The 51,299-nt window shown below is 33.3% G+C and overlaps 3 protein-coding genes and 2 long non-coding RNA genes across 10 annotated transcripts in view; 2 read left to right on the plus strand and 3 right to left on the minus strand.

The window, feature by feature from the left end:
* The first annotated feature begins 3,295 nt into the window (after window positions 1-3,295).
* LOC111373167 (F-box protein SKP2A-like) lies at window positions 3,296-8,761 on the plus strand. 2 transcript variants are annotated; one of them, XM_022995669.1, is made up of 4 exons: window positions 3,296-3,733; window positions 4,027-4,375; window positions 7,022-7,163; window positions 8,040-8,761. In XM_022995669.1, the coding sequence occupies exons 1-4, from the start codon at window positions 3,504-3,506 to the stop codon at window positions 8,402-8,404; spliced, it is 1,086 nt and encodes a 361-aa protein (XP_022851437.1). In that variant the 5' UTR covers window positions 3,296-3,503; the 3' UTR covers window positions 8,405-8,761. The 2 variants fall into 2 exon arrangements, with proteins under 2 accessions (XP_022851437.1, XP_022851438.1); XM_022995670.1 differs by having other exon boundaries at window positions 3,617-3,733; window positions 4,088-4,375.
* A 256-nt stretch (window positions 8,762-9,017) lies between these two features.
* Window positions 9,018-11,856, minus strand: LOC111373168. Of its 3 annotated transcripts, XR_002698902.1 has the most exons (3): window positions 10,932-11,856; window positions 10,573-10,777; window positions 9,099-9,431 (listed from the first exon to the last, which is right to left on the minus strand). It is a non-coding gene; the product is annotated as an uncharacterized LOC111373168 (long non-coding RNA). The 3 variants fall into 3 exon arrangements; XR_002698900.1 differs by having other exon boundaries at window positions 9,018-9,431; window positions 10,573-11,856; XR_002698901.1 differs by having other exon boundaries at window positions 9,018-9,431; window positions 9,729-11,856.
* A 9,953-nt stretch (window positions 11,857-21,809) lies between these two features.
* LOC111373169 (ribosome maturation protein SBDS) lies at window positions 21,810-25,636 on the plus strand. Its single transcript, XM_022995671.1, has 5 exons — window positions 21,810-21,998; window positions 22,704-22,833; window positions 23,057-23,257; window positions 23,629-23,796; window positions 24,933-25,636. Exons 1-5 carry the CDS (start codon window positions 21,865-21,867, stop codon window positions 25,371-25,373), a joined length of 1,074 nt encoding a protein of 357 aa, XP_022851439.1. The 5' UTR covers window positions 21,810-21,864; the 3' UTR covers window positions 25,374-25,636.
* A 590-nt stretch (window positions 25,637-26,226) lies between these two features.
* On the minus strand, window positions 26,227-40,114 carry LOC111373170 (transcriptional corepressor SEUSS). 3 transcript variants are annotated; one of them, XM_022995672.1, is made up of 11 exons: window positions 39,842-40,113; window positions 39,179-39,300; window positions 37,955-39,079; window positions 37,713-37,832; window positions 37,460-37,508; window positions 36,913-37,127; window positions 36,764-36,832; window positions 35,913-36,010; window positions 32,953-33,046; window positions 31,246-31,315; window positions 26,786-27,672 (listed from the first exon to the last, which is right to left on the minus strand). In XM_022995672.1, the coding sequence occupies exons 3-11, from the start codon at window positions 38,999-39,001 to the stop codon at window positions 26,786-26,788; spliced, it is 2,649 nt and encodes an 882-aa protein (XP_022851440.1). In that variant the 5' UTR covers window positions 39,002-39,079; window positions 39,179-39,300; window positions 39,842-40,113. The 3 variants fall into 3 exon arrangements, with proteins under 3 accessions (XP_022851442.1, XP_022851440.1, XP_022851441.1); XM_022995674.1 differs by having other exon boundaries at window positions 26,227-27,672; window positions 37,955-39,300; window positions 39,842-40,114; XM_022995673.1 differs by lacking the exon at window positions 39,842-40,113 and adding an exon at window positions 39,568-39,754 and having other exon boundaries at window positions 37,955-39,300.
* Window positions 40,115-47,193: 7,079 nt separating this feature from the next.
* LOC111373171 overlaps window positions 47,194-51,299 on the minus strand; it is a 5,041-nt gene continuing 935 nt past the window's right edge. Inside the window, exon 2 of the long non-coding RNA XR_002698903.1 lies at window positions 47,194-47,928. This is a non-coding gene — a long non-coding RNA (uncharacterized LOC111373171). The remainder of the gene's footprint in view (window positions 47,929-51,299) is intronic.

Genomic DNA, 51,299 nt, shown 5'->3' on the forward strand with positions numbered 1-51,299 from the left:
TTTTAAGTATATTTCTTTACAAAGTAAAAAGTTTGCTTCAAGTTGCAAAAAAAAAAAAAAAAAAAAAAAAAAAAAAAAAATATATATATATATATATAGTTGTTATTTAAAAAAGAAGAAGAAAAAAAGAAATAAAAAATAAGACGACTTCATGCACGGAGTCTTTGGGCCTCCATGCAAGGAGACCAAGGTCTCCGTGCACGGAGAGAGAAATGAATTTTTTTTTTTACTTATATTTTTGTATTTATTTTTAGGCTCATTACGGGATATCAAATGAAATCGAAATATTACATTCTTAATATCGTTTTGAAGTACTCACGACATAATATTGGACGTCGTTAACAGTGCGTGAAACGGTCAATCGTAGCAAATGTTATGGGACGTCAAAGTAGGCATTTTCAAACTATATTTCAAAATTTTCGATAACAAGCTAATTTTAAAAATTCATCGACAATTCTAGGATAGTCGAATTGATAAATGTTTTATATTTTCTCGAAACTCATTTTGAGAATTATATCGTAGAAATATCGAATGATCTAAATAAATATCGAAAATAATTAAACGAAGATTAAATGTATGTGTTAACAAATGCGTATAAGTCGTTTTTTTTTTTTAAAATCAATTATTTTTTTTCTTTTTAATTCTGTTCTCTTCCAAATAAAACTTAATTTTTCAGTTTTAACAAAAAACTTATTTGTGGGTTAAAAAAATTGAAGAGAAAAGAATTAAAAAAAAATTATATATAGTGTGGTCTCCGTGCACGGAGGATTATTCAATTTTTTTTTTTTACTTTTCCGTTCTCCATTTTCATACGCTATGGCCATGCCTTTTCAAATCAACTCATTTGCTTATATTATTATATTATATATATATTGCAAGAGAGGCAATGTGAATCTATGTAACACGCAACTTTCCATACCTCCCGCCTTACTCCGTGCTGACCACTTTTATAAGTATAAAAAAAAATCACTTTTAGTAAAAAAAAAATTTTTAAAATAAACATATTAACAAAAAATATTTCTAATATATGTAAAAATTACTTATATAAGTAAAAAAAATCGTTTAAAATTATTTAGAAGTAAAAAATTAAATAAAGCTATGAAAATTAAATGAAGAATATATAAATATCATTTAATTAAAATTGAAAATTTTACTTTATAAATAATTATTTTTTTATCAATTTATTTAAATTTCTTTTTAATTCTTTCAAAAAAATTTATTAATTTTTTTTTAATTCTTTTGCCCTGCCAATCTTGAAGTGATTGTTGTATCGTCCGGAGAATAGGCCTGCTATTAGGGTTCTAATTCTTACACCAACAAGGGAGTTGGTCATTTAGTAAATGTCACTTCAAGTTATTTTACGTGCTTTCAATTTACAACTGCATGTGTTATTTTTGAACTATAAGTATAGCCTCTCAAAATGAAGTTGCTAAAGAAAAGGATTTTGCAAAATTCAATTTACAACTTATTGGCAATATCAGATAAAAAAAAATCTCCATCTACATTAAACAAAAAAATACAATAAATAATTAAAAATAAATTATCGTTGACATATATACAATCACAATATTCATTATACTTATTTATAAGAATAAAAATAAATTATCGTGACATAAAATATACAGTCGACCAAAAGATAAGAATCAAACAAACATTTCTTATTTTCAAATACTTTTTGTACAATCTATAAATTTTACGCTAATAAAATCAAAATAAATACAAAATTCGTGTAACGCACAAGACGCAGACTAGTAGTTCATAAAAAATTACAAACAAAATAAAGTTTAAAAACAATCAATCAAAACAAATTAATTGTCCAATTAGCAAACATACTAATATTTACTTAAAACGTATACATTAAGTTTATTCATTCTTTATTTATCGAAGTATTTAAAGCTTAATTATGTAGATATCTTAGTAAGTCCTATTAAATTAAATTATTATTATTATTATTATTTTTGGCTTGTATTCCTTAATGATATTTTAGAGCAAGAACTATTATATATTTTTTGAAATACTTGAACTTGATATTGGTTGTGAGGGTTATATATATCTTCTACAAAGCAGCGAAATTTTTTTCAGGATAATGTGAAATATCTGACACTTATGCCACTATCACGAACATGTTGGAAACATCAAGTTGAAAATGTTAAAGTGATAAGATTTCAATTGCTACAAATAAATGTCGCTTTAGAACACTTGCTAAAAATATGTGATGACCTCAAGGCATTAGAGATACTGAATTTGATTATGACAAATTTACCGCTAAAGAAATTGTTTTTCAAATGAAAGTTGAATATATATTTCATGAAAAACGTATTATTTATAAAAATTAGTACGTTGATGAAATTTCAATGATTAGATAGCACATTCAGCTTAAGAATCTTTTAGACCGATTATTTCTTATATACGTTGATGAGGCTCTTTCTTTACTTAAAATAAGTTTTGAATAATTTAAAAGAAATATGAAAATATTTTTGAATTTTTTGTTTGATTCTAAACAAAATTGAAGAATGAAGATGATATTTCTTTTAAGTGTTGGCGAGACAAGCTTGAATAAAATGATTTTATGAATTTTTGTTTGATTCTAAACAAACTTAAGAAATTATTTTCTAGAAGTGACGAAAAAAACTATTGAAGAGTATATTAAAATGATTGACTATTGTTTTTTAAATGTGTGGATTGTTTGTAGAATAGTATTGACCATATCAGTTATGATTGTGCATGTCGAGAATAGGTTCTCAAAGTGAAGTTGATAAAATCCTACATTTAATTACAATGTCATGAGAAATGTTGAATGTATTGATCATGGTAAGTTTTAAGACAGATTTGATTGTAAGGGTAATTATCGATTTTCTATCAAAAAAATCTAGAAAAATAAATTTTGGGACTTCGCTCGCGCTTAGACCGGCTCGTGTGGTCCGTGTCACAAGCCAAAAAAGGGGCCATCCTATAACGGTCCACTTTTTGCTGGCAATAGCCAATCACAAAACTCGAAAAAAGGAGGAGGATTGTGGACAAAAAAAAAAAAAAACCCCCCGGGGGGCTTTTTTTTTTTTTTTTTTTGGTCAGGCCGTGCATGAGCAACAAGCTTCGGCTCGTTGATACCCTCTACTGATAACAACCATATTCTTGAATTTTCTTAAGATTACTTTCATAAGAAAAATGTTGAAAAAAAATAAGAGAAAAAGTTACCCGAGTATATTTAACCCTGCATGCTGTTAAAAGGATCCAAAAATAAATAAATAAATAAAATGAAATTTCTGGAATTTTTGACGAGTTCCCTCTCTGTAACCATTCTACGTTGTTGACACCTGTTGAAAACTTTCAATACCTCGAAAATTGTTACACATTCGTTAAAAATTTCTAAATCCCGTCTCTCTCTTCTTTTTATCCTCATTTTCTCGGATTCTGCATATTTTTTTAAAGAAGGTGAAAAAAGACGGCACCTTTCTTGGTTTATGTATGAGAAGGGATACAGAAGAGGATCAGGATTGTGTTAAATGAGAGAAACAAATACTCTTGGCTTGTGTTCTGAGAATATGTTGATTTTTGGTGGTGGTGCCGGCGGCGGTGGACGGCCGAGGATTAGTGAGTCGAACGATATACCGGTGGAGCTGTTGTTGAGGATTATTTCTTTGGTGCATGATCCGACGGTGGTTGTGGCTTCTGGGGTCAGGCATGGATGGAGGGATGCAATCTCATGGGGTATCACCCATTTATCACTTTCTTGGTATATACATAGTTAATCTTAGCCGTAAACCCTTTTATATTTTTATGGATTTTTCGTACAATTTTTATTGTTTTTGCTTAACTGTGCCTAAATTAGAGGATATTGATTCTGGGTTTTATTTTAAATTTCTGTTTTATACGATTTAATATTTGTTATATATATATATGAATAATAATTTAGTAAATGAAACTTTGGCATGGTTGTCAAAGTTTGTATGACATTTTGTGAGAAAAAAAAAATCACATTGTCAATTTTTCTGGTAATTAACTCGATGTTTGATTTTTCTCGTTTAGGTGCAAGAAGAACATGAATAATCTGGTTCTATCACTTGTTCCGAATTTCACGATTTTGCAGGTTCTTATTCTACGACAAGATACACCAGAGCTTCAGGATAATGCTGTAGAGACAATTGCAAGTTACTGCCATGACTTGCAAGAACTGGACCTTAGCAAGAGTTTCAGGCTTACAGATCAGTCATTGTATGCCTTAGCACACGGTTGCCTGGATCTTATGAATCTGAATATCAGTGGGTGTTCAGCCTTCAGCGATATGGCTCTGGCATATCTCTCTGGATTTTGCAGAAAATTGAAAATTTTAAATCTTTGTGGATGTGTTAAAGCTGCTACCGATATTGCATTGAAGGTATGAAAACCAGTTATCAACATGTTCAGCAAAGCTTATGTTAGTTTTAATGCACATAATGTTTTTATTGATCCATGTTTGAAATATGGTACTATAATTGTTAGAATATTATAAATTGTATATTATAAACTTGTGTTTCTATTATAAAGTAGAAGACCCAATTTATGGGGCTATAAATAACTCTAAAAGAAAAGATTGTGTGATAATCACACAATCAATTATTAAGGAAAATAATACTACACAATTGGAAAAATATCATAGAAATTATCCTTTACAATCTTTCCATATCTTCAACACCATACCTCAAACTCAGTATGGTGTAGTGACAATCAAATTGAGTTTGAAAATAAAATCAATCCAATCAAATCTTCCTCTTCCAAGTATTAAATGATACATCAAAATTGCTTGTATGTCAACCAAACAAACAACGAACTCAAAGTTGATAAGAATGAAAAATCTATCATCCACCAATCTAACTAAACCATCACCAAAGACTTGTAGTAGAAACCTACAACGATAACGAACAAGGTCAAAACAAAAACCTCAAATGGTTTTAATAACTAGATAGGCAAAGATAGACCATGTTTAATGGTAGTACTCCTAAAATCCAGGGACAGTATCAGTCTTACACTTATAGATAAAGGAATTATTGATGAAATAAGAACCTTGGCACACGAGGAGGCTAAAACAATACAGGAAGACAAAAATAATACGCATGAAGTGTATTATCAATTTATACAAGACAGAAATAACATAAAATTGGGCAACTCATCTATACGAGTAGTAACCGCAGCATTAAACCAAGTATATAGTGTCAAATAAAACATTTTTTTAATCTGCTCTATTCAAGGCGACCCTGACCCAAGGTCTACAAGGCAAAGGCCTAGGGCCTCAACAATTTGTGGGCCTCCCAAAAATAAAAAAATTAAAAAAAGAGAGAAAACTACCCTAAAAGGGCGTCTCTCTCTCCGTGTTTTCCATCTTTTCTTGAAGGTGAATTATTTGGATTCAAAAATCAAAATCTTCTTTCTTGGAGGCCATCTGAATTAGCTGCAGCAATAGTAACGTGTGTTTCAGGGAAGAAATATAGACAATTGACATTGATAGGAGTTAGGACACTATCTGGTTTCATAAGAGTAGAGAAGGGAAGAGTGTTGAAGTGCATTGAACGTATTCAAGATTTGACATCAATTAGTAGTACTTCTTCTTCTTTCATTACTGCAAATATGGCTACTGGCGTTGTTCCATCATCAACGCCCCAAAGTCTAAATGGGGGTGTTGGAGGCTACTAGCTTGAGCTTTAAAAGTGATGAGAGAAATCCAAATACTTCAGATGCCAAGAGGAGACGATTGGACTATATGTGAATATCAATTTTTGTGAAATGGGAGGCTGAATATCAGTTTTGGTGAAATGGGAGACTTTGGTATGAGGTTTCAAAAGTGCCAACATTTAGAGAGGTTAAAAGGAGAACTTGTCAATTACCATATCAATATACATAGATTGGGTGGCTAAAGACAACTTTCAAGTATTCGTGGAAAAATTTCTTTGATGAAAAATAGACAAGAGCCTAGGCTTAGGCTAGAAGAGAAAAAAAAAATGCATTTGGGTTCTTAGTTATAATTAATACCCTGGGATGGGATGGCATTTTATGCATCCTTTCATTAAACCAAAAAACTAGTGCTAAATAAAAAGGTCGAGTTCTCTTCAAAAAGGGGGGGAAAATAAAGAAAAGAAAAATTCTATGCAAGTTCTATTTTTTAGATTGTACAAAAAATTGTGTTCAAGGGCCTCAAAATTCTTAGGGCCAGCCCTGGCTCTATTGTCCGTGTATGATCATCAAAATAGTGGCTTTTTTTCTCCGTCCACACACGCACCAAACAATGCATTTTGGAATAACGTCCCAAACAAGTTTGCTATCACACCTAATCCATGTGTTGAGTTCGACGAAAAAATGACATGATAATTCTTGATTTTCACAAAAATCAACTCTCCAAGAAGGATGCAACAAGATAGCCAACATCTAATAGGATTTAAATTAATCTGAAGTCCAAATTTAGATTAAATCAAGAACGAAAAAAATTCGGTTGAACAGAATATGGATAGAATAAAGAAAGATAATTTGACTTAATGTGAATATTTATTCAAAAACAAGAAAATTTGATCGGGCGAGCAGCCTCATGGACAGAATAAAGAAAAATAATTTGACTAAACATGGATATTTAATCAAAACAAGAAAATTTGACCGAAAGTTAAGCCCTCTTTGTTACCATGTTAAAATAGTATAAATTGTATATAATAAACTTGTGTCTCTATTATAAAGTAGGAGACCATATTTATAGGGTTGTGAATAACTCTAAAAGAAAAGATGTGTGAGAATCACACAATCAACTATTAAGGAAAATATTACTACACAATTGGAAAAATATCATAGAAATTATTTTTTAAAATATTTCCATATCTTCAACAATAGTGATTTTAATAGTTAATTACCTTTTTTTTTTTTTAAATGATCTAATGAAAAAGTAACTTATTCAAACACATCTAGAAAACAAAATATACTTGAAATTAAAAGTTTAGCCAAATTCTAGTTTATTAGTTGTTCTCTGTATACAGTTTGTTAAAACTTCTTTACTTCATTTATACAGGCCATTGGATTCAACTTTAATCAGTTGCAGTCTTTAAATCTGGGATGGTGTGATCACTTTGGTGATGATGGTGTGAAGAGTTTAGCATATGGTTGCCCTGATCTCAGAGCTCTTGACTTGTGCGGCTGTCTTCTTATAACGGGTATTCTCTTCATTTTATTGCATTCATTTTCGTTATACTAAATTGGGGAAAAGTACTTTTCCAATATATAGATTATCCAGCATGAAGATCTATGATATTTATGTTGTACCATCAGTAAAGTTGGCATATTCATTTCATGTGCTCTGCTATGATTGCTTGAGTTCTTAATTTAAAATAATCATTTTCATTGGGTAACAGCAGGGAAAATTTACTAAAAAGAAACAGAACATAAGCACAAAAGACTGTTTAGATGCAAGGTGGCTTGAAGTGGGAAATCCTTTTATTTTGTAATGAATGTTGCACCGTGTCACCTTTGAATTACAAAATTAGATTTGACCTTCTGCATCCTCAAACAATTTTAAGAAAAAACCCTACTTCAAGAAAGACATGTTGAGCTCCTGGAGATGGAGCTTTTACAAATTCGGCTGTAATTTTAATCAGCTGGCTGGATTAGTTCTATGAATTATTGATATTGTAGATGCTATTAGATGTAGAATTATGGCATGACATTTCATTAGTCCTCTTGGTTATTTTCAAGTCGGATAGTGATAGACATACTTCTGATTTTAGTGACTTAAGCCTACCATAGTACCATGTTAATCAGAAAAATGGAATGTGGAGGTGGAAGGTTTGATATTGAGCTTTAAGTTCATATTTGATATGCAATATTTGATAGTACTATACATTACGATGGAGAAGATTTTAGCTTCTTTTTTCTTCTTTAATGATGTTATATCATAGATCATTAGATGCAAAATTTTGAGGCAACTTTATGTTTTGTTCTTAACATGTTAGATAGAATTGATGTATATGTACAATTACTTTTTATTTGGGTTTAAATCTGTGTCCCATGCTAGTTAATGGGCATTTTTTCAGATGAGAGTGTAATTGCACTGGCCAACAATTGCCTTCACCTTAAATCCCTCGATCTATACTACTGTCAGAGCATCACAGATAGAGCAATGTATTCTCTTGCACAAAGTCAATTAAAGAACAAGCACGAAACATGGAACTCTCCGAAGAACATGGATGAGGGGCTCACGAATTTGAACATCAGCCAGTGCACTGCATTGACTCCGCCAGCAGTTCAGGCTCTATGCGACTCATTTCCTGCCCTCCACACTTGCCCTGGCCGGCATTCCCTGATTATAAGTGGCTGTCTGAACTTGATGTCCGTTCATTGTGCCTGTGCTGTCCAAGCACACCGTGCAGCAGTAGTGCTACCTCATCTAGCTCATTGAATAGAGTTTTCGGAAATCTTGAGATTTCCTTTTTCGGCTGGCTGTTTGCCTTGAATGTTTGTTTGCAGTCTATAACCAAGGGAGATTTCTGGTTGGTTGTGCAATCTTTTACTTGTTGAGCCTCAAAAATGCATCATGGGCAACGGTTTGTTTTAATATTTCTATGCCTATTTGCCTAAATCTGCTTGAATTTCTGTAACTGGGATGTTGCATAATTGAATTTATATTCAGCTAGAATCCGAAGAAGACACATGCATCGACTTCTTATAGTACTTTCATTATGCCTTACACTTCAGTATGGTACTTGCTTTTCTTCAACTTGAGCTAAGAAGATGAAGGTGAGAGGAAGGATTAGAGATTGAGTGATTTTGATGAAGATTGTCTTCCTTCTGTAAATGATTTTTAAGGCTTCTAATGTACGTTGAAAACCCTAAAATTTGCATTTCTTCTTCTCTACTCATGGTTATTTTCATCTCTTGCAGAGATGAAACAGATTTTAAAGAAGAAAGTTGTAGCTAGCTTTGAGTTGGAACATATACAGAGAGAGAAGGTTTTGTGGCACTTTTAAAAAAAATAAACTACTTAAAAGACTTATGTAAAACCACCTTAAAAAGAAGTGCTAATAGTAGTCCCACATTTACATAGACATGATAATAGTTTTGAGTCACAAGGGAATTGCGTTACACCCAAGAAGTAAATCTTCTTAAATAGAACTTCTAATTTCAACAAATCATATCATAGCATTCTAACATTGTTCCCATCATAATGGACAAATTACATATTTGTCCTAATGAACCAAACAATCTATCCCTAACACACACAGAGAGAGAGAGAGAGAGAGAGAGAGAGAGAGAGAGAGAGAGAGAGAGAGAGAGATATTGTAAGTAAATTCAATGCTTGAGACCAACAAAACATAATCCTACTTCAGCTTGAGCCTGCGGCTCTTCCAAAGCTTTCACAAGCTTCTCGCGGCCTATTGAAGTTTCCGTTTTCTCCGAGAGGATTTTTCGTAATCTTCAAGAATTAGCTACAAATATAATAGTCAATTAACATGATACAATGTATTAAGCACATGTTTGGTTTAGCTAAAAAAATTGATAAAAATCGGTCAAAATCAATAATTAATTTAAAAACACATATCATGAGATTCACAACTTTTATTAATTTCTTAACCACACATTTCATCTACTATTATCGAAATCTACTAAAAATTTAATTTTCATATATCTACCGTTATCAAAATCAACCACACATATATACGGGCACATGATGTATTCAGCCGAAATCAAGACATTGGGATTGGATTTGTAAATCGATTCATTACCTTCAGCTTTAAGAGAAAAATAAAGAAGATTCTATTCAGGAAAATGCTGTATAAAATCCTTGCAAGATTTCCATGCAAACTGCAGATTGCTTAATTTTTTGTACACATGGTCCAATGAACGCCATTCATTATTTCAAGAGTTCCTCTGTTTTCAAAGAACTCTGAACCGGGAAAAGCATCGCTCCTATTAAAATTAAACGCATACTGAGTTTTAATCACAAAGGCTAAAATCTGAGAAAAAAAGTTGCATTTTCCTGCTCTAACCAAGTTGGATCAGCACATGATGGACCCTTTACACAGATAGCATGTTGAAGATCATATATGAGTGGAATAAAACAACCCTTTAAAGTCCTAATTTAGCTTATATATTTCTTCATGGACGTATTAATGGTTCGTACTAAATTTTTATAAGCATCATAAAGTTAACATCTTGATATATCATGCAACATTTTATTTACATTTTAAGTTTAACGTTAAAGAAAATTAAATAATATCATCTCCGTCACATAAAAATAAGCTTGTTTCTATTTTCACTCATATTTAAAAAATGTATAGTTGATAATATAAAATTTTCTTACAATTTTCATCTTAGACCTACATTAAATAATGGTACTTTTAATAAGGAAAGTGACTTATAATTTGGGACATAGAAAAAAGGAAACCAAACATATCCTTATGGGACGGAGGTAGTATGATGTGGCACTTCTTCACTTGACTTCAAAACATTATACTAGCCAATACAAAATTTGAAGTCCACTCTCATAACCCAAAAAGAAATGAGGAAAAGAAAACGCAAAGAGAGAGTGGAAAACAATCAGTTTATAAAAGCCATACTACTACTTACCTATTCCAACTGCTGTGTCTCCATGTCCAGTGCAGATAATGAGCATGGCATTATGAGGTAGACTATACACTTTTGGCTATACATTTGATACAACTGAGTATCTCCTTTAGTTCTGAGGTGACACTGTATCTGATACTTTTTTACCGGAAGGCTACTCACATGTAAGCAACGATATCATCTGATGACCCAATTGTGTTACCGTATGCTATGGCAATCAAAAGTGTTATTAATGAAAATAAGATACCCGTAACCCATAACATTGACCAATGTATATAGTTTTCTTATTCTCGAGTATTACAATAACTGAATAGTGGGTTGGGGTGGGGGGACTAGTTAATCATGAAGAAGAAAGCAGAAACCAGTAATATGAAGTCCATCTCTCCTTTAACATCCACCAGCGTAACTCTGGTAAGCTCAAAATCCTCTTTTGTAATACACTGGTAAGAAAAACTCAACAAACATAAAATAAAAATTTAGCCCAAAAATAAATAACGTCACATACAAAGTAAGTCTAATGGTAAAAGTACAAGCTGCATTTCCTACAAATGACTTTGTGTTTAACCAGAAAAATAATAAAAGCAATTTCAATATTTTAAACAGTCAATAAAAACATTAAATACAGAAAACAAAAATTATGCAACAATCACACATTGAAAATACCTGCTTCTAAGTAGTCATCCAGGCAAGTACTAACCTTTGAAAGTGTGTTAAACAGCATCAGTATTTCAATTATTTGTTTATTTGACAATTTGAGGGAGAGGGAGATCAGGCATCCATTAATTTTTTATTTTCCTTGTTTTTCATAACAAAGAGAATGAAATTGTTAGCATTTTGTATTTCTATGAAAAGAAAGGCAACAACAGAGATCATATGTAATTAGGACAGGTGATAAATTTGTTACAGGATGTGTAGGATGTTTCCGAAAGCCATGAAGTCGTCTTTGAAATTTTTCTCCAAAAGCTGAGTCACCTACAAAATATATTTTAAAAGAAAGGGTGCAATTTCTTTCCCATCAGATTACCAACATAGCGAGAGCATCGACCCCAAAATGACTTTGATTTCTGAATTTCAAAATCTTTCGATTTCGTACAGACTCTAAAGAAATGCAATCCCTATGTTCAAAAAAGTGTGGCATTGGTGAAGGTGTCAAATAAAATCCAAAGAAAAGGAGGCCAAGAAATCAAGCTTTATCGCAGCTAAGACGACCATGTTGAGAGTTATTTCTCAAAGAAAAACGTAAACCGTAAGAATTTTGAGGAAAATAAGAAAAAGTAAAGATCTCAGAAAGAGTGGATCGTGTTCTAATTAACATACTAACTAACAACTTGTTTGGGAGCGATTTTTCGCCCCAAAAAATTGATTTTTTGACCGTTATTTCACTAATTCAGTCGTCATATTTGACTTCTTCTCTCACAAGTGGACCCCACTTTTCTCCTAACGATCAAAAAATCAATTCTCAAAATCACTCCCACACAGACTCTAAATTACCATTCACTTTCGCGTCATTTTCCACTATAACATTTACAGGGTTAGACGCACGCAGAACCAAACAAAAGAGTCCAATCAAACGGCAGAAAAAGTTAATATAAAAGGGGTAGTCCACTTCTTTGGTTAGCCACGTCTTTCACGGTCAAGAGGAACAACTGTTGGTAATGGTAATATAGAACACCAGAATTTGTCCCGTGCTCGAATTGGTGGAGTAAGTGAGCATAAAAATTTTCGATTACGAGTTTGATTCTCCCTACCAACACTTTTTCGATCGAGTCTGTCGCACCGGCTTGTTTAGTGCAGTTTATTTGGCTGGCGTGATTTGTAGACTATTACGTCAGTTCGAGGGTCTACTCAGTACGCACCCGAAGAGTAATGACTTCGAATTCTCCCTTCATAAAAATATATATATATATATATATATATATATATATAGTGGAAACGAGGTGAGGAAGTGATGGGATGCATCCTATTTTATTGTTGATAAAGTATAATAAAAATCAGAAAACCCTCTTCAAACACAAAGAATATGCACTCAAAAAATACCTACCTGTCATAATGGGTAGAGAAACAAAGAGAAAGGTCAAAGGACTTCCAACTACTTTTTGTGCACGGTAAAATGCTACCATTTTTTTTAGCAGCCTTATTTCAAGTATTCTCCCACACAAAGTTAGGATTAACATCTACATGTACCATCTCACAATCAAGTGCCAACATCTCATCAAGAGGGGTTCCAGAAGGAGCTGGAAGTGTTGATAGAAATACTGCATTATGTCAAAAAATGTGAGGAATTATCTAACCCCTAGCATCATCTGGACAAAGAAATGACATGAAAAAAGCAAAGAAAAACATTTGATGTATAAAAAAAACACCTTGTCGATCATGATATCCACTATCTTCTAGTTCCCAGCATTAAGTGTGTAGTACGTAATTGGGAATGGCAAGTTTTTCACAAGCTCACTAAAGGATGAACTGCTGGAGCCAGCAGAAGTTCCTCTATGATAAATAATTGTGTAAGAGAAATCATTAACATTGTCTATCCAGCAAAACATCAGTCAAAGAGTATCACCAGAATAACTTTCCATATCCATCGAGCATTGCAGGATGTGTAATGGATGAAGAAATCAGAATTTTTCCTTCCTCGTTGTTTCCCTTCTTTTATTTTCTTTTCTATGTGCTAGTTCATACTCTTCAAAATTTGATAAATGACGTTTCGTTAAAGAAGAATCTGATTCGTGTTTGTGTGAACTCCACTTTAGTGGCAGCTTACTAAGTTTCAGCCTTAAATATTAGTTTCTCTTATAATTTCTTTATAAAATGCAAGTAAAACTTTCACATTACGTTGTCTATGAATGCTACCAAACCTTGAGTAGATTCCTGGGAAATTTTCTTTTGAATAAGTTTCCCTTGGTCCCTTTTTCTTTTAACTCTGCTTGTAAGAAGTACATCTACGGTCTGATTTCCATCTGATAGCTATCACAAAAAATAAAATAAAATAAAGGAACCATTGCTTCTATAGTAACAAAAAGACATCATAGAGTTCACATATTAATACAGGAAGTGTACTAATTATTACCAACCTGAGAGCTAAAACTGCCCGTGGAATTCCACAGCATTCTTTAAAACTGTTCGGCATTTTAGACTGACAAATACAATGCAGCGTCAAGTCCAGGGATATATAACATAACCATCTTTGAGATCAGGGGCATGTTCTGCACATCAGAACAACAATGATTCAGCACAAATTTAAATAAATTCACTACAGTTGGGTCTTGAGCATATTTATAAAAGAAATAGGCTGCTATTTTTTTTATTTTTTTTTTCAGTTCTTATGTACCTACAAGATAATTGTTGGAATTCGATAAATGAAGTTTGTTGCAGAATTTTAGGATAAAGATGTTTTAAATTTGAGTTTTATCTCTTCCTGATTCTTAGTTATCACTTGCTGATTCTTAGCTTATTTTGTTTCACTGCTCTTATATAAATGAGTGAGCAGAGATTGTAAATATAAAATAGAAAATATCAATCATTTTCTTATCTTCAATTATATTACCAATTTATTTAACATGGTATCAGAGCAAATCCCGGAAAAACCTCTTTGAAACATTTTTCATATTAAGCCCATAAAAACCAATGGCTACATGAACAAATATTGAGGCCACTCTTTCCATGGACGCTGCTAACCCGTTTCATCTTCATCCCTCAGATCATCCTGGAGCTAGCCTTGTCACCAAACTCCTTAATGGAGATAATTATGCAACCTGGAACAGATCCATCAGTATTGCCTTAAGTGCAAAGAATAAAACAGGTTTCGTGGACGGATCTATCGAGAGACCTCTAGAGACTGATACAAATTTTGCCGTGGACGGATCTATCGAGAGACCTCTAGAGACTGATACAAATTTTGCTAGTTGGAAACGATGCAACGACATGGTGCTTTCTTGGATATTTTACTCTATTGATCCAAGCATCACAGAGAATGTGATTTATATGGAGCTCGCTTCATCGGTATGGATGGACCTAAAGGAGCGATTTTCACATAGCAATGCGCCAAGAATCTTCTAGCTGCAAAGGGAGATAGCATCACTTCAACAAAACACTCTCTCAGTGACCCAATACTATTCCAAGCTCAAGGAGCTTTGGGACGAGTTAGGAACTTGCAATGAACCAATGGCATGCACATGTGAAGCAAATGGCAAGATTGCAGAAAGGGAACAAGCCAGCAAGATAATGCAGTTTTTGATGGGACTGAATGATAGTTAATCTGCAATTCATGGACAGATATTGTTGTTGCAGCCTCTACCCTCCATTGGTAAAATCTATGCCATGGTTTTACAAGAAGAGAAGCAAAGGGATTTGACAGTTACCAAAGAGATCATGATAGTCGAAGGAGCTAAGCAAGGATGCGATCAAAGGCTGAAAAACAAACTCCAATGCTGCAGTCATTGTAAGAAAACAAATCATGACATCGATCGTTGTTTTTTTCTACATGGTTTTCCTTCCAACAACAAACCAAACAAGAGAGGGGAGAAAACTACAATGAAAGGTAATAAACCACGGGCCAACAACATGCACACTGAAACCCCTGCCCTGACTAGTGAGCAATATCAACAACTTATAAGCCTTTTGAGAAAAGAAAATGAAGAACCACAAGTTAATGCAGCAGGTCAGTTATCATCTTCACATCATACGGCCCAAACTAATAAAGGGATTATTGATACAGGAGCTACAGACCACATCACCGGCCAGCCTGATTTGTTGCAAGAAAAGACAGAAACACGGCATTCGAATGTTTGCTTACCAAATGGCCACAAAGCTCTAATCAGTTGTTCAGGATCTGTTCATATTAATAAAGATACAAAAGTCACCGATGTCCTACATGTTCCCAGCTTCCATGTCAATCCTTTGTCTATCAGCAAGTTGACAAAGTTTCAGAATTGCTCTCTAACTTTCTATCCAACTTTTTGTGTTATGCAGGATTTGGAATCGAAGAAGATGATTGGTTTGGGAAAGCTTGCTAATGGACTCTATTACCTCACCACAGAACCAAAACCAACCATGCAAATGAAGCCTAGAATCAACCACGTTACAAGCACCTTGTGGCACCAAAGGCTGGGAACCCATCAATTCATCCTTTGAAACATCTTAGTAGTTCTGTTTTAGACATTTCTTTTGATTCAAATAATGTTTGTGAAATCTGTCATCCAGCAAAGCAAACTCGTTTACCATTTGGGAATAGTTCAATAAAAACAAAAGCACCTTTTGATCTTGTTTATTGTGACATATGGGGAGCATTTAAAATATCTTCTCTTTCTGGTGCCCTTTATTTTTTGACAATAGTGGATGATTTCTCAAGACACACTTGAGTTTATTTAATGCGTCATAAACATGATACTCAAGGAATCTTAAAATATTTTTTCCTCGTGTCAAAATCAAATTTCATACATCTGTCAAAAACTTTAGAGCAGACAATGGTAGGGAGTTCACTTCCATGCTTGATTTTTTCAATAGCCAAGGCATCTTGTTTGAACATAGCTGTACTTATGCACCCCGACAAAATGGTGTCACTAAGCATAAACATCGACATCTCCTAAACTTAGCTCGTGCCTTCCGTTTTCAAGCACATTTACCTTAGCATTTTTGGGGAGAAAGTGTATTAACTGCAGTTTATCTTATCAATACAGCCCTGAGTCCCCTTCTCAAAAATAAGACACCCTATGAGCTGCTCTATAACCAAAGACATACATACCACCATCTTCGAGTCTTTGGCTGCCTCTGTTATGCCACTCAAGTCCACATTGAACATAAATTTGACCATCGAGCCAAGAAGTGCATTTTCCTTGGGTAACCTTCAGGACAAAAGGCTTATAGAGTTTGGGATTTACATACAAATAAATTGTTCATTAGCAGGGATGTCATTTTTTATGAGTCTATTTTTCCCTATGACAAGCATGATACTCATAACCAATCAAATAACGATCCGTTACTACCTAAAATAATCTATGAAGAAGATACTTCCATGATAAACCCAACACCTGCACCTACTACTCTCCCAAAATCTGATCCATTGCCATGTACTTGAATCCAACATTGATCTTACATTTCCTCAATCTCAACCTGATCTATCCAAAATCAGACGATCCACACGAATCCGTCAACCTTCCACGTGGCTTCGTGACTATCATTACAGCAACTATGCCAACCAATCATCCACTTTGTTTCCAAGTCCTCAGAGAAGAACCAGGTACCCTCTTGCTAATTACATTTCATATGCTAATTTATCATCTTCACATCAGAATTTGCTTCAGTCCATTTATAGAAGTATTGAGCCTGTCTCATATCAACAAGTTGTTTCTGATCCTCAATGGGTGGAGGCAATGAAATTGGAAATTAAAGCATTAGAAGACAATGGCACTTGGACCTACACAACTCTTCTTGCTGAAAAAAAGCCCATTGGATGCAAATGGGTTTATAAAATCAAACATAATTTTGATGGCACCATTGAGCAAAACAAAGCTCGTCTTGTTGCAAAAGGATATGCGCAAGTAGAAGGTCTGGATTACAATGAAACTTTTGCGCCAGTTGCAAAGTTAGTCACAGTTCGCTGCCTACTAGCTGCAGCTGCTGCAAAAGACTGGACATTACATCAACTTGATCCTTCTTGCATGGGGACCTTTCTGAAGAAATCTACATGCTTCCACCACCAAGTTTCAATCGACAGGGGGAGAACCATATGGTGTGTCGACTTCATAAGTCCTTACACGGACTCAAACAAGCATCCAGAAGTTGGTATTCCAAGTTTTCTCATACAATTTGCAATAGTGGCTTTGTTCATTCACGAGCAGATTATTCTTTCTTCACCAGGACGAAGGGCAACTCATCTACTGTTGTCTTGATTTACGTAGATGACATGATCATCACAGGAAACGATCTGGATGCTATAGAAGAGTTAAAAGTTTTTCTGAACTCTCAATTTAAGATAAAAAGATCTTGGAAAGCTTAAGTACTTCCTTGGGATTGAAGTGGCACATTCAAAGAAAGGCATAAGCATTTCACAGAGAAAATATACTCTTGATCTGCTTGATGAAACGGGACTTCTAGGAGCAGCACCTGTGTCAACACCAATGGAGCATAACCTAAAGCTCTCACAGGATCATGGAGAACCACTTAAAAATTGCTCCAAGTATCGAAAACTCATTGGGAAACTTATATACTTGACCATTTCAAGACCGGACATACAATTTTTAGTTCATTATCTTAGCCAATTCTTGAGCCAACCCAGGAAGCCTCACTGTGACGCGATAATTCGAATTCTTAAATATTTAAAAGGATCCCCAGGGCAAGGGTTATTCCTACCAGCACAGAATGATTTCAAGCTAACAGCTTACTGCGATGCAGATTGTGGAGGATGTCAGACAACTAGACGATCTATTACAAGGTATTGTGTGTTCATTGGAAAGTCACTAGTCTCATGGAAGACGAAGAAACAAACTACCGTATCATGTTCTTCGACCGTAGCAGAGTATAGGGCAATGGCAGCAGTGACCTATGAACTTACATGGCTGAGGTATGTGTTCAAGGACTTGGGAATTAAAATAAGTCTACCTGCCAAACTTCACTGCAATAACAAAGCTGCTCTACACATAGCAGCAAATCCTGTCTTCCACGAAAGGACCAAACACATAGAGATGGATTGTCATGTCGTGAGAGGCAAGATCAAGCTGAAGCGATTAACAATGGCATTTACTACTTCACAAACTCAAGTTGCTGACTTGTTTACTAAACCACTGGGCAAGAACTCCTTTCGATTTCATCTCAGCAAGTTGGGCATTCATGATATTCATGTTCCAATTTGAGGGGAAGTGTTGGAATTCGATAAATGAAGTTTGTTGCAGAATTTTAGGATAAAGATGTTGTTTTAAATTTGAGTTTTATATCTTCCTGATTCTTAGTTATCACTTACTGGATTCTTAGCTTATTTTGTTTCGCTGCTCTGATATAAATGAGTGAGCAGAGATTGTAAATATGAAATAGAAAATATCCATCATTTTCGTATCTTCAATTATATTACCAAGTTATTTAACAATAATTAAACACGTCACGTCTTTCATGACAACTTTTCAACCATACATATCAAAAACTTACACAATCTATTAAAAAATCTAATTTTAATCCCCACCAAATATCCTCTTTGTCTCTAATCATGATTTTTACTCAAATATTCTACTAACCTACATTGAAAAAATGAGCAATTTTTTTTTTTTTTACTTTTGTATTAATTATTTAAAAATACAAGAGATAAATACGTATTTTTGGCTCTCAGAATAAATATTTTGAATGAAAATTGTCTCTATAGATAAGATGTGAAAATTAATTGAGGAATGATGATAAAAAAAGTTTAAAAATTTTGAACATATTTGTTAAAAAAAGTTTACGGATATTCGTTGTAATTAAAATGTGGCGTTGTTAAAAAAAAATTGTAGTGTGAATATATTTTCCTTAAAACACTTTTAGTGTAAAATCAAAAGTTTTTCCTACTTTTGAACCACATTCTTAATATATATATATATACACAATGTTCAAAAACTCATTCTTTCCCAAAAAAATAATAATAACAATTACTATCAAATGAGGTCCGAATATTATCTTTATGATGTCCAGTATTAAAAATAAGATAGATTCTTCGAGATCTAGTCGTTATGTTCACATTGACATCTTTGGATGTGCCGATATAGGGATTTAGTTGCCACAAAGAAAATAGGTAATTAACTCATAAATAGTTAAAAGATTGAAGAAAAGAATGACCTTTTATCAAACTAATCAGAGCTGAACGTGCATTATACATTTTTTTTTTGAAATATTTTATAAGTGTTATAAAAGTAATATTTGATACTAATTTGTTGGAGAATTTAATCTATAATATATTAAAACATCACACATTAAGGGAGAATCATTTTTTGGACAATTTCAACTCCCATAATTCAATTATTTCAATAATAACTTACTTTTCATTTTTCAATATATAATAATACTACAAAATTATTGTCATTTATGAAATTTGTATTATTAATTCTCAATTAATTATCATTTATATTAATTTAGATTCAATGAATTTTTCACATGATGAATCTTGAATTACATGAATCTAGAGTTATTATAAATGAATTTATTCATATTCAGGTATATGAAAATTCCAATCGGGAACTTGTCCCAAAACCGGGTCAATCATGTCCGATTAACCGCTTATGACTAAACCGCTTAAAAACCCATCGAACCGATCGGTTTAACCGTAAACTGGTTGCCATTTTGTAGTTTTACCTTTTTTTTATTTAAAAAATTCAAACTTAATGAATGGGCTTCATAAACAATGATTAAAAGGTCCATAGAGAAATATTGGATAACATGCTCCTTTTATAGATGCAACTATCTCAAATGATTTTATATACTTTCAATGTGGGATAATAGCATAAAAAAATGTTAACAAATTATAAAATAATGAATCTAATTAACAAATTATTAATATAATTTTTATTTAAAAAAATATTGTTTTCATAGTATTTTATTATTTTTGTATGTATCTATTGCATCCGGTTCGACCCCGATTGAACCTTTGACCCTTGACCCTTCACATTTTTCGGGTCTATATTCAAATCATTGGAAAATTTTAATGGTTGTTTAAATTTATGTATTAACAATTAATTTTTATGTATCAAATATAATATAAAAAAAAGCTCATTTATAGTATTTCATCATTACAAAAAATTTGAATTATAGAAATTGAGTTTTGAAAGCACAATTTTAGTACAATTTTTTTCTTTTAAATTTCTATGTTAAATTTTATTTTCTTTAATTCACCCAAAACTCAAATTCACTAACAAATTGGTATCAAATATTACTTTTACACCACTTATAAAGTATTTTAGAATAATGTGCAATACATGTTAAACTTTGACTAATGAATCTCAAATGAACTAAAGAAAATAAAATTTATGATAAAAATTTAAGAGAAGAGAATTGTACTCTCAAAACTTAACTTTTATGATTCAAATTTTTTGTGTTAATAAAATACAGAAATTGAGCAACATTTTTATACTATTTGGTACATAAGAATTAATTGATAATACATGAATTTAAATTTCCATTGAACTTTTTGGAAACATGAATAGAAATAAATTCATCTATAATAACTCTTGATTCATGTAGATCAAGATTAATTGAGTCTAAATTAATGTTAACATTAATTAATTGAGAATTAATAACATGAAATTCATACATGCTAGGGATTTTGTAGTACTTATTACATATTGAAAAACGAAAAGTAAAGTATTATTGAAATAATTGAATTGTAGTAGGGATAAAATCGTCAAAAAATGATTATCACTTGATGTGATATTTAAAATATTATAGATTAAACTTAAAATAAATAATTAAACTGGATCATTTACCTCATCAATTGATTCCGTTTATCTTCCTTCAGAACAAAATTCTTAGGATTCGTTTGATTGTAAAGATGAAATTTGGATATAAAATTTGATTGCATAGAAATTATTTTACTGGGAATTGTCAATTATTTTGTTTGATTGGTATAATTTTCTACGTGAAAAATGTTAAAATAAAAGTATTTTTTTGTGTTCGTTTGAATTTATTTTACATGAAAATTGTCTATTTAAGAGATAAAATTTACTGGTATTGACGATAGAATTTGTTTCTGTCGCCAAAAAAAATAAAATAAAAATAAATAAATAAATAAATAAATAAATATATATATATATATATATATATATCATCTATTTGAATTTGTTTTACATGAAAATTGTTAATTAAAGGAAAATATTTCTTTACAGTTAGGGATAGAATTTGTTTCCAACCAATAAAATTGTTCATTTCCAAGAAAAACCAAGAAAACGAATTCCGTGAAAAATGAAAGTTATTAAACAGTCAAAAAGATGGAAAATAGAATTACATTTTCTAGCTCCATGAAAAATTGTTGCTATTAAACAAGACCTTAATTTTTATATTCATTATTAATCATAAATTCACATAATAAAAGATTTTGTACGTAAATCAAAATTTTTTACACTTTTTAATTGCACATTTTTTATAAAATCACATTCAAAATATCATTTAAAAATTTTTTTTTTTTAAACAATGGCCATCAAATAGGGATAAGTTACTTGTCACTATAATTTTTTTAAGCAATTGCAAAACGTAGTCCATTTCCCTTCTAGAAGCTGCCGCTTCTATTTATAATCGACTCAATTGCAGTTGTAAATCCGCCAATTCAAAACATTTAGAAAAACATAGATGTCGAAGACTCTGGTGCAGCCGATTGGGCAGAAAAGATTGACAAACGTGGCAGTTGTTCGCCTCAAGAAACAGGGAATCCGCTTCGAAATCGCTTGCTACAAGAATAAAGTCCTCTCGTGGCGCTCCGGCGTGTAAGTTTTTTATATTCTGATGTACATTTTTTCTGTCTTCAGCTCCGTATTTGTGTTATAGTCGTGTAAATTTGACCCTAATATATGGAGTTTTGGAAAACCCAGGTCTAATTTTTTTTCAAGTTTCCTCTAATTATAATTTTATGCTATGATTAGGGCGAGTTCTATTTGTATGTGTGAATTAGTCCCGAAATTTTGATCTTAATATTTGGATATTGGGTCAAATCCAGTTCTAAAAAATGTCAATTTGCTCTATTTTTTATTAAAACGTCTGATTAACATACTGTTTATTATGAAATAGTTAAACTTATCACAATTCTTTCTGTCGTATATGTAGATTATGAAATCCCTTTTTCTTTGGTAATGGTAATCTCTTGTTGCTTTGATTCTAATTTATGAGTAACAACTAGTTAGGTTGATTGTGATGGTTTAGTCATGAAATGTTGGTTTAAAATATGGCTTCCTGCGAGTCCAGTTCCATTTTAAGTTGATTTTCGTCTAATTTTTATTCCCGCTTCTTGTTTCTGTGCTGCAAGAATGGAATGATGATTGTATAAGTAATAATTCAATGAAAACGTATTTTTTAACACAAATTATATCATTTAATAATTAGTTATGCCTAATTTGGTATTTTCAGTGGTTTCTGTTTGATCATAAGCTCAATGTAAGAATTGAAATAAATTTGTTGGTGAGATTTTGCAACAGGGAGAAAGACTTGGATGAAGTGTTGCAGTCGCATACTGTTTATTCAAATGTTTCGAAAGGGGTTCTTGCCAAGTCAAAAGATTTAGTGAAAGCTTTTGGGACAGATAATCAGGAGAATATATGCTTGGAGGTCAGTAAATATCAATTTTATTTATTTATTTATTTTTATGCTTCATGATGCATTTTTCAGATTTAATTAAGACTTACTTTGATGTTTTTGTGAATATAGGATGTAGTTCATCTTTCTGAAACAAGTAATCTGTATCTCTATAAATAAAGCACCCAAAGCATGCATCTGTGTTAACGTATTCTCCTTTAAAGAGGGAACCCTGTCATCTAATTTGCAATTGCAGATTTTGGATAAAGGAGAGCTACAAGTTGCAGGGAAGGAAAGGGAGTCACAGTTATCAAGTCAGTTTAGGGATATTGCTACTATGGTCATGCAGAAGACCATCAACCCTGAAACACATCGTCCTTATACAATAAGCATGATTGAGAGGCTAATGCATGAAATTCATTTTGCAGTTGATCCACATAGTAGTTCAAAGAAACAGGTATGTACAGGTAATACATTATAACTGGATTTGAAAATTCTTTTTCCTGTCTAATTCTTTATGTGGACTATACTGCTGTTATAACATGCATTTTCTGAAAATAAATTTTCCTTAGAAGTTAAATTAGTTTTCTAATTAACCTTGATTTAGCCCTCTGTGAACTTTATTTTAATTTGCTTCTTGACTTCAACAATAAAATACTTCTGAATCAGGACCAACTTTTGTAGTTAACATCTTTTTGCATCTCACCGCTTGACACATGAACCGTATGCTTGGATTTTTAATTAACCTTGCATCTGGGTTCTGGACTTAAACTCGTTGGCATTTCTTTTGAACATTTAATAATTGATATTATTTTGATAACTCTGCAGGCATTAGATGTCATTCGTGAGCTCCAAAAGCACTTCCCCATCAAACGGTCCCCCATGAGGCTACGACTTACTGTACCCGAACAGAACACCTCATCACTCTTTGAAAAGATTAATAATTGGAATGCTAGCATTTCTTCAAGAGAAGAATCTGGAAGTCAGCTCTCTCTCGTAAGTCTTTGAGATCTCAACCTACAAATACTAAATTTGTGGATCTGCTTGATAAGATGATTGATTGCATTTACCCTCTAGTTTACAGTGAGAAGTATGATAATTTCTTCAAGAATTGATTTTCACCTAAAAATGTGTTCATTGGGTTTAATTCCATTCAAGCATTTTTTTTCATGGAACGTTTGTCTCGAGTTAGGTTATTCAACTAACAATAATCTTTTGAAGGGTAAGATAGAATTTTATACAGATTTTCGTAATCAAAGGAAGAGTTAGATAAATTGTTCCATTGCCTTTGATTGAGTGGGCGTTAGGCTTATCCTATAACTAGAACTGTTTAAAACCCTGCATCAAAATTTGTTTAAGGACTGTTGTTTTTTGTACATTTAAGTTGATCCCATCTCAAACTTGATTACAACCACTTCCTCCCTCATCTTCCCTGAGCAGAGCTTGTATCCTTCTACTACCACCAATTCCAACCATCAAATTTCCGTTCCTACAACCCCCTCTGTTCCCATCTGATACCAAGACACAAACCCTTCCTACACTCCACTGCCTTTATCTCATTTAGTCCACCCTATTTCAACCCTCTGAATGCCTCCTTATACTTCACCAAGCTCCCACTCTGAATCCCCCTTCACTCACACATGCTCAGAAAATAAAAACTTTGGCGACACCACAATAACCATCTCAAACTGTACTGTTCAATTGACCATCAAGTCTATTCCCAATGGTACTTGATCAACTCCCCCTTCCCCTCACCTTTTTCATGATGTCGCTAAATGCTGTACGCACATTTGTTTACCTATGATTCATTTTGCTAATTGCTTCACATATTAATAGAAATACAAGCACACCTTTATTCTTATTCCCACGTCTTATTGGTGTTGTGTCCTGTATTTTAAAATATGCAGTGAATTAACCCATTTATTTTCGTGTATGTGCATATGGATCTATGAATATGTTACAGTAGGTAAGCAACTTTGGCTCAACTCTTTTTGTGTTACCTTCTAATTTGGCTAATTCCTTACTATAGTTTGATATAGGAATTGGCTGTTTACTGTTGCTGATACATGAACCATTTTTTTCAAGTCCTTATTCCTCTTCCTTGGAGCTTAAACTGTTGTGTTATGACACAGATTTGTGAACTGGACCCAAGCATGTTCCGCAATTGTGATGCTTTGATGAGGAATCTGCAGGGGAGATTAGAAATTCTTGCAGTCAATGTCCACGTTGATAGCGACACCCAGGTGGATAATTATGATGACCATGAAGACGAACCATCCACCGTTCACAAGGATCCTGTGGGTCCTGTTGTTCAACTGAGTGAGAAATTGCAGAAGCAGGGAATTCAAGCCAAAAATGGGATTTCTCAGGCAGAGGCAAAGCAGAACCAATGCAGCACGTGCAATGCTTCAATAGGCAATGCAAAAGAATACAGAGAGCACTTCAAGAGCGATTGGCATAAGCATAATTTAAGGAGAAAGACGAGGCAACTCCCTCCCCTTACTGCAGAAGAATGCATGGCTGATATGGAACTAGGTGACTCGAAGGCTGATCTGAAGGAATACTCATTTTGAGATGGCAACAAATTTCGTACAACTTTGCTCAAGATATGATGGAAATAGCAGCGTATTGGACTAATGCTGAGGAATTTTCCGAGTTTTGCCATCACAAATTTAGAAATTTTTTGCAGTTGTGTGAAAATATTTTCATTCTGTAGAGCTCTATATTGGTAGTTTTGGTCTTATAAACATTCATTTACTCGTTTTCAAGGTGTGTAACGTATGGCAATATGGTTCATAGTGATGTTTCTATGCATTATTTACCCTTTTTTGTATTATCAGCCTATCAGCATCATTATTAATGACAGGTATATTGTGGGAAATATATTTTATGTAGGGAAAAGTACGAGAAACATCATTATGGGAAAATTGCACCATTTTCTCCCAACGTGGATGGTCTCTCTCTCCAACAATCGATGTGTATAGTCTCTGCACGTTCAATTTTATAAGTTTTAGATTTTATTTTAGTCATGGAATGGTGGTAAAAAATTCTACGGGAGACGTGTAACAATTTAAAAAAGACTTCTACAGATTTTGTATTATAGATTGAATGTGTGTCCATGGTTAAAAAAATGTTTCTGATAAACTCCTTTTCAAAGGTTAGGAACAATGTCCAATTGGAGCAGTACTTAGGAGATCAATTGTGTGAATTTTCCAATTCATGTTTATGGGTGAGAGTTCGAAGTTAGTGGCCGCTTATAAATAGTTGTAGAGTCTAAGGCAATGCCTAACAATTGCTGAATTAAAGCCATTTGGCAACTTTCTAAAAAGTCAAGCTGCCTATAAAGCTGAAAAACTACCATCGAAGCTGTTTAAATAGTTTGCTAAAATAACTTCCTCGGGAAGCTTTTTTACAAGAATTAGAAAGTAAACACGAAAACCTACCAAGCGAGCCCTATATAAACTTTTTAATGTCAACTAAATCAGTGTTGAATGAATTCTTTGCAACACAGGTATGTTCCAATGGAGGCAGAGACTCAAACTCAGTTTACAAATACCTCATGGAAAGCTATAATAGCAAGCACAGATTGAGCCGATTACGGTATCCGAGCCACTCATGGCGTGCCTACCAAAATTGCTATGGCTCGTTCAAGGTGGACTGTACAGTATTCAAAGGGGTACTAAAGAAGAAAAAGAAACTAAATCTTCTCTATTATCCCTACCTAAACTACATAACAAACATGCCATAGGTAAGGAGCTGTCACAAACCAGGCAAATTCAAGTTAGTTAAAAAAAAATGAAACTTAAGATGTAACATTGCAAATCATGAAAAACTATGCTATATATTTTCCTTTCCTACGAATCAGTACAACTGCAGAGTGGAGAAGAGAGCGGTTATCCTTCTACCATTATGCACTTCAATATTCCAGAAGACTAAAAGCTCTTGAATGCACAAGTAGCTGCAACCCAAGAGAATGGTGACCTTATCAGGGAGACGTCTTCCAATCAAATTGAAAGTTATTGAAACCATTAACTGCCTCAAGACCACCAAGCAGTTGATTTCCTAGATCCTGCTGCTGCTGGTTAGCAAGATCTCGTGCCATTGTCATGTCCCCTTCTCTTCCATTCATAGAGTTACTACCCACTGCAGCTCGAATCCCATTGGCCATGGCAGATTGGCCAATTCCGTTGCCTGTGTTCCTAAACACTCCACCTATACCTGGATTACCATTGGCCACTCCGTTTCTTGTACCAGCATTGTTGCTTGTTGACAACATTCCATTAATATTTTTCACATCACTACTCATAGTCCTAATGCCCGTCATGCCACCCCCACTAAACTGGTTCGACATCAAGTCCTGTATAATTTTCTGAACAGAGCTTTGTGAACCATTTGCATCTGCATTCACGGAAAGAGTTGGCTGCTGCATTAAGATATTTGAGGAGTTTGCAGAATGCGTGTGAGCTCCATGTGAAGTCTGCTGTGGATTGTTAGATGAGGATGGCGTTGGTGATTGGAAGGGAGGACTAGGGTGAGGCTTAGGCTGAGTATTTGAAGAACCCGGGGATGGCATTTGAACAGTATTTCCTCCGAAGGGACTGTTTGCATTAGATGTCAGGTTTTGTTGTCTAGAATTTGGGTGATGAAGCCCAACAGTTGTACTAGTAGAGGAATTTCCGGGAGCCATGTTCAGACTGTCGTTAACACCTGGAATGTTACTGCCAGTAATAAGTTGCACTGAAGCAGCCTGGACAGTGCTATCAGTGTTTGAGGTCGGTACCATTACTTGCCGCTGCTGCTGTGATTGTTGCAACTGACCTTGAAAACTCCCAGGTGAAGTATTTGTTCGCCGAGGAATCTTGGCCAAGCTCTCTGAAAGAAAAACCATTATCATGATGTTTAATTGACATTAGAAATCTAGAAACAATTGTCACAATCAAGATTGGAGGCCAAAACTCTTGAAGCTCTAATAACGAAAAGATAGATTTGTATTTTACAGAATATATTATACCGTGAATCATGTATAGAGTTGAGAGGAAACCTTCAGGGTTTTATGATTTAGCAACTCAGCTCTGGGTAAGGAAGAGGGACAGGAAGCCACCCATCCACGCACAGTTCCTTGGTTTCTGGGTGAAAAGGTCAAATAGATTCCTTATTTCATTTCTAACTATTATACTAAACCCAAATTATACTTTTGAGTTGCCTTCTTAGCAGGAAAGTCTAAATCATGGCGCTAATGGGAATGCCACCATATGCTCATCTCAAGAACAGATAATGAACCTTTTAACACCCAGTTTAGCAGGAAAAATATCTAAACTTTAGATGTTATCTTTTGTGTCATAAATAGACAATTTAAAGCCCTCCTCTCGCGCATTCAACAGAGTTGGTCGATGTCATGATGCCCCAAGTCATTTACACACGGATGAATAGCTTGGAATTATCTTACAATGATATGTTGTTAAACAAAGTCGTAACTCAATTTTACTATTTTTTTGAAGATCAAGCCAAGTGAGAAAGACAGAAGAGGAAGCAAAAGAAGATAATAAATTCTGGTTCCAAAACGAGCACAATCTTCATTGTTTTATACTCATAATGCATGTTAAACATTGTCCAAAATCCAGCATCAACTTGGATCAAATAAAAATTAGATGTGCAGTCCTGAGCCACTGCATCTTTATCATTAACGTTTCAGAGATTGTCAATGAAATGCTTAAGTCAACACAATTATGTTTATTTATGCTAAAGTCAGGCATATAGATGGTCAAATATACTCAATAAGACTTGCTGCCCCTCAATGTGAAAAGCTCTCGTTATATAGAACCAAAATAAAATTAAATATAGAAAAAGCAATCTATCTATATATGATACAATTATAATGATATAATCGTAATCTTCAACGATCTCCGTAATCTTATTCAATCTCATTTATATCCCCCCCTCAACTTGATGCTGCTAAAAATGTTGGTAAAAGCATCAATTTGCAATCATAAATTGACGGTAATGACAATACTCGTGCCCATGAAGAAATCCAAATCAAAGCAACCGTCTACGGAAAATAGTGACGACGAGGGACCAAGAACAACAAATAATGCAAAAACGCCCAAGAATCACTCTAAAACCACTTCAGAGAGCTTACTTCCTAAGAAGAATTTCCAAAAGAAATTCACGAAGTGTGCCTACCATACACAATGAATTCTATGAATTCAATCAAACACATAGTTCGTGTTGTGACAAAAATTCTAATGGCCAAAAAAGTAATATATAGCTGGCCAAGATGCAGCAATTGGAAGAAATTTTACAGAACAACCTACACCAAAAATCCAAAAATGATCATCACCCGAGCGACCAAAACTCAACGGTCTGCACTCCTATGTCTCTATCCTCGATCAAAAACGAAAATCATTATTTTTTTCGTCTCTCTTATCTCTCGGCATTCTCATGCTCACCCTAAACAAAATATTAATAATAATAAAATACCATTATTCTGCCAATACACCTATGAAGCATCACAAAAAGGGAAAAACTAGCTAAAGCCCAGCAAATCCATTCCCCAATTCCAAAACATAACATAGCATGTTAACCTAAGAGGCCCACTCCAATAAATCAGCCCACAATAAATCAAACCTAGCCCAACTAGCTACACAAAAGAACAGCTCACTCAAATCCACAATAAGGCCCACGATCCACTGAAGCTGAAGGCACAAGGACCTCATGAATGAAGAGCGAGATTGGAGAATTCAACTCAACCTCCACCAGCCCATATAAATCAAACCACAATCAATAGCACAATAAATCAGCCCAATAAGGCCATAATACCCATAACGAAAAAATACCTTAATACACGATTTACCAAATCAACCAACTCATCACTAGCCCAACCCAAATACACTATTACTTGGCCCAATCTTTATCTACTGCAGCCCTATCTCACAGACGCCATCCCACATTCATCACCCCACACAACCAAATATTGATTTTGGCAGCATCATAACCTTTCCATGCCAAAATCTCAATGCCAAATATGCCGGGGTCCCACAGAAGTGTGGAAAAGGCCATCCTGCTTTATCTGTTCAGATATAGCACCGAGTCTAAAATTAGAAACATTAAAATTCCCATCTTCATCCAATAAAATATTCTCCCACTTCAAATCTCGATGATACACCCCTCGGGCATGGCAAAACGCCGACTGTTGGAAATCTTTCCTCGCCACCTCTTCTTTGAGCCTGCATTTTGCAGCCTTTTAAAACAATTCACAGCCTTTTACATACTCCATAACGAAAAAAAATTTTATTTAGTTGCCACAACCTCAAACAATTGTACAACACTCGGATGCCGAACTCTCCGCAATATCGAGATCTCATGTTTTATGTGCGCTATAACCTCGATCGCCACGTTTTCGGCCGTTGTAACATTCCTGGCATGGTAAACCTTCACAAACATCCCATGACCCAACAATTTCCCAATTTCATACCCCCCTTCTAACAACCCCTAGATTTCTCTGTTTTGCACTTCTTGCTGTCGTTGGTGCAGAGGCATCCATGGATTCAAGTTTTTTCCAAAATCAAAAATTTCAACTTTAAATTCTAAAAAGAAAAGGTCCTATTTTGCGAGTGGCGTTCTGCCATGAGCGGGTCGCAGCTTCTAGGGTTGAGTGGGTGGTTAAGGTTTTTGTGTGGTCCATCTGAAAAGAAAATCGAAAGAAAAAACAAAATTACTAGTCGGACAAGCAACACAAAGCTGCTCACCGAGAAGGAAATTCAAAGGTTAATTTGTTTAGGATCGTAACTGCTCTGATACCATGTCAAATATTCTCAATAAGACTCGATGTCTTTCGATGTAAGAGATTCTCTCATTATATAGAATCAAAATCAATTAAATACAATAAAAGAAATCTATCTATATATGGTACAATTATAATGATAATATAGTCATAATTTTTGACGATTTCCATAATCTTATTTAATCTCATTGATATAAATCATGTTCTTCCATTCAGATCCCTCAAGGGCCATTCCTCCACAGTCCACAAAGAATCTTATGCTTTCTAATCACCTCATTCCATTTCATCTTTGTCCTCCTTATAAAGATTCATGCAATTATATCTCACAGCCTAAATGTCTCATCAAGTGGTTTGTCCAGACCATCTTAATCTCCTTTCTCCTTTCTCATTTATCTTTTGCTGTTATACTTGCACCATTTCATGGTTATATTCATTTCTCATTCTCCATCTCTTTGCCACAGATCCATCTCAACATTTTCATCCTGCTGCATAACATTGGAAGATGGCAACATATAGCCGATACTACTGTTCTATTTCCTTTCTTTTAGAGTTGCAATTGATGTAGAGCTTAAAAACTTTGCTAAACTCTTCCAGTTTAAATTGTCTTTTTACGATAAATCAATATAATGGATCCAAAGAAGAAATCCATAAAATATTAAGCTTACCCATAGGACCAGCGCCAGTTTCACGGCTATGATCAATCAAATCTTTCATGCTATTTACCACTTCAGATATCTGCAATGTTGAGAAAAGAAATATCAGGCAAACAGTCATCCACGAACACTGATAACTAAATGATCGTAGCAATAATGCATAATCTCATCTGAATCACACGATATACCAGTGATCAGAGAATTTAGAAGGTTGCATCTAGGATCACTCTCTTCCCCCATTTAACACAATATACAATAGAACTAATTACACATCTAGCAATTTGACATGAAATAACAATTCATAGGTTTTTCCATCTCTAATGAGCTCCGGACACCGCATCTCGTTTTCTAATTGTTCAAGGAATTGGAAAATAACTCTTAATGTAGAAAAAAATTGCCACTTTTTTTTTTCATGTACAAGTATGCAACAGATAATACATATGTAACCGTATGCAGACAGACATTTGCTACGCACAAATACAAACTTATAGCATCAACTGCAACCATACCATATATGATGGCACCAATAATAAGTATTGTTGATTGGAAAAAGGTCACATAATTAGTTACCTGATCAGCTCCTGAATTCGTAATGATACAATTACAAAGCTGACACCAAAGTTCGCTAAGCAATTCTATAAGGTACACAGATCATAGAACTACAGGTAACCCTGCAACCTACCTGGCTACCTTGTGGCAGATCATAAAATTTTTAATTGACTCAATATTTCCATACAACCTCTAGCATCAATAACTGTTAAAAATTTTCTTCCTATAAATTCTCTCTTTAAACAGAATCAAATCATGGTCCATGCTTATTGTGGTATAAAAAATGGATAACATTCAAAAAGGAAGATAGTAAGCACTAAGCAAGAGCATGTGTTCCTTCTGTTAATTAGATTTTTATGGGGTGGTGGAGTTTCTTTTGATGTTATCAACAATTAGACAGACCCGTGACTTCAGAAAACTCAGAAACTTGCGCCTTCTGGTCTCATTTTCCTTGCGCATCAACCTATAGACAAAATGTTCTTTGCTCAAACTATCTGAAGCGCAAAAGATCAATTGGCATTTGAGTCTAGATTACATCATCAAGTTTAACATGCCAAAGTAACTAGTCGCTTGGCAGCAATATGAAATTAGCTTGTACTTGTTCAAAATGGTCTTGAACCATAGAAAAAGCTGTAGACTAGTCGATGGAGATCTGATTAGAGACATTATATGAAGACTGTCCAAGTTCAGACTCAATAGGGTTTAGTTTTATATATTATATTAAATATGTTATTTGTTTCCTACTTAAATTACACTCTGTAAACCATAAATAGCGAGGGCTAATACTTTGTTTTAGTTACACTTTAACAATGAATAAAAACACAGATCTCTCCCCCTAATAATTCTCTCTCCTCACTCCCCCATTCCTCGTGTGTTGCTCTCTATCCCTCCCCACTTCTCCTCGTCCCCTTTCTTCTATATATTCCCTCCTTTTCTTATCTCCTCTTCTATAATTCTGGTTATTGTTAGGTTGAATCCATCATCACTAGTACATTAAGAGAACAAAAGCCAAGAATTAAAGGCGGGGAAATAAATGAAAATGCAATGATAAATAGTACTTTCTTTTTATCTTCACATGCTTATTTCAAATCTCCCACAATGAGATGGTGCTAACAGGACGTCCAATTCCTGAAAGGAGAATTTGTTAATGTGATGCATAAAGCCCGTTACCTGTAGGCATCGAACATATCGCTTTGTACATCCCAAATCGTGCACCAACGGAACTTCCAAAGCTTTTGCCAACTGTCGAGCTGATGCAACAAACCTACGAATTAAAAATTATAGGTAAATAATCATGATAATGTTTGATAAATGTGATGCCTTGAATAATTAAGCCTACATTTACATTATATATAAATTGAGCATGTACGTTATAGATCAATCAAGTGAAATTTATTTTAATGGGGATCAATTCATTTAAAGTAATCAGCGCCTATGGATCCCTATTCCCAACTATTGAGCAATTTTCAAAAAGGCTTAATCGGGCACCAAGGCATTTTGCCAATGTAGAACAAGGCGTAAGCCTCAAGTCGTTTTGAGCCTTGAGATAGACTAATAAATAATTCAAAAGAATATACAAGTACAAAAATATACTCATTTTATATCATACGCAATCTTAAAATATCCATATTAAAATAAACAAAATGAAAAGTTTAGCTTGCAAACAAACATAAATATATCAATGAAAGAAAAGAAAACAGCCAAAGAAGATAAGGCGAGTAATAGAATGTGCGAAAAATGCAAGACAAATAGGCAAACAATGTAGTCATTATGCCCCCACAAATGGCACTTACGGGGCGGAATTTGAGGTATTTTATGAAAGCCTCAAGTGAGGCAGGATTTGAGGTACAGGCACCAAATAGTTTTTCCTAAATAATGACATTGAGAATAAAAATAGATATTTTCTGTAATCAAGATAATGTTTAATATGTATAATGACTTGAATAAGCAGGTGTATATGTATGTTATGTAGCAATCAAGTGAATTTTGTTTTAATGCGAATCAATTCAATAAAAGAAATTAGTGCATATTATCCCTATACCCGAATATTACATTAATATTGAGAAAAAAAAAATAGAAATGCGGTGTCCAAATACTTTCTAGTTTTAGTTATTTCCTAAATTCTCCTCCCACACAAGCATAAAAAGTTAATAACAACTGAGATAGAGAAAAACGGCACAACAGAATTTATGCCCACATAACATTACCAAGAAACCCAAAAATCCCCTCTTTAACTATAAATTGGTAATAGCGTCCCAAAGAGTCCTACATAAGAATGTTAAAATCTGATGTTTCAAGGATTGGCACCTTGAAATTGGAACTCGTGAAATTTTTATTCAAATCTGACTGGAAGCTTCCAAGGCCATGATCCCAAATAAATGCCTAATATGGGACATTTTTTCTAACGATCTCTCTAGTGTATTTGTCAACGAAATGCAAAAGATAGATAATCGATCAGGTGGCATGATCTCCATAATCTAAGAAGCACTGGCACGGACATGACACGACACGTCGACCCGCGATTTTTTGAAATTTTTTTTAACTATTTCTTTGTTAAAGAACAATCTAATAAAATTTTAACTATTTCTTTGTTAAAGAATAAAGTTGGTAGGAAAAAAATGTAAATTACATGTAAACCAAAAAAAGAAATTTTACAGGTGCATCCAACAATTTAAAAATTACGCTGGTTTACGTATTGCCTTTTCATTTATTTTTCACTTTCCACTGACTTTTCATTTATTTCGTACAGTAGTCTTTTCATTTCTTCTTTCTCTTCCTTCTTTCTTCTGGACTTTTTCTTCCAAGCCTCCCATCTATTTTTCTTACTGATTTCTTCAACCCATCTGCCTTTTCTCGTCTCCGCACGCCTCAAGGAACTCCGACAAGCATCAGCAACGTGTCAGAGGCATACCGGTGTCCGACACATGTTGGACACCGACATGTTCAAGCCAGCAGCATGTCCGTGCTTCAAAGTCCATAACAGACTTCAATTTTACCCGCTGACATTTACACGAATTCTCGCTAGTCTAGAGGAAAAATATAAAATCATTCAGAGTTGCAAAAATAAATGGTTTAGTTAGTTTATCTTCCCTAGCATGCCAAATAGCATCATATAATAACAAGGTTCTTGTCCCATATCTGTTAATTGCAATTGACACACATGTAATTGTGGTCCTTCATGAGTCACTGATCCATTTAATCCAAAAGCTGTATAAATAACTACTGACTTATCATCATTACCAACATTCATGTCTATTGAGAAGCAAAAGGAGAAATTGTTGAAGCCCTTTTATTGGAGTTGAAGTTTAATCACAAATGAAGCCTAGAACTAACAACATTCTTTTTGGAAAATGAGCTTGTCTCAAGCACATATTAGTTAGTAGTTATGTCTATTATCCATTTTAAGTGTTTTTACATGGTTCACAGAAAAATATAATATGACTATAACAATATATTTCACAAAGATGTAAAAGGCTGTATACACATACAAGAGAACACATAATCTGCGTAATTAAATGGAAGAATAATATCAATTGGATCCTAGAGCAGCGTCAGCAGTCAGCAGTGATCCACCTAAGACAACATAGGCCAACGGGCCAGGCTTTATTCAAGCCTATTCTTTCTTTTCTTATGAAATTGATGGTGTCAGGACTCCAGGGACTTCTAAGTTTAAAATCTCGAACCTCATAGGTGCAAAACTTCTTCCCTTACTTATGTTCAATTGAAGCAGAAAAAAATGAATCCCAGTAGTTCAGTATCTTTCCTTATTATCTGAGCATTGGCAAGAATGGAAAGGTAAGACAGGTCTCATATCCATTTCAATAATTCCTTACTTTCGTGCTTATATGTCTATACACTTACAATGTTAGTAAACCTAAATATTTTCTAATAGATTATACATAGAAAGTAAGTACATACGAATACTTTTATAAAACTGCATTTTAACAAGTTAACCATTATAAAGCATCAGTACATTCATCCTGCCATTGCTATATCACCTGGAGTAGGTCTTTTTGATAACCGAATAGCACAAGTCCAGCCTATTGATAATATAAATGTACATATTTACTGTACATATGCATATATGAAGCTCTATTACAAGTCTTGTGTAAACAACACATTAAACTCACATGTTGCAGTTATTTTGTAATTCAGAAACAGATGCATTTGATGATCCATTCTGGGTTGCAGCCTGGTATTTTTGGGCAGCAGCACCAAGTTGGCTAACCTGCATCGCATGTCAACATTTTGAGAGATGATTACATTACCATGTTGAACGCGTGAATGGAAGTGTACCGCATGGTACACAGTGGTAAACTGGAAGCAAACATATTAACAATATAGAAAACCTGAAACCATAAAGCAGCATTGGGCACATACAAATAAAAACCTGGAGACCACAGAAATGTAACTCAAAGATTGCCCAGACTGGCAGACAGAAGTGAATAAGGTCATGTACAAGATGATGTTACAGAAACTAAGATGGAAAATATAGACAACTAGATCAAGATTTCCACACGATAACTACAATTAACTGACACGTTATATATTCTCTTAGATGACCTACTTCCAGTTTTATCCGTGTTTATCCCAATATAAAAATTTTGGAAGATTGTGAAGCAAAGAATGGAACAAGAGTAAATACAATGTGCATTACCAATGGCAAGAAACAATTACAATATCATCTTCTTAGTTCCATAAAATCACTTCAGTGTAAAAATGAGAGTCTTTCAAACTATAACGTTTGTTGATCTACCACCAGAAGAAACTTCAAATAAGAACATATCAGTAGTATACTGAACATTTATACAGTTTACAAAATATCAGAGCTAACTTACAAATTGGGGAAAATAAGATCACCTTGTCACCCACAAGAATTTTAAAGCATAAAATGTGTCTCCCGGCCTTGATTACACTCTTGAAATGACATGCATAATAATTGTACACGGATTTATAACAGTGGTCAGATTCAAAGTCTAACCTGTGGTATGAGCGATCTTCTAGGAATAAGCTCGTCATGACGCCGAGCACAGAACTCCCAGGAGCATATCTGCCAAAGCAGACTTGTAAACAAAATATTAGGCCCATAGGACTAAAGCAACTGTAGGAAAAAAAGGGTTATAGTGTAACCTTAAGGTCTGGAGAGAACACAATTCGAAGTTGACCATCGCGAACAACACGAAGTTGCTCAAAGACACTCTCTTGGGTGGCTTTTGAATAATCTAATACAATTTGTCCAGAAGAATTCTGATACTCCCTGGGCATATCGACATAAAGTAGCTCTTCCAAAGTACCACTTTCATATTTTATCTTGAAAAGTCTAGGCAAAACCTCGACAGTAGCCTCTGAAAAAACACATTAGCAAACATCAAGCCCTGAATTAATTCAATTCACTTGTTTACCTCTTGTCATTCATCCTTTCTCTTTTCTGTTTGCTTCTGGTTTTCTTTCTTTATTTTTCTTCTTTTTAATGGATGGGCAAGGATTAGTGTTGACAGTGGGTGGGATAGTTTAAACAAGCCGAAATAGAAAATCTCAGCAAAGAACACATCAAGAGCAATTCAATTCCAAACGTCCCCATAAAGCAATATAATTGTAAATAGATCACTACAAAATACAAGCTAACGCACATCCGGAGAAGAATTTATAATATCTCAAAATCGAGCAGGAATCATACCAAATCCGCGGCCGGGCTTGCGATTGCATATTTCACAGTGCCAAACATCCTGCATACATGTCAACAATGATTAAACAGAACATCAAACAAACATAAACTGTGAGATAAACAATAAATTGGAGAACTACAAATGATCTACTACATTTGCCTTAGAAATTATTATATTATTGTTAAAAGTACCGATAGTAGCATAACTAGAAAAGTACAGTCCAGGCAGAAGTCGAAACATTATCCTGCCTACAGTACAACAGACCTGAGGAAAAACTCCAGCAGCTTGACGGCCACTTCCATACATGGAAACACACCATTTTTTCTTGGCATTGGGAGCAAAATACTCGGCAACAAATTTTCTCCAGAACTCAATATTATTGTCCTACAAAATGAGGTTTCCATAATTGCTGTTCGTGAACTCATACAAAATCTATCCAATAAAAGACTGTATCATAACTTCCTTTTTCCTGAAAAGTGAATAACTCAACTAAAATAAAATCTTACTCCAGGTCTGTGTTGTTGCTGATACATATAATGCGTCAATCGCCGGGCACACATCCCGGGCTCATATACTGGTTTTACAGGAGATCTACTCAGCAAATTTGGTTGAAATTGTGATTGTAATGCAGGTCTTTGTTGAGGCATAGCCTTCAACAGTTGCTGTTGTTGCTGATGTTGGAATTGCATTAGCTTCTGTTGATGCAAGATCTGAGCAGCTGCAGCTGCCTGAGGAGACTGTCTGGACAGGAGGAGCTGATGTTGCTGTTGCTGCTGCTGCTGCTGCTGCTGCTGCTGTAAAAACAATGACTGTTCCGAATGTTGGGGTTCCATCTTGACAGGTGGCATGCTTCTGATACCGTGCATCTGCTGTGGCTCCAATTTTACAATACCAAGATTCCGTAAAGTTTGCAACTGCTGTGGTGTTTGATCATTCATCACTTGTTGCTCCAGCTTAACAGTTCCTACGCCTCCTAGCCCAGCTCGCATCTTTTGAAATTGCTGCTGCTGTTGTTGGGAGTTGCTGGGAGCAGAAAACTGCTGCAACTGATGCTGATTCTGTTGAAAATTTTGAGGATCAAATTGTTGGGCTTGTTGCGGTTGCTGATCCATCAACATCTGATTACCAGAAGGGGTTGCATATTGTTGTTGCCCTTGAACTTGACCAGTTGAACTTTGGTTGGCTGTTATAGAAGAAGATGTATATGATGAGGAAGGAGGATTAAATCCCACTCCATTTCCAACATTGGAAAGTGGATCAGGCGCAGCCCCACCAACAACATTTCCCTGTTGTGAGCTCCCCAGTCCAGAGAGCCCAGAACTTAGACCCCCATCACCAAAAGACTGATGGAGTAATGAAGAAACATTAGGCACATTTCCAAGCATGTTAATGCTGTTAAACTGGGTGTGTGGCACTAATTGAGATGAAGATGAATTCTGGGAAGGCATCCCACCCCCCTGACCACTCAACAAACCCGAATTAGAACGCAATAGCGAAGGCTGAACAGGCCGGGTTCCTCCACCAAGCGGAGTTGGAGGCCCTCGTGGCACCATTTTTTGCCCAAAAAACACAGTACAGGACTTAGACACTTGTTAACAATAATCTTAACCCTCCACCTCTGTAGATTGTAACTGCAAAATAATACAAAATGACAATAATTCGACGGAATCCTAAGTAAAAAATCTTTCAAAGATTTCTTCTACACCAAAACAAATGGAGAAGCCCCACACCTAAACCAAAGGATTTTTCTCATCGCATCGAACAGAACTGAAATAAAAGAAAAAAACTTTGGCTCCGGACATCCTACTTCTTTCAGCTAACTTACTACCTGTGGCCGCCTCTGCGTCATTCTCTGCAAAAGTAGTCAGTTTCAAGTCAAAATTCTCTTTAAAATTAGAGAGAATAATAACCCCGAAAACAAAAAAGCAAAGAAGCAAAACAACACAGAACGTCTACTACGCTAAAAAGGCATGAACAATATAATTAAGAAACATAAAATCCCTATTTTTTGACATTTTATAACCTAAAAATCAGATTTTTAGCCTACCTAAAAACAGAAAAATTAAAGCTTCAGAACAACAAAAGTAATTTAAAAAAAAAAAAAAAAAAAACCAAAAACCTTCAACGGTGATTTCTTACGATTCTGAAAGCAATAATAATTCGTGATGTTAAAAAAGAAGAAAAGAAACTCGATCGAGCCCTAAAACTTGTATACAAGGCAAAAAACTTGATCTAAAGCTCAAAAAAACAACATAAATCCAGAGCTTCGCTCCCATTACACTTATAAACACACACGTATACTGAAATATTAAAACAAATGATAAAATAGTTGCAAGAGGAACTGGTAAAAAGGACAAAAAAATTGTAAAAATTTGAGAAGAGTATAGACTTACCAAAGTAGGATTTGAAAAGTGGACTCTCTTAAAGTTACCGGAAGTTGAAATTGACAACAATTTTAAGCAGTCATTACTCCTTTCTTCTTCTTATTTATCATTAATTAGTCTAATTTAATTCAATCAAACCCAAATCAAGGATCGAGATACAGTAGGTTTCACGTATATGTATACGTATACTCGTCAAAGTCTTTCTCAAAATCCTAATTATAGAGAGAGAAGGAGAGTGAGTTTCTTGAGTTCATTGGCTGTACTTTTTCAGAGAATTTGGGTTGGGGTTGGGGGATTATATAGCGGACGTGAAAAAAAGTATTGAATCGGACTAAATTTTTTGACGAATTTAGTTTAGAAGGACCTCCTTTTTTTTTTTTTTTTTTTTTTAGGACCTTAACTTACGGTATGTTTGATAAGGGTTATTTCCATGGAACCCAAATTGTAGTCTTTGATAGCTCATTTTTTTCATGGAATTTCATTTTTATTTTTTTGTCTTGAAAATAGTTATTTTATTGGTTTTCCTTGATAGCACATTTTTTTCATGGAATTTCATTTTTTTAGTGTTTGTTTGGTACATATTTTAAATCAATTAAAATCAATTTTTTTTGTCGTTATTTCACAATTTCAGCCGTCATTTTTTAATTCTTCTCTTACAAATATGACCTCTTTATCTTTGAAAATTAAAAAATTAATTATCAAAATTCCTACTGAACAAGTACTTAAACGTGAATCCTAAAAGAAGCCTTGAATTATATGAACTACTTTTAACTAATTGACTAAAAAAGACTTGCTTCCTGTTACAAAATAGGGAGAAAATATAAGAAAATAAAGAAAAGTCAACAAATTTATATATTTTATTAGAGCTACTAGATATACGAAAGTCGTAGTGACTAGGATTATAGGAGTATAAAAATCACTCATAAATACTATTATATTGTAGCGTTCCCTTTGAATGACTATTTACATAATAACCATCACATTTGAACCTTGTTTGTCAACAAATGAAAAAAGTACGAATAATTTGGAGTGATAAATTGCCGTCTCTTTAAAGTATGTCAAAAAAAACTCAGTGTGACAAAACTTGATCGAAGGAAAAATAGTACAACTTTTGTATCAAGCGATCCATGTCTTGTATGTCAATATTTTTAATATTGATATCTTGTACGTTAGTCTTCAAAAAAAATCAGAAGGACAAAACTTGATGACTGTAGTAAATATCTTTTAGGTTATGGACATTCATTACACAAAAAATATGCTTATTTAAAACATTATTAAGAAAAATCCTGTAAAAAAAAATCCTAATGAAGGAAAAAATAGTACATTTAGCCCATATTTGGTATTGATTTAAATTAGATTTTAATCTAAGTCAAATCAAACAATCAATATTAACCACGTATTTCGTAGATTCCACAACTTTTCATCACGTATTTCAAAAACTTCTATCAAAATCTACAAAAAATTTAATATTAGTCCTCACAAGGGATTTATAATTTTGAGTACGCTATAAAAGTTGTCTCATTAAGAACCTTACTAAGAAAATCCAATAGAACAAAACATTGGTCGAGGATAAATAGTACAATGCATACTTACTCCCCTCACGATAATATCATGTAAATTATGCTTCAAACATAATAAATCCTTCAAGGATAATATTAAGCCCTCGTTTGGCCTCCATTTTTTGAAATGAAAAATATGTAAAATGGTTTTTTTTTTTTTATGGCCCCGTTTGAACCATATTAATATAAAAACGAGAATGAAAAATATAGTCGTTACCAATCCCATACAAGAGATAGATTTTCAAATATGATAATTTAATGTGATGAATAACGATTATATTTTTCATTTTAATGAGTAAATAATGAAAGACAAACATGGGCTAAATGAGTAGTTTAAAAAGAATAAGAAGTTTTCGATTTAAAAATAATATTATTTTGTGAAAGATTGTGCGGTTAAAAATAAGATAAAGAAAAATGGAATGGAATGGACTATAATGGGACTAAACGAGGGCTAATAGTCATGCCAGATGAGTTGACTATCACGTATTTCAAATTTCATGTATTATCAATATAACATAATATAAACTTGTGATTTACATATTACAACCTCATTTTCCTCATTTCCTTTTTCGCATAAGTATATATCTTTAAATTTTTGGAATATAGGTCTAGAAACTTTAGATTTATCTGGTAAATTCAATTTAGGATTGCGTATTTTTTGATTAATCATTACTTCGATTGATGTATTTCGATTCGATTCCTCACTATATAATGCAATACATCACGTGCAAAAGTGTTGTCAACATTTTGTTCATTTCCAATTCTCTGTCTTTTGTATAATGATACAACTTATTGAGATATCTCACTTTTTGACATATTAGGTATCTGGAACCATAGTTATCAGATCCGATCCGATCATTGACTCGATTAAGTCAACGGATCACCAGGTTACTAGTTCAATTGGTGGATCAATGGTTCAACCGTTAGGTCATTGTTTATTCATATATTCGAAGAAGAAATATTTTTTAAGTAAAAATTTTATATTTTTAAAGTTATTTTTATAAAAATGTTGTATACTTATTTATCTTATTATTACTATAAATTACTAAAATTTTATCAATTATGAAATTTTTTTTAAAAAACCAATAAAAATTATATATACCTAAAAAAAGTTGATAAAAATAAAACTCTTAAGCTTCTATGTAGATATATGTTTACTAATCCTCAAAATTAGCAAAAGTTAAAATGGCATTGTGGCTAGCAAGAGTATCTACTGTAAAGTTTGTACAGGTTCGAATCCAAACACTTGAAAATTTTTGTACATGTTATATAGTGTTGCAATATGGGCTTGGTCGGTTTGGGCTGATCTATGGATTTTATTAAAACGGTTGGTTCAGACGGTTTTTGATTGATTTTATTGGTTCTTGACCGGTTCATATGCTTTTCGATCAAAATGTGCAAATCAGCCCAACTCTCTATCCGGTTTGTTGGGATCTAGGCCGAGCCGATTTTAATATCTATGATTGAACCTCTTTTGAAATTTTATAATTTGTTATGTCTAAATACTCATCAAAAATATATTCTTTCTTAATTGGACGATCTTTACTAATTGCTCCATTTTCGTTTTGAAATTTTTTATATTAGAATCTAATTTCGTCACACTTCAAGTCCGCCATAAATATATCGAATATGATGTTAACAAATTATCCTCTTGGAGCATTAAAATTGATGTGTGAAATATTGTTGATCTCAATGTATTTAAATATATTATCTTTCGAACTTCTAGTTCGAATTTTTTAATGAGGATTTAAATAATGATACATTTGTACGTTATTTCCAACTTCTTAATTCCTCTCTCCCATGCTGAGAAAATTGCGCATTGTAAATGTATCGTCCATTTGAGGAAAAAAAATCAAACTAAGTATTTCTTCTCGACATTTTTTACTTTTCATTTTAGTACATTGTGATGGATTAATTTTACATATATTACAGTATTGAAATAATTTGATAAAAAAAATTAGATTGTGACCATAAGCCAAGTTATAACTGGAAGAACTGTGATATTGGCATGATGCGTAATAACATTTCCTAAATAAAAAGAAAAGTTCTTTCTCAATTGAATTAATTGGAGTCGTTTGACAAGTAATAATGTTAACTCATTTATCGAAATTTCAATTAACACTTATTAAAATATTGAGATTTATGATCACCATTATTAATAAGACATACCGTCTTAGTTGTATAATGTGAAAATTATGCTCATAATTTTAGCATAATTTCGTAAACTTCAGGTTGTGAACACAGTACACCATACAATCATCTAATATTTGTATCAAAACTATTAGATACAAATAATAGCTAGGTGGTCAACGTGGAGACGATGGGATCTCACTTATCACCATAATTAAATTACAAGAATAAAGGGAATTCAACCCCTATTTTAGCTAGTGGCTAGTGATCAATTTTCGTGAAAGAGAACAAACATCATACATGATTTCATTTGATTGAAAAACTTCTAGTTCTTCATTGAATATCCATTTTGATTCTTTTAATTTTGCATCGTTAATTCAATGATGGTCCAACTGGTAATACTAGAATAAAATTATTTTTGGGTCAACGAACTTCAGGTTTATGATATGCATTGTATCGGATAACTTTAAAAATAAGCAAATTTAAATTTACTAGAATAAAGTGTATCTTCAATATTTAATTTTTGTATTATTTGATAAAATAGTATAAGCTCTTTTGAAATCTTCAACGATATTCAATGCATCTGATATTATATTAACATTATTTTTTACTAATGTTTATTCATAAAATACTTCTTGTCTTGAACAGTACACGTAATTGCATTATCAACTAAACAGATATCTAGATAATATATCTTAAATCTTATTAGTATTTCAAAATTTATGTTTTTTTCTAAAACAATTAGGAGCAATAAATTAAATTCTTCTTGAATATTAATAAAATAAGAAATTAGTTCCTTTAAAAATTATAACACAGTTTGAGTCGTTCAATTTGTGTTTCTTTGACAACACAACAAGATACATATTATTTTGGACGTATGTTATTTTGAGAGCATGTTATATTTTATTATTGTTTCTTCAATAGTAATATATCAATATTTTTATGGAATATTGGAATCATAGTGCCATGCTCTCTAATAGCAAAAACAATTTAAAATAAGAATTTGCTCTTGAGGAATAAAAAAACACAATTTTTAATTATACTCTCCAAGAGAAAGTAAAATATAATTAGAATATGAATAATAATGTGCTACTTCAGGAGCAACAACAAATTATTATTTAAAAACATTTACTTTTCATGAGTATATATTCTATGAGAATATAATATTTATAGAGTTATACTTTTTCAGGAGTAATATGTCAATATTTTTTTAAAATATTGAAAAACATAATTTATGCTTTTTAGGAGCAAATAATATTCTTTCAAAATATTAATTATAATGTTGTACTACTTTAATAACGTCCAGAGGCTTGTCACTTTGGCTTTCCCCATCAATTTAAGGTTTAAAAATGAGTATCCACAAGTATTTAATCAGGTTAAAAATATTAATTACTATACAAACAGAATATGATATAAAAATTAATTACTAAATAGATAGGATATGAATTTGTATGCAAAATTAATTACCAAACATGCATTAGGACAGATATGCATTAAAAAAGGTAAAATGTAATAATCATGGATCATGTTTATAAAACTTAGCATTTAACTTTGGTAGAGAATCAGAAACCACAGACATTTGTTATATAAACATCGGCTAAAACCAAAGAAGCCATACAGCGGACTAGCATTTAATTGTTTATAAAAAAAAAAAAATATTGCAGCTACAGAAAATTGATTTGGCAAAATAGATTACAAATAAAAAAATATTTTACACGCATTGATTGCCACATAATTGATTACAATAAACAAGTATATTAGGGTTGCATAAATTAATTGTCACAGAATTATGGAGGCGGAATACGAAAATGCATATATAAAAAATTCATACGCCACCAAATTAAATTCGGTAACCATGACAGATGATTATGCTTATAAAAATTACTACCTTTCCAATTAATTCAGTTCCATTTTGAGAGATTCATGCTTTCCTTACAAGAAATTGCGTTTTTTTTTCTTTTTTACCTAAATGTGGTTGGAGATTTCAAAATAGAACGAAGAATTTTGCTAATTCGAATTGCTAGAATTTCATGCTGATAACACATTATAAAATAGAGAGAAAAGAGAAAAAAAAAATACAGAAAATTCAATAAACTTATTGTTTTATTAAGATCCAAAGCCCCATATTTATAGGGAAGAATTAGGGTAATAACAATCATAATGACTAGAGCTATAAGAGTATAAAAGTTATTTATAAATACTATTATATTTATAACACTTCCAAGTTTTTTTTAGTACTCGCTATGGAAAAAACTCTACTTAGAAATGAATTCATGTTTTGATAAAAAAAATACTTGCTTAAAGTTGATCACGAGTCAATGCTATTTTAGTACAATAAAGTTATACTTGAATACTGGACTGTAGTCATTTCATCTTCTCGCTCTCCTTGCACCCACAACGTGGTCCCTATCACCTATCCCATCTAAACTGCATCACCTAATGCTCGCACTATGTCTTTTCCTTCTTCTCTTGATGCATTATGTGCTATCCTCTTCTCCCTTGCACTTCCCTCCCCCTCCACCTATTGCACTATGTTGCTCTTCTTGCCCCTCTCCCAAGCGCAATATGTATTTCTATCTTTTTGTGTTTGGCTTCTTTTGCGTAGTCGTTTTTGTTTTCTTTCTTTTTTGGGTCATCATAGTCGGTCAATGAGTTAAAAAAAAAAAAAAAGAGGCACAGAATGATTTTGATCAAATTGGGGGTCGTCTTGACCAAATGAGTGTCCATTTAATAATAAAATGTGTATTTTTTAAAAAACTGTTAGCATATTTGTTATTGTTCGAACGTAGGATTCATAATTTTTAATCACTTTTCACCACCCACATCCAATTTGGACTCATGCACCATAATCGTCAAAAATGGAAGTTACCAAACATAAACTAAGATCATCCTCCCCCACCACCCCATGATTGAAGCCAAGGCAAGAATGCGGTGAAAGGTGTTTAGCAATCTGGATCGAATGTTTTCTCTATCTCTAAAAGGGTTCGACTTGAAGGATCCCTTCCCAAGAATGCCACGTCAAATTCTCTCCTTTCTCACATTGCTTTTTGTTACTTGAATGAATTGGAAATAGAATTTATTTATTCATCGATGCATGTATGTTGTACGTGGATTTTGGCATGTTATGTGCACATGCGTGTCCTATCAACATATTCAAAATTTTTTATTTTTCTATTTTTTGAAATCTATGTTTGGGATATTTTGCCATCGTCTATACAAACAGACAAGCCTTATTTTAATATATATTTAATTCATTTACATATATTATTGTTAAAAGATTTTAGTATTACAAGTATAGTAAGAAAATAATTTTAGACTAATATATTACCAGATAATATATATTTTAAAACTTGGTGAATTTACTATTTTTTCTTGCAACAAAAACAAAATAATGAATAATGAATCTATAGAGAAAAAATAGGAATCGTTGTAAAATTTATCAATTAATAAATTTTTTTTCAATTAATTTATTTTTTAGTAAAACATATCAATTTTAAGCTAATTTATGATTAAAAAATATAAAATTTAAAGTTGGTAAAAAAAAGAAAAAGAAAAAGAAATCATTGTATATCTCCACCAATCGTATCGAAATCATTCATACATAATAAGTCATTGTCGCTCATATCATCTATGTACTTACCATAATCATTTATAAAAATACTCCAACAAATATAAATACCAAAATCAATATTGATTAAAATAAAACTAGTAGTAAATATTGAGAATTACAAAGTTCATAGTCAATATATAAAAAGAACACAATCCTACATTATAAGCTCAAAATACTCAGTCCGACTAATTAGGCAAATCAAAGAAGTTCTAAGATAGGTCCTCTCCTAATTTTTGGCATCTTTATAAATGTTATCCTGAAAACTGCATCCTTAAAAGCTTTTATTGCTTTCATATAAACCTCGTTGGACACTCCTTCCATGTTGTTTAAGATGTTGAAACACACCATATTTGAATAAGGATCTGGACTAATGACTTCACTAGTGCCCTTGTGATTAGATGATTTTTCTTGAATGTGCGCAAGCTTTTCTCTAAGGTATAGCATCCTTATTTCTGTTTCCTCATTCCTCATACTAACAGTAGATGACCATTGAGCCATACATTTCTCAAGTTTTTCTCTTTTATTGATTTTAGGTTCCTTATGTCGATGTTTGTTAGGTGGAGTATCATCACGTTGACGAATATTTGAAACTTCATCGTCATCATTCTCCACATGTACATGCACTCCCCTGCTCAAAAACTCATCTTCTACCCGTCTTTCTTCCTCTGAAGTTGGAGGAAGCTAACTAGAAACATGGCCCAGACTTTCAGTAACTGTAGTCCCGCTAAAATCTCTCCAAGCAATTCGTAATGCCTATATCCTTCCCTCCTAAATGTCTTATAGTCGCTCTTGTTTATCTACAATATAAAAAAAACCTACATTAATAGTGAAGCAAAATGTTAAACAAAAAATGATATCATAAATAAGTAATGCTAAAAATTTTCTTTTACAACACAAATCATGAAAAAAAGTTGCCAAACTTCTTCTGTGGCATTCACTTGGTTGGTATTTGGATCCCATGTAACACCCGTATGCCCTAAAAGGTCATAGAACAAGCGATGCATCTTACGCAAACGATTCCACTTACCCTTCAATTTCTCTATCCCGTAAACAGATTTTGTGGCAACAATCATATCTTGATTGATCTTGCCCCAATCGTCTTTTGTGAACGTTGAACATTGCAACTTCCCAGCTCGTGGCTCGTCCAAAAAAAAAAAAATTATTTCAGTGACCAGAACGATCACTGAACTTCCGTTCGGTCACTTTTGACCAAACGGTCATTGAACTTTGCTTTGTCAGTGATCGTTTTGGTCCCTGATAATTTTTTTTCAAATTTCATTTTCTTCCTATAAATACCCATCAATTACAACATTTTTTCTGACCAAACTTACTATCAATCTCTTATTCTCTACTATACTCTCTACAACTCAATTATTATCAATATTATTCATTCATTCATTCATTCTCATTTCTATACTCTTCTACATTTTATATTCATATCATTAAATTATAATCTTGATTTTACAATATAGTTTCTACACTACTACATAATCTTCATTAATTTCTCAATTCTACTTCACTTCTTTTTCTTCAACATTTAATTTCAATTAATCACAAATGGATTCACGCTCATTTATTGAAAATTTGTTCGATGTCGGAGTCGGAAATGAAGCAAATGTGTCCCATAATCAATATGGGAATCAATATGGGAATGAGTTTGCCGGTCTAAATGAAGTACCCATTCCAGAAAATATTAAAGATTACAATGTTCATGAAAGTAGTCATCAAATTAATTTGGATGACGTTGATGCTGAGGCTCCAATTGATTTGGAATAGGATGATGAACCTGTTATTGAAATTCCCGATGCAAGAGGGAAGAGAAAGGTAAAGAAGCATGCAAAATGTTGAGATCATTTTAAATTGGTTCAAACTGGTCGTATGGTCGATGGAATTCCAGAAACCAAAGCAGTATGTAAATACTGTCAACAACGATTAGCTCATCAAAAAGGCATTGGAACCACCCACCTCAACCGTCACTACAAAGCATGTACGGCCAAACATGGTCTTCTTCCTGCTGGTCAAACGCAACTACAATTTGGTACTTCAGGCAGCGGTGCTACTACTACTACGCCACTTAATACGTGGATGTATTCGAAGGAAAGAACTCGAACAGGAATGGTGAAGTACATTGCTGGATCTGAGTTGCCACTAGCACAAACGGACAACCAACATTTCGTTACATTTGTCAAAGAATGTCTTCAACCGAGGTATGCTGGGGTAAGTCGAAATACTCTTCGTTCTGATACAATAGAATATTTTTTAAATGCAAAGAAAACATTGATTGCCGATTTAGAAAAATATGGGGGTGTAATATCTTTAACTTCGGATTTATAGGAAGGGATTAATAAAAGATGTTACATGGCTGTAACTGCACACTATATAGACCCACTTTGGATCATGCATAAAAAAATAATTGCTTTTAAAATTATTGAGTACCCGCACAATGCTCCCAATATATTTAGTGCTATTATGAACGTTATTAGAGAATATAAATGCGAGAATAAAATTCGTTCTTTTACGTTCGACAACACTAATGTAAATAAGCCTGTTATCGAGAAATTGCAAAAAGTACTTCAACCTGAATTTGGTGGTTTTTTATTTCATATTCGATGTGTATGTCATATTTTAAATTTAATAGTACAGATGGTTTAAAACATGTTAAGGATGAAATTCAACGAATTAGGGATGCACTAATTTATATTACTATTTCACATAGTAGAAAACAAGCATTTGAGGACTTTTATGCCGAACATGGGGTGTCGCATTCAAAAACTTTTATTAGTGACGTAGCGCATAGATGGAACTCCACATATTTATTATTAAAATCATGTGAAGGTTTCGAACATTTAATTACTGAATTTTATAACAGTAGGCATTTTAGAGACGACGAGGAAACTGTTTTGATTGAGTCCGATTGGATTTTAGTTACTAAAATTAAACATTTTTTGAAAAGTTTTTATGATGCTACAAATATTTTGTCTGGTGTTTATTATCCTACTAGTTGTATGGTCCTTCAACGTCTTTATCTAGTTGCTAGGACTTTTGATAGATTTAAAAATGACCCCGATTTTAGTTCAGTTATAAATGTCATGGAATTAAAGTTTAGAAAATATTGAGAAGACTTGCCCATTTTATTTCCGTTAGCATGCATCATGGACCCCCAATATAATTTATCTGGTACTAAATTTATAATTGAGCGAATGTCAGAATCTTTAACTTTTAACATACCTATTACCTATAGGAATTTGGAAGCAACTTTATCTGAAATGTATGTAATATATGCTTCACGAATGGGTACACAAGTTACTCGTGTACCCTTCGGCTCTACAAGTACTCCTCCCACTAATTTAGGAGATGACGACGCTGAAATTTTAAATTTATTTGAAGGTATGAACTCATATAGATATGGTCAAATTGGAAATGCATATGATTCCTCCAGTCATAGTAGTTTGTCTTCTACTGCATGTACTAGTCAAAATGCGTTGCCTGCTGAATTACTTGATTACTTTAATCATAATTGGCCTAGTAACAATGCATTAAGGAAAAATTTAGAAGAAGTAGTTGACTTCTGGCGAAAGTATGAACGCCGATGGCCAATAGTTTCTGCAATGGCAAAAGATCTACTAACACCTCCGGTTAGCACTGTAGCTTCGGAATCTGCTTTTAGTGCAGGATCTAGGGTTCTCTCTGATATTAGGAATCGACTAAAAGAAGATATTTTGGAAGCATTAATGTGCGTAAAGGACTGGCAAGATGCTCATTTTCGACTGCAAAATAAATATGCCGAAATTGCATGTAGTCAAGTAAGTGATATTTAGTTTAATCATATTTATGACGAATTTTTATTTAATACCTTTATAATTTTTTAAAAAAAATTGTACACATAACAAGTTGTTCGTTTACAATTTTTAACTTCGCCTACTCGAAATAAGAACTATTGAAGTAGCCGGTCCCAAACCAGGATAAAGGAGGAGGGTTTATATTTTATTATTTTTATTATTTTAAAAAGGAAAAATATTTGGAAAAATCATTTTACAATTTCTCATATCATATTTAATTTTATCATTTATAAAATAATGATTTTCAATCAATATGTTTTCTTCAAAATAAACTTGAAAATTAAAATATATTAAAATATATTAACTAAAAATTATTTATAACTTATAAG

Source organism: Olea europaea, unplaced genomic scaffold (genome assembly GCF_002742605.1).
Source record: "Olea europaea var. sylvestris unplaced genomic scaffold, O_europaea_v1 scaffold1076, whole genome shotgun sequence".
NCBI classification, from domain to species: Eukaryota; Viridiplantae; Streptophyta; class Magnoliopsida; order Lamiales; family Oleaceae; genus Olea; species Olea europaea.

What these genes read in the sequence shown, in the direction of transcription:
- LOC111373167 (XM_022995669.1), top strand. Translation starts at nt 3,504, where the DNA reads ATGAGAGAAACAAATACTCTTGGCTTGTGTTCTGAGAATATGTTGATT. An exon ending in CTACCGATATTGCATTGAAG is followed by an intron (nt 4,376 to 7,021) that starts GTATGAAAACCA and finishes TCATTTATACAG; the next exon opens with GCCATTGGATTCAACTTTAA. An exon ending in CGGCTGTCTTCTTATAACGG is followed by an intron (nt 7,164 to 8,039) that starts GTATTCTCTTCA and finishes GCATTTTTTCAG; the next exon opens with ATGAGAGTGTAATTGCACTG.
- LOC111373169 (XM_022995671.1), top strand. Translation starts at nt 21,865, where the DNA reads ATGTCGAAGACTCTGGTGCAGCCGATTGGGCAGAAAAGATTGACAAAC. An exon ending in AGGAGAATATATGCTTGGAG is followed by an intron (nt 22,834 to 23,056) that starts GTCAGTAAATAT and finishes TTGCAATTGCAG; the next exon opens with ATTTTGGATAAAGGAGAGCT. An exon ending in CTGGAAGTCAGCTCTCTCTC is followed by an intron (nt 23,797 to 24,932) that starts GTAAGTCTTTGA and finishes GTTATGACACAG; the next exon opens with ATTTGTGAACTGGACCCAAG.
- LOC111373170 (XM_022995674.1), bottom strand. Translation starts at nt 39,001, where the DNA reads ATGGTGCCACGAGGGCCTCCAACTCCGCTTGGTGGAGGAACCCGGCCT. An exon ending in CAAGCCCGGCCGCGGATTTG is followed by an intron (nt 37,128 to 37,459) that starts GTATGATTCCTG and finishes GTGTTTTTTCAG; the next exon opens with AGGCTACTGTCGAGGTTTTG. An exon ending in GAAGATCGCTCATACCACAG is followed by an intron (nt 36,011 to 36,763) that starts GTTAGACTTTGA and finishes CATGCGATGCAG; the next exon opens with GTTAGCCAACTTGGTGCTGC.